This window comes from Electrophorus electricus, chromosome 8, assembly GCF_041902795.1.
Source record: "Electrophorus electricus isolate QZ-2024a chromosome 8, ASM4190279v1, whole genome shotgun sequence".
NCBI lineage: Eukaryota > Metazoa > Chordata > Actinopteri > Gymnotiformes > Gymnotidae > Electrophorus > Electrophorus electricus.
Genome location: NC_137504.1, coordinates 122443 through 193359, shown reverse-complemented (window position 1 = coordinate 193359; position 70917 = coordinate 122443). Strand labels below are relative to the sequence as shown.

Sequence of the window (70917 nt, the reverse complement as noted above, 5' to 3'; positions counted from 1 at the left end):
TGTAGATATGTTATTATACAAAATGGATCTGTACATTCTGTAGATTGTGTACATATATACCCAACCATATACATTGTACATTGTGTATATAATCATAATATACATATATTGTACATACATTGTTAATATATTTTGTACATACATAGAATATATATATTTATCTGCATATATATATTTTTCTCTATGCACCCCTGTTTCAGAGACAGAGCACTCGCCACCATTTCACTGCGAGTTATACTGTGTATGACTATGTATGTGACGAATAAACTGAACTTGAACTTGAACTTGATGCAGGTGTTGCATAGAGTGCTTTTAAAGGATGTGAAAATGAGAGATACACAGGGGCAACCAGGAAACAATGTCTAGAGTGGAGCAAGAAATGTGAGGATTATGGAGTTAGAGCCAGATGAGACCTAAAATCACTAAGTAGCCCATAGAGTTAATAACAAGAAATGTGACAAGTTCTGAGTGGAGTGCTCTGGTGTCCATCCACACAGGTTTAATGAGAGAGGAAATAACTCCCTCTCCTTCTGGTCTACCATCCAAAGTGGGTAACTTCATGGATGTGCTGAGGTTATCTAGGGAAATGTCAAGCTGGTGAGTGAGTTTAGCATAAATGAAGTTCCCCTTGGTTCCAGAGTCTGTCAAGCTGGAACAGGCACAATAAGGGCAGAACAGGGTGACATATAACAAAAGACTTGGAAATTAGCCTTTTGGTGGAAACATTCACCACGTTACCATGTGGGGATCTTCCTGTGCATTGACCTGAAGTTGGAACAGAGCATGGTCTGGGTCTACTTTGACAGTCATACAACACATGACCTGGTATACCACAGCATCTGACATCCACCACAACATCGGACATTGCAGTCACCCCCTCCACCTCTTAGAACATCACTTTCTATCCTTCTCTCTCTCCCTTCCTTCTCTTTCCATCTGTACCTCCCCAAAGTGTTCCTCCTCCTTCTGCCACAATCTTTACTCCATCACTCCCTCTTCCCTTACTTCTACTATTTTGTCCACCCTTCCTCACCCTGACTTTCTGTCTTCTCTCTCTGGTTACATTTACAAATACTGTCCTTTCTACATTCTCTTCATCAATTAATCTTTTGTGCCCTCTCTCCTCTAGACCTGCAGAGTCCTCCCCACCTGCCCCTTCAGCTCATACCAGTATCTCCTTTTCAGGTTCTCACTGGTAGTAACATCTGCAAAGTCATCCTTCTACAGAGGAAAATTCGAATAATCAGCATCAGAGCCACACAAGCACCTTCTTTGAGGAGAAGGTTGCATCAATCCACTGATCCTTTTCCTCTTTTCCCACTCTTCCAACCAGTGCTCATTCCCCAACATCCAACTCCATGGCTTCTTTTTCTCCTCTCTCCGCAGACAAAATTCATCAGCTCCTGACTTTCAGCAATCTGATGACATGTCTGCTGGATCCCTTTCTTTCCACTTTGTTCCAGATCTTAAGAGATCTGCTTCCTTTCATCTCTGTCATCAACAACAACTCTTTATCCTCTGGACATGTAACAACTGCATTCCAAACCACCAGGGTGGTACCAATCTTCAAGAAGGCCACATTTGACAGCTCCAACATAACCAATTACAGACCAGCATTACTTCTGTCTTTCCTCTCAAAAACCCTTGAACGAACAGTTTACAATCATTTATTTTTATTCCTCACCCAAAACCCAATCAGGCTACAAACCGGTACATTCAAGAGAAACAACCCTCAAAGCAGTGACAGAGAAACTTCATGCTGCTAAAGCTGCCAAACTGTCATCTGTCTTGATTCTAATGAACCTTTTTGCAGCCTTTGACACTGTAAACCACAACATACTCCTCTCTGTTCTCTCCAGCCTTAGTGTGACTGGCTCTGCATAGAAATGTTTTCAGTCCTATCTGGAGGGATGGTACTATCAGGTAACATGGAGAGGATTTACATCCAAACCATGTAGACTCTCTACTGGTGTCCCCAAGAGCTCAGTATTAGGCCCACTTCTCTAGTCTTTGTATACTCATTCCCTTGGTGATGAGCTGTGCTGATGACACCCAAATATTTATTTCTTTTCCACCCTCCGACATGCAGGTCTCCAGATGTATCTCAGCATGCTTGACTGACATTGCATCAAGAACTCCCTGATATCAACATCTGAAGCTGCTCGTAGCCTGGTTATAACTTTGGACAATCAGTTGTCATTCTCAACTCATGTTTCAAATCTGACCTGGTCTTGCAGATTTCTCCTTTGTAACATAAAAAGGATTTGACCCTTTCTCTCACAGGAAGCTACTCAGGTTCTTGTGTAGTCTCTTGTAATCTCTAAGATAGACTACTGCAACTCACTACTTGCTAGTCTTCCTCTAAGAGCCATCAGACCTCTGACTGAATACCAGTATAAATGCTGTTATAACAGTGTGAATTAGTGATGCTACTATAACAGCATGAGTGGTGCCTCTCAATCTGGTCCCAGTCTACCACAGTTCAGATGGAAGTCAGTTTTTCTTTCTACAGAGTCAAGTAACTGCAGAAACATGATTCATGTGACCAGTCAGACCTGCTCTCCACAATTCCACAATAATTAACCAAATTTACTCTCCTCAGTCAATCTGTTATTTATTTATGTGATTGGAAGTCCTGATATCAGGGCCTTACACAGCAAAATCCAAATGATTAATGGATTCTTTTACAGTATTCAGTTGTGAACAGCTGTACTTGAACTAAATGTGGGTTATGTAGCACTGATAATAACAAGAACACTTTGTACAAATGCCAGTTAATAAAGTCCACTGGTATGCTGAGTGACATGGCTGATATTCTGCCCCAGCTTTGGAGGCAAAACATTTTAAATGCACTGGGCCTGCACCTGTCTGCCCAGTGTTTCACTTAGGTCCAGCAAGGCTACCTACATAGAGAGTATATCTGAGAGGTACACGTTGGAATGCATCTGGGCTTTGAGAAGCATTAAAAAGTTGTGACTTCGTATACCTTTGCTCCATTTTTCAAAAGGATCTCTACAAATCCTCCCCCCAACCCTTGGGACATGCCAGTCACCACGGCAACTTTGTCATTTAACATCATCATATACAAAGATCCTAAAAAGAAAATATATGCCTAGGTATTGGAAAACAAAATCTCAGATTTTATACAATTTCATATATTTCTTCTGTTATTGCACCTACCAGTCTTGAGATGAAGTGGGGCACTTATACCAGTAACAATGTTGTACAAGACACAGTACTACAGAAGTCACTCACAGTGGAGGAGTTAAGGGAAGAATTCAGGAGGGGTTAGGGGAAGAGTTGTGGGAGGAGTTAGGGGAGGTGTTGGGGAGGAGTTAAGGGAGGAGTTCAAGAGGTGTTAGGGAAGGTGTTAGATAGGAGTTAGAGAGGTGTTAGGAGAGGAGTTAAGGGAGAAGTTAGGGGAGAAGTTAAGGGAGGAGTTTATTCACGTAACTGCCAGTAAGATGTTTGGCCAATTTAATCTCATCAGGTAACTGACAAAACTGCTGAAAAGACATCTGCAGGTAGTCTTACAGTGAAAAGACCTGTTGTTCCAATAAATTAACACATGGGGGCGATGTTTATGTAGCAGTACAACAAGTGGCTCCTATGCAGGTCTCAGTAAACAACACCACACAGACATGCTGAAAGTACCACATCTTTTTCATCTGATATGCTCGCATAGCAGGAAATAAAATTAGCAAAATAAACAATAACATCCTTGTTTCTATGCTGTGTCGACTTCTGTCATAGAATAGCCACATCCAATATATAATATTTTAGCTTTCAGACCAGTGGAAATATGGCACTTATATAGGGTTCACTAGTTCGTGAGTACAAAGTACAGTACTCCAACCTGTCTGGTTGTGTTGACTGTACTGTGTGCTGTAACTGTTCAGGGAGAGTAAATTCCCCTAGATTACTGTGCAGTTCACAGAATCAGCTATGCATGTGTGGGTCAGGATACTTAGATGAACCTTTGGCTATTAAAATACATATTGATGGTGAAGAGTATAATAATAGAGTATAATAATAATAAAATGTGAATGCACATGTACACGAAGATGCTGGAGAGTCTGAATAGGTACACTACAGGTGATCTACAGTTGAGCTACAGGTTCATCTTCATTGGCTCCCTGTAGCTGCACGCATCAGATTTAAAACCTTGATGCTTGCCTACAAAGCCAAAAATGGACCAGCGCCTTCATACATGAGATCAATGGTCAAAGCCCGATCCGTACCTCGAATACTTCGAACCTCAAGTACGGCTCGGCTTGAAATACCTTGCTTAAGCTCTTCTATCCTGGCTCCAAGATGGTGGAATGAACTCCCACTTGCTGTCCGGACAGCAGAGTCCCTTGCAGTCTGAAGACCCATCTATTTGCAGAATATTTAAAGGACAACTGACACTACTCCCATATTGACTGACTAATTTAGTACTTATTGTAGGGCATTATTTATGCTTTTTAACAAACTCTAGCAATTATTGTTTATAGCACTTATGATTGTTTAAGATAGACCTTATGTATTTTGCACTTCTAGGTATCAGCATTCATCCCTGTATTCTACAGTATTCTAGTTCATTGGTATATTTAATTCTAACCTACTGTACTGTACTTGGATATATTCTATGAGTAAATGACAAAGCACTTTTGTAAATCGCTCTGGATAAGAGCATCTGCTAAATGCTATAAATGTAAATGTAAATGATCTACAGGTACTCTAAAGGTGATCTACAGGTGATCTACAGGTACTCTACAGGTACTCTAATGGGGATCTACAGATGATCTACAGGTACTCTATAGGTGATCCTACAGGTGCTCTACAGGTTCCAAGCTTTATGAATAATAGGGATTTCTTGCATTTTTATTTTATTAATTTGATAAATAATTAGGGACACATTTTTTCTTTCATTGGCAAAAATGGTTAACGAATTTATTGAAACTGTCATGCTTACATATTTTGATAATTTTTATCTTTAATCAACTGACAGTTACCAGGAATACATTAATCTTGTCATGCGTAGCTTCATTCTTGCACATTGCAGTGTGATGCAGTAAACTCGGTCGTGACTGTGGGCAGGCGCTACAGTGTTACTGGAGTTCTCGGCAGCTCTGTAGGGAAGGACATAAAAGCAGTGCCAGCACTGGCCACTACGAGCACAGCTCCATTCAGACTCTCATCCTTCACCAGCAGTAGGAACGCCTTAGCCACGTCCTCCACTCTGTTAGGAGACATCTGGCATTTAATCACATGCACATGCAAAACAAGCAAAGAATTACATACGGTGTTCTCACAAACACAGGAATATGCAGGACACACAACATTTGTTTGCTAATCAGGCATCAACAGCAGTGAATCATCACTGCATGAAGGAGTTTACAAAGCAGTCAGGAGACATTGGAGAATGTTTGCTACACATAATTCATTTACTCACTCCAGAAATTTGGCTTTTTCCATGATGGACTCCAACATAGCTTTCTCATCTGTCTGAAAGGAGTTGAGTAAAGCTGTCCGCACGAAACCTGGACAGAGGGCATTGATCCTCACCCCATAGTCAGCAATGTTTGAAGTTTCCTGTGGATACACATAAGCAAATTATAAGCTATTCTAGGGGCTCAACACTCCACTTTGTTAGGTGTGTGAGAGAAAGTGACAGTCAGAGAGAGAGAGAGAGAGAGAGAGTGTGTGTGTGTGTGTGTGTAGTAAATTCAATGTTATTCTCATCAAAGTTTTTCTGGTTTAAACGCTGTGTGTTTGAGTGGCATGGCCTGCAAAAGCCTGAAGATTTAAAAAAAAAAAAAAACTTTTTTGGAAAATTGTTCCACTACCCATATCATCTCTTTAACCATCCTCTTAAAACACGAATGCTAACAGAACTTCTAACCACTCTCCTTTCCTTTTACTTTTGTCCCCTTTTACTCAAACATTTAAAATTACTCAAAAATATCAAGTGTAAAACTGAGAACAGCCGACATTACTAAAGAATACATTCTGTATTCTTATATATAGATTATACATTAAAATAGTTTCTAGCTGTTTAAGAAGTCCTCATATAAAGTGAAATATATCAGAATATCTCGTTTCTCATTGACAACTTCTTTTTTTACTTCACTGTAATGGCATGGCATTCAGTTTTAACGCACTGTGAATGTTTGACTACTTCTTGTGCTTTAACTTTGAAACAGTTTTGTGCTGTTGTGAAAGGGGTTCAGTGAGGTGGTTCAAGGCCACTCTGAGCTGGACTCCTGGAGTGTACTGTAGCTTTATTGCCACATCAATCCTATCAGTCATTTCACAAGAGAGTCGGTCTTTGCTAGGAATGCAGTGATGTTTTAGTTTGTGACCTACAAAGCTCTGAATAGTCTCCTGTTTTTCCAGTGTAGAAGGTCTGATTGCTTTGGATCACAGCATTACACACAAAACAGTTGAAGTATGAAATAGATTGTGTCTCGGAAACTGGGCCAATGATATTCTATGAGCAAAACTATGTATCATAGAATAATCAAGTCATAATAAAAAATTCATAACAGATTTCACTGCAATTCAGTTTAAAAGATGATGCTTCCAACGTTGTGTTGACCTAATACTGCTGCAGTAGGGGCTGTAAGTGTGACTCCAGTTGTACCGTGTGCACTTTAGGAAACTCAGCAGTAACCTCAAGCACCTACACTTAGACAACAGAAGACAAGCAAGCACAGAGACTCGGGGACCACACAGCGTCCTTGGAATGCATGCAGTATATGTTAAACGAGGAAGTGGTTGAGGGTACTAGAGAGAGCACGTACAGCTAGAGCGCGACTGAAGCCCACTACACCATGCTTTGTGGCGGTGTAGATAGGAGCCCCTGGGAGAGGACCCAACCCTGCAACAGTAACACACTCACAAATACAACTGAGCATGGGGTAGGAGACAGTGGACAATTCATAATATAATATAATATAATATAATATAATATTCTTCATGTGACTCTACATTTTATCAGTGCTGCTAGAAGGTTTACAGCACAAGAAAAGAAAAATCACATACAAGAATGTAGTGAAAATAAATGTTGTATTAGTAATGTTTTAGGCTGGTCAAAATTCAGTATATATGAATCACAAAATTACTGTAAAACAACTGATCATCACCAGTTTTTAGGTTTTCTAATTGGCCTTAATTCAGTTTACTTAGACCTGAGCTTTCAGAATGTTCTGCTTCCCCAATATCATGCATGAATTATTTCACTTCCTGCTTGCCGTACCTGCCATTGATGCAACATTGATGATGACTCCTCCCTGTCCACCATTCTGCTTCTTCATGTGATCCATAGCCAAATAGGTTCCCCTCACCACCCCACTCTGTTATCAACCACAGCAATGGTACACATACTCACTCCAAACAGCTCTTCACACTAAACATCACTCACTGGGAACAATATTCTGGTTAGATTCAACCGCTGGATATGCTCTATAACATTTTAAACAGAGTCACAATTCAGTTACACTGTACAAAAGCAAATTCTTACTAAGTTTATGGACACTGTTTTCTCCCAATCCTTTTCATTGAGGATCCCAGCATTGTTGCAGAAAACATCTACCCGCCCAAATTTGTGGAGGACCTTCTGGAACGCATCTGTAATTAAAAAACAACAGAAATCGTTCTACAGCACTATTTAGACAAAAAAAAACACAAGAAAAAAATTACATAAAAGAGGACAGAAAATTTTACTCAAATTTAATGAACAGCCTGTAAGAAAGGATAATAGATGTTGATACAAATATGAATAAAAATCCATTTATAAACAACAGCATTTATATTCAAGTCATTTATGAAAGTTTGTTGATGTGCATTGTTAAGAGAAGAACTATGAGATCCATTTTCTCTTTGTGTTAAATGTATACACACAATGTTAAAAAAATAAATAAATACAAAATAAACATGAACATATCTGGGATTAAAGTTTATATAACATGATTTATTAAAGTTTTGCCCATGAAGAAACCTGTAAACTTGATAAAACCAGCAAAACAATTGCTTCTTTCAAATGGTGTTAATGCCAGTAGGATCATTTAGCATGTGAGGTAATGAACCAAACCTCAACGAATTCTGAGAATGGATATTGTATCTGTAAATGAACATGACTGAAGGACAGGTACAGCATCATTAACAGCTGCTGGTGTTGTGATGAGACTACGAGAGATGAGACTATCCAACATCAGCATTGCCATTGAGATCATTTAGCACATGTAGAAGTATTGCCTTTGCACATAATGTCATTCACACAAGTTTTTCTTTCTAAATTACAATAGATTACAATGGTGGTCAGGGCACATGTTTACCACCTGTTGGATCTGGGTTTGAGACGCAGGTGTGGTGGTTTCCTTCAGCCTTTGTCACATTGTGTCAGAAGTGGGATGGGACTGCAGAGGCCATGTGAACTGAGGCTTCCTCATGGTTAAGGAAGCTGCCCCTGTCATTAGGGGGATGGTATAAAGCCCAGTGTGTGAACCCTGGTGAGGGTTGTGTAGTTCTCTCTCCTTCAGAGTGTGATGGTCGCTGCCACCACATTGCTCACCTGCGCTTCACCCCTTTCATGGGTTCATCACTCTCCAAGCCTTCATCATCCAGGGTCACACCCATGTCTCTCACCAGGGTTCACACACTGGCTTTATACTTTAAGTTTAAATGATACATTTTGTCAGTCGATTGTGCAGTTTGCTTATGATAAAAAACAAACAAACATCTGGATCAGCATAATGGTAAGCTAGCTAGCAAAGTAACTTAGCTAGCTAGTGTTAGGGTTAGTAACTTATTAACTTAGTAACTTAAGTATCTTAGCTGTTCTAAATCAACTGTATGTCATTATCTGTCGATGTTTTAAAGTTGTATTATGCTCCCGGGCTGCTACAGTGCGCGTCTCTTGCTGTGATCCAGTTTTGGATTTGAGTCTAACCTTGTTACTGGCTCTGGCCCTTTCCTTGATTGATTGCTGTGGTCTATATATATCTATGTAGTCTACTGCTGCAAGAAGAGGAAGCTTGCCCAAGCTCACCCCAGCTTTGTGTGAGTTTTCTTAGCAGACAGTTTGTTTGGTTTTGTGGTCATACACTGGGTTTCACTCATGTTGTACTTCTGTGTTTTGTCTATAGTTGTGATTCCATGCATTAGAGTTCTGGTGTATGTGTATGTGTATGTGGCATATATAGTTAGTGATGGTAGGTGCCTGTTACTGTTCTTTAATGGAAAATTCTGTTTAATGATTGAAGGATTTGTCCTTTGATTTAAGGGAAACTAATTTTTTAACAGATTTTATTTTTTTAGTGTAGTGAGCATATTCATTAACCTCAAGCCTAGTTAAAGTATAATTTAAGGTATATTTCAAGTAAAAAATAATACTTCAAATATCTCTGAATTTGCATATTTGTGATTTTTTTCCCCTGTGTGCTGGAATGTGTCCTGGTTTGTACAACTGGTTTGTACAATCATCAAATACATTAGCAAACTATACCTTATTTAATAAATTGCCTCCAGTTACAAAATTGCAGCTTGGCTTACACCCACCACTATGACTGAGAAAAGAAGCATTACTTTGTAGTCTTTTAGAAAGATGAACAGATGACTGCTGGTGCATTCTTCCACTGTGCATGAGGCACACAACACCAAGTTCATGGGTTCAGTTCCCAAGGAACACAAACAATATTAATAATAACTTTATTTATATAGCATCTTTCGTACATAAAAGTGAAGCTCAAATTTTATTTTTATTTCATAATAAAATTAACCAAAATCCTGTAAAATTATTATTATAATGATTCATTATACTAAATTATTATTAATTATAATATTAACTATAATAAAAATATGAAAAAAATAAAATTGAACAAAAAATAATAAAATAAACAGTTGTAAATAGAAAGCAGAAAAACAACTTGTGTCTAAAATAGTAATATAAAAAAAATAGATATATGAAAAAAAAATAGAATATAATCAGAATGCTAATGAAATAAGAACAATAGAATGCATAAGATTTAAAATAACCAGAACAGAATTAAACAGTAACTAAAATGCTAAGATAAATAAAAATGTTTGCAGCAGCATTTTAAAGATAGTAGCAGATGATGGATGAGGAATATTGATTAGTAAGTTTTTAAGATTTTTGGTCCATAAAAACAGAAATCCTGGGAATCCTGGAAATATAATATGTAAATCATAATAATATGTAAGTCACTCTAGCTAAGAGCATTTGCCAAATCCTGCATGTGCAAAGTCCACAATCCACACACCTGCTGGACTTAAATAAAACTGGGTTTGGGTAATGATATATTTTAAGTCAACAACTGGGTATTTTGTTGTGTAGGATCTCAGGAAGCTGTTTTGCAAATACCAATTACATGACTTCCACTGCTTGAGCCAGTTACATTCCTGAAGTTCTGCTCCAACTTGTGAGACACTATAGCCAAAGCTTCCCCCAAGTAACAATTTGTCAGACTTGATGAGCAGAGATGTAGTCAAATGCATTAAAACAGATTTTAATAATAAACAGGGGCAATCCAAAGGCAGTCAAAGAACAGGCAAAAGTATCAATCCAGCAAACACATGAGAGGCAAAAAATACAGTATATTCAGTATATCCAGTATATCCAGACAGCAGGCAGTAAAGATTATAACCAGGGTAACAAACAACAATAAAGGCTGAGAAACGTACGGCAAGCAACCAAGACTTTGCAAAGTCAAACTGAACAAAAGCAAACTTGAATAGGAAGAAATATTAGGAAAAGCAAGACACAGTTGAATTGAGCAGGAGGTTTGTTGGTAAAGTAGTGAAATACGAACCTATTCTACTCAGGCTGCGTGACACAGCTCAATAGAAAAATGTTTTTAAATAGTGTGTGATGAATGAACACATCTATTTAAGAATATAAATAAATACATATATCATGGCATATTACAGTAAATTTAGTTTAGTGATTGTCACATCATACCAAAACTCCAAATCTTATTTCACTCCTGTGAAGCAAATTGTTTCAATATGTTGTCGAAGCTTGTGTAAAATGGCAAAAATACCACATTACTGATTACGTGGGAAGCCCGAAACTGGGAGGATTGCCTGGATTGCAACACTAAAACTCTTTGGTGCCAAAACACAGAAGCTTGTATTCTAACACAGGAATGAACTTTTGCAGAATTTCAGTTTATATAATTAACAAATGGGGAGTAGAACAGATGGTAAGTGATCTGTAGTATGGCAAAATTGGCAAGGTACCCCCCAAGAGATTATGTGTAGTCAGATGTGTAACTGTCAGGAGGTTACAGGAAACCGTCAACTGTCAATGCCTCAAAGCTTCGAATCAAGAAGAAGCCGCAGAAGTCTTGTGATTTCCATAATAATGGGCGTGGACGAGATCTGACGAAGTGTTAACGACGTTTTATAATTTTAAAAGGTCAATGATCGTCACGTATATACAATTCTCTTCCGTATATTTACTACAAGATACACAACCTAACACTTAGACAACGTCCATTCTTTCTCGTCAACTAAAACTATAAAGATTGATCTTTTTTCTGACACGGAAGCAAAATACAATCCTCTTCCCTTATTAAACGTAAAAGATCAACTTACCTTTAAACAGTTCGTCTGAGGCGACATCGCAAGGATAAAACTGGGTCCTGTCCGATCCATAAATCTCATTAAAGTGGGCCTGCACCTCTCTACCCAGTGTTTCATTTAGGTCCAGCAAGGCTACCTATATAAAGAGTATATTTGAGAGGTACACGTTGGAATGCATCTGGGCTTTAAGAAGCATTAAAAAGTTGCGACCTTGGATACCTTCGCTCCGTTTTCCAAAAGGATCTCTGCAAATCCTCTCCCCAACCCTTGGGACGCACCAGTCACCACGGCTACTTTGTCGTTTAAGATCATCATATACAAAGATCCTAAAAAGAAAAGATATGCAGCAGCAGACTATAACCTAGTTTTGATAAAAACACAATTTTCTATTAGCGATGAAACACTTAATGTTCTCTATCACTCGCACTATAACGCCTACCAGTCTTTAGCCGAAGGGAAGTGCCTTCCTGTATTCACTAGACTAACACAGTTAGGCTCAACAGGGAGGAGTTCAGCTTGACAGCTATAACCTGTGAAGAATTTTCATCTCTATCTTTTACCACCCACATAACGTTATCCTTTACTTCAAACGAAGCTTACGGTCTGCTGTGTTTGAGGGAGTGGTTTTGATCAATAGTAGTGGCTGTGCATCCTAATGTTAAAGTAACAAGTATCTGGCCACGGCATCTAGACAAGTAGTAACCTATATTGTTAGTTATAAACTGTTAGGTTTATAAGTTTTATTTTAGTGCTTCCTTTCTCATCAGTTACACAAAGTAAATGGCTGTGTTCGTTACAGACTACAGTGTGAAGGTAATCTACTGACAGTATGAGTGAATGAATCATTTACATGTAGTTATTAGGATGTCAGCTTATTCAGAACCAGCTAACACTTACGTTGATGATCAGTACCCCCGCCATCCTTCCTCCAGGGCTCTGGAAGGCTTAGAAATAGTTTACCACGTCCAAAAAAAAAGTCATTTACTGTGGATGAGCACTGGGTGGCGCACTTTAGTGCGCTTTAGTGGGTGCTGATGTGAAGTACTACAGTAAACAGAACACAAAGTATGGAAGTACTAGCATGTTGGTTATTATTTAACTACTGTCATTGTTACCTGGAAGAATCTGTAAGTGTTTCCATCACTTACACTTGTACTCACCACCCACTTTATTAAAAACATACAGTGCACCAACACCTGAAATTTGATCAGGTGCAACAGATGTACAGTTACAGACTGTAGGCATCTGTTGGTAAGCATAGTTTGAGTTGAACTAATAAAAGTTCACCAGGAACAGCAGTGTTGTTTTTTTTCCTTGTGTATCACTATTGTAATGAGAGTAATCTTCCACTCATTCGTAAGCATCCAACACTGGTCCTGTGGTCAAACTGATCAATGATGAAGGACTAGAGAATGGCTAAAATTGTGGGCAGACTAACAGTTGAACTTATTTGTGTTTCTAATAAATGTCAGCTCAGTGTAAGTGGCCACTTAGAAAAATACTTATTTGATCAGGAACACACTGATCTGTCCTGCTTGGTGGTATGGCAGGTCATGTAAGGTGTACTAAAGCACCTGGGGACACTGTACTCTGCCACTGTTGAAATCCACTTCTTTAAACTTCTTTTCACTGTGAGTATTTTAATAATACAATAATAGGTATAAGACTACATTTAATGCAATGTCAGTACTATATCACTTATATATTTTTTTGTTTTATTTACAGACTACAGAAAACTATGGATTATCATGGTGAACTCATCACTAAAAAAGGTGAAACCTAAAAGGTGATATCTCACTTGCTTCAGGTGCAGAAATACTAGATAAGTTAAATTCTAAGGTTTAAATCTTTTACATGGGTTCAACATGTAGGGGTACTTGAGTAACTAACTCATGTAAAATTAGTTTACATTATTTTGCCATTATATTGCAGTCATCAGTAGCTATTATTCAAAGTGCTAAGCGTGTTAACATGTTATGAATGTGGTTTCGTACTGTGAAGTCAACATCCCTTAGGTGCTATGCAGCAAGACAAAACAAGTTTATTAGTGGTCATGTAACGTACAAGCTTTGGGATACTATATCTATATATATCTATCTATATATATATATATATATATATATATATATATATATATATATATATATATATATATATATATATATCTATATCTATATATATCTATATCTATATATATCTATATATATCTATATCTATATATATCTATATCTATATATATCTATATATATATATATCTATATATATCTATATATATCTATATATATATATATCTATATATATATATATCTATATATATATATATATATCTATATATATATATATCTATATATATATATCTATATATATATATCTATATATCTATATATATATCTATATATATATATATCTATATATATATATATCTATATATATCTATATATATCTATATATATATATATCTATATATATATCTATATATCTATATCTATATATATATCTATATATATCTATATCTATATATATATCTATATATATCTATATATATCTATATCTATATATATCTATATCTATATATATCTATATATATATATATATATATATATATATATATATATATATATATCTATATCTATATATATATAAAAATGTATACACACACACACACACACACACACACACACACACACACACAGTACTGTGTAAAAGTTTTAGGCAGGTGTGAAAAAATGCTGTAAACTAGGAATCCTTTCAAAAATGGAAGTGTTAATAGTTTATTTTCATCAATTAACGAAATGCAGTGAACAGAAGAGAAATCTAAATCAAATCATTATTTGGTGTGACCACGCTTTGCCTTCAAAACAGAATCTATTCTTCTAGGTACACTTGCACAGTTTTTGAAGGAACTCGGCTGGTAGGTTGTTCCAAACATCTTGGAGAACTAACCACAGATCTTCTGTGGATGTAGGTTTCCTCAAATCCTTCTGTCTCTTCATGTAATCCCAGAGAGACTCGATGATGTTAAGATCAGGGCTCAGTGGGGGCCATACCATCACTTCAAGGACTTCTTGTTCTTCTTTACGCTGAAGATAGTTCTTAATGACATTGGGTGTGTGTTTAGGGTCATTGTCTTGCTGCAGAATAAATTTGGGGCCAATGATATGCCTCTCTGATGGTATTGCATGATGGATAAGTATCTGCCTGTATTTCTCAGCATTGAGGACACCATTAATCCTGACCAAATCTCCAACTCCATTTGGAGAAATGCAGCCTTGCAAGGAATCTTCACCTTGCTTCATTGTTGCCTGCAGACACTCATTATTGTACCACTCTCCAGCCCTTTGGTGAACAAACCGCCTTCTGCTACAGCCAAATATTTCAAAATTTGACTCATCATTCCAGAGCACCTGCTGCCATTTTTCTGCACCCCAGATCCTATGTTTTTGTGCATAGTTGAGTCGCTTGACCTTGTTTCCATGACGGAAGTATGGCTTTTTGGCTGCAGCTCTTCAATGAAGACCACTTCTGGCCAGACTTCTCCAGACAGTACATGGGTGTAACTAGGTCCCACTGGTTTCCACCAGTTCTGAGCTGATGGCACTGCTGGACATCTTATGATTTCAAAGGGAAATAAGCTTGATGTGTTTTTCATCTGCTGCATTAAGCTTCCTTGGCTGACCACTGCGTTCTACCATCCTCAACGTTGCCTGTTTCTTTGTGCTTCTTCAAAAGAGCTTGAACAGTACATCTTGAAACCCCAGTCTGCTTTGAAATCTTTGTCTGGGAGAGCCCTTGCTGATGCAGTATAACTACCTTGTGTCTTGTTGCTGTGCTGAGTCTTGCCATGGTGCATGAACTGTGACATGAAACTGTCTTCTACAACCTCACCTTGGTAGCAGAGTTTGGCTGTTCCTCACCCAGTTTTAAGCCTCCTAAACAGCTGTTTATTTTTCAGTTAATCACTGTGTTTCAACCTACATGTGAAATTGATGATCATTAGCACCTGTTTGGTATAATTGGTTGATCATACACCTGACTATAATCCTCCAAAATCCCTGACTTTGTGCAAGTGTACCTATAAGAATTGATGCTGGTTTGAAAGCAAAGGGTAGTAACACCAAATATTGATTTGATTTAGATTTTTCTTTTGTTTGTTTCTTTTGTTTTTTTCACTTTGCATAAATAAACAATTATTATTTGTATGTTTGAAAGGATTCTTAGTTTACAACATTTTTTCACACCTGCCTAAAACTTTTGCACAGTACTGTGTGTGTATGTATGTATGTGTGTGTGTGTGTGTGTGTGTGTGTGTGTGTGTGTGTGTGTGTGTGTGTGTGTGTGTGTGTGTGTATATATATATATATATATATATATATATATATATATATATATATATAAACATGGGGGAATAATAACATAAGGAACTATTGTTGAAATATAACCACCCTTCATGAATATACCCATTCTTTTTCAGTTACCTGACTTTTTAGCATTGATTTCAGCACTTGTTCACAGTGCTGTCTACCTGTACATCAGCTGTCTAGCTATACATCAGATGTTTAACATTTTGAAGCTCTAACTGAAGCAGGAGAACCACCCGTTTGGCCCCTTTCTTTGCCCCTGACCTCTGCCCCTACCCCCTGCACTTCATGTCTATAAAAATAAATGGCTGTGTTGGTGCTCTGATATTATTAAATCGCAGAGTTGAAGATATTGTATTTTATTAAAAGCTCTCGTTCCATGACTCTGGGTGACACATTACCGTCCCTGTGTAACACATGCTCTGCTGTTTCCTTGAACAGGTCCACCGTGCTTTCACTGAACCATCCATTGCTTACTGAGTAATTCATTTTAAACCTTTCAGATGTGTTCTGCTGACCAGCTGCTGACTGCAGCCATTGAACCAGTGAATACGTTACTAAAGGGAACCAATGGCTTAGACAATGAAAGCTTTACATGTCACTGATGCCACTGGCTTCAAACAATAGCATTCTGCAGTGTGTGTGTATTTATGTATGTGTGTGTGGTGTGGGGAATCAGTTGTGTACTCCTCCACAACACAGGAGGCCCAGAGCAGGAGTGTGTTTATCTGTGTATGAGTGATGAAAGAGAATGGAAGAAATAGAGATCTCTGGAAGAAGAACATCCAGTCTTCACTTAATATTGTCATTTCTTGATTAGTGTCTATGTAATATATTTAGGGAAGTGCATGCATATCTATCACTATCTAAACAAGCTACTGAAGAAAATACAGCACATCCAGCACAGCTAGGTTTGACTGGACTAAAAAACACATCACTATCAACATGATATACAGCATCAAGACTAATCCCAGTGAAGAGTAACGTTTTCAAATACAAAGGCTGAGACATGATCAGTGGCTTGATAATATCTAAACACATGCACACTGTTAAGTTCTACACTTAAACCACTTTGATGATATATATCACTCTGTTTCTATCACCATTGGTGCTTCAAGGGCTCTAAGATCATCATAGATTTCACGATTTGCTTCAACACAAGGGACACCACCTAAACATGAGGTGGGACAAGATGGCTCTTCAAATAAGTGTGGAGTGTGTACAGTACCCTGTAGTGTGCGGTGGGTGACTCACTACCCTGTAGTATGGGTTGGGTAACTCACTACCCTGTAGTGTGGAGTGGGTAACTCGGTACCCTGTAGTGTGGAGTGGGTAACTCACTACCCTGTAGTGTGGAGTGGGTAACTCACTACCCTGTAGTGTGGAGTGGGTAACTCACTACCCTGTAGTGTGGAGTGGGTAACTCGGTACCCTGTAGTGTGGAGTGGGTAACTCGGTGCCCTGTAGTGTGGAGTGGGTAACTCGGTGCCCTGTAGTGTGGAGTGGGTAACTCGGTGCCCTGTAGTGTGGAGTGGGTAACTCAGTGCCCTGTAGTGTGGAGTGGGTAACTCAGTGCCCTGTAATGTGGAGTGGGTAACTCAGTACCCTGTAGTATGGGTTGGGTGACTCACTACCCTGTAGTGTGGAGTGGGTAACTCACTACCCTGTAGTGTGGAGTGGGTAACTCGGTACCCTGTAGTGTGGAGTGGGTAACTCGGTGCCCTGTAGTGTGGAGTGGGTAACTCGGTGCCCTGTAGTGTGGAGTGGGTAACTCGGTGCCCTGTAGTGTGGAGTGGGTAACTCAGTGCCCTGTAGTGTGGAGTGGGTAACTCAGTGCCCTGTAATGTGGAGTGGGTAACTCAGTGCCCTGTAATGTGGAGTGGGTAACTCAGTACCCTGTAGTGTGGAGTGGGTAACTCAGTACCCTGTAGTGTGCGGTGGGTGACTCACTACCCTGTAGTATGGGTTGGGTAACTCAGTACCCTGTAGTGTGGAGTGGGTAACTCAGTACCCTGTAGTGTGGAGTGGGTAACTCAGTACCCTGTAGTGTGGAGTGGGTAACTCAGCACCCTGTAGTGTGGAGTGGGTAACTCAGCACCCTGTAGTGTGGAGTGGGTAACTCAGTACCCTGTATTTGGATAGATGAAGACTAGCCTTGGGTGCCCATGACCATGTTGCTTGTTCCCTTGTTGTCCTTCCAACGAGAGGAGCGAATGCGCTGGATCTCGTTTACACAAACATTTCCGGTGCATACCGGGCGGAGCCCCGCCCCCACCTTGGATACTCTGATCACAATGTCTGTAATGTTGATTACTGCATATAGACCGATTGTCAGATGCTCGAAACCGCTTCTGAAGCAGGTGAGAACCTGGCCAGCAGGAGCCATCTCTGCTCTTCAGGACTGCTTTGAGCAGACGACTTGGATCACGTTCAAGGAGGCTGCTACCAACGGTGGCACTGTTAACCTGGAAGAGTATACAGCATCAGTGACTGGATACATCAGCAAGTGCATTGATGATGTTACTGTCTCCAAGACCATCACCACACACCCCAACCAAAGCCATGGATGACTGCTGAGGTGCGCATGCTACTGAGGACCCGTGACTCAGCCTTCAGAACAGGTGACAGAGAGGCTCTCAGGAAAACAAGAGCCAAACTGTCACGTGCGATCAGGGAAGCAAAGCGTGCACACGCACAGAGGATCCATGGACACTTCAAAGACACTGGTGACACACGGCGCATGTGGGAGGGCATTCAGGCCATTACTAACTACAAGAAAACATCACCTTCCTGTGACAGTGATGCCATCCTCCCAGATGCACTGAATGACTTCTATGCACGGTTTGAAGCGCAGAACAACGTTGCAGCAGAAAAGTCCATCCCTCCGCAAAATGACCAGGTGCTGTGCCTGACGGCGGCTGATGTGAGGCGTACTCTGCGTGGAGTTAACCCACGGAAAGCTGCTGGACCAGACAACATCCCAGGTCGTGTGCTCAGAGAATGTGCTGACCAGCTTGCAGATGTCCTGACATACATCTTCAATATCTCTCTGAGCTGCGCCATGGTCCCAACATGCTTCAAGACCACCACCATCATCCCCGTGCCTAAGAAGCCCACGGTGTCGTGTCTCAACGACTACTGTCGCATTGCACTTATATCCATCATCATGAAGTGCTTCGAGAGACTCGTCATGAGACACATCAAGACCCAGCTTCCCCCTTCTCTGGACCCCCTTCTCTGCAGTTCGTGTACCACTCCAACCGCTCTACAGATGATGCCATCTCTACCACACTTCATCTGGCACTCACACATCTGGATAAAAAGGGCACCTACGTAAGAATGCTGTTCATAGACTTCATTTCAGCATTCAACACCATTGTTCCTCAGCATCTGATTGGAAAGTTGAGCTTACTGGGCTTGAACACCTCCCTCTGCAAATGGATCCTGGATTTCTTGACTGGTAGACCTCAGTCAGTCCGGATTGGGAGCAGCACTTCCAACACCACCACACTGAGTACTGGTGCTCCCCAGGGCAGCGTACTCAGCCCTCTGCTGTTCACACTGCTGACTCATGACTGTGCAGCAATGCACAGTTCAAATCACATCATCAAGTTTGCTGATGATACGACCATGGTGGGTCTCATCAACAAAGACAATGAGTCAGCATACAGAGAGGAGGTGTGAGAACTGGTGAGCTGGTGTAAGGTCAACAACCTGTATCTGAATGTTGACAAGACAAAAGAAATGGTTGTTGACTTCAGGAGAGCAAGGCGAGATCACTCCCTGCTTGCCATCAATGGCTCCTCAGTGGAGATCATCAAGAACATCAAGTTCCTTGGTGTTCACATAGTGGAGAACCTCACCTGGACCCTGAACACCAGTTCCATCACCAAGAGAGCCCAGCAACGTCTTTACTTCCTTCGGAAGCTGAGGGAAGCCCATCTCCCATCACCCATCCTCACTACCTTCTACAGTGGTACTGTAGAGAGCATCCTGAGCAGCTGCATCATTACCTGGTTTGGGAACTGCACCGCCTTTGACCACAAGACCCTCCAGAGAATAGTGAGAACAGCTGAGAAGATCATTTGGGTCTCTCTTCCCTCCATCACGAACATCTACATAACACGCTGCATCCGGAAAGCCAGCAACATTGTGAAAGACCCCACACACCCCTCACATGAACTGTTCACCCTTTTGCCATCTGGGAGAAGGTACCGCAGCATCCAGTCCCGCACCTCCAGACTGTGCAACAGCTTCTTCCCAGAAGCCATTAGACTCCTGAACTCTGGCTAACTCCAATTCCAATTCAGATTCCAAAATGGGCACTTTTATACATGCTTATAGACAGTCACACACACACACACACACACACACACACACACACACACATACATACGTGCATACATACATACATATCTATACACACACTCACACATTGTTTTGCATCGGGACTAGTGCTGAAGTCAAACCTCACACAAATAAACTATGCACTCCTGTTGCAGTCTTGCACATTATCCTACTTGCTGCTAGAGTACTGTACTAAACCAGCACTGTACCCTGAACTGTTCTGGCTGCTACCGGTGACTGCTATGTTCAGGGTAGCATGTCACTGATTGCTATGCACAACTCGCTTTACATATGCCCAGTACTGTGTACTGTACTAAATAATTGCACTGTCTACTCATTTTGTATTTTGTATTTGTCCTGTCCTGTATTTATTATTGTTTATTTAATGTTTATTTAATGACATTTTGCACAATATTGGACTGTTTGCACTTGTGTAGCATGTTGTCTGTTGCACTGTTGTTTTTATGTTGCACCATGGTCCTGGAGGAACATTGTTTCGTTTTTGTTGTGTACTTGTATATAGCTGAAATAACAATAAAACCTCTTGAACTTGAACTTGAACTTGAACAAAATGGGGCATACATTGCTGCACGCCATGAGATCATCACTTTGTTAGTCAACATCAGTGTAATAAATAATACCTTACAATAAGTACTAGTTTCAGTTAGTCAGTATAGGAGCAAGGTCAGTGGTCATTTAAATATTCCACAAATAGATGGATCTTCAGTCTGCAATTGAAGACTGCAAGAGACTCTACTGTCTGGACAGCAAGCAGAGGTTCATTCCACCATCTAGGAGACAGGACAGAGAATAGTCTCGATGCTTGTCTTCGAAGAGACTTGAAGCATGGCATTTCAAGCCAAGCCGTACTTGAGGTTCTAAGTACTCGAGGTACGGATCGGGCTTTGACCATTGACCTCATGTATGAAGGGGCTGGTCCATTTTTGGCTTTGTAGGCAAGCATCAAGGTTTTAAATCTGATGCATGCAGCTACTGGAAGCCAATGAAGGGAGCGCAGCAGTGGACTGACATTCATGAACATCAAAAGATAGAAGACCAGTCTTGCCACTGCATTCTAGACAAGTTGTAGAGGTCTGATGGCTCTTAGAGGAAGACCAACAAGTAGCGAGTTGCAGTGGTCTAGCTTTGAGATCATAAGAGACTGCACAAGCACCTGGGTAGCTTCCTGTGAGAGAAAGGGCCGAATCATACATATGTTACAAAGGATAAATCTGCAAGACCAGGTTAGATTTGAAACATAAGTTGAGAATGACAACTGATTGTCTAAAGTTATACCCAGGCTATGGACAGTTTTGGATCGTGATACCAGGAGGTTCTCGAAGGAAACTGTGAGGTCATGGTAAGGGTTAGAAGTACCTGGGATGTACAGAAGCTTGGTTTTACTGGGGTTGATCTTCAAGTGGTGGGCTGTCATCCATGATGCAGTCAGTCAAGCATACTGAGATACGTCTGGAGACCTGCGTGTCAGAGGGTGGAAAAGAAATAAATAATTGAGTGTCATCGGCACAGCAGTGGTAGAAACCATGAGAAGATATTACATCAACAAGAGAATGAATACATAGTTTGGATGTGGATCCTCTCCATGTTACATAATAGGACTGTCTCTTCAGATAGGACTGAAACCATTTCCATGCAGAGTCAGTCACACCAAGGCTGGAGAGAACAGAGAGGAGAATGTTGTGGTTTACTGTGTCAAAGGCTGCTGATAGTCCAGTTTTGGCAGTCTAATGTTCAGTTGTATAATTTACTGAAGTAAAGTGGTGGCACTAAGTGATCATCTCTAGGGACTTCACCAACCCTCCTAAACTTGACAGGTGGTGTCACTTTGACTTACACCACTGGAAAGACCACATATCCAGGGGATTCAATAGAAAAAAGAGACTTCCATACACAGCTTTGGAGAAGTGGCTAGTTTACAAGCCCTGGCCAACCCTCCTCAGATAGGTACGGTCTCAATTAAAGATACTGTAGATATCCTTCAACCTAATCCCATTATTCTTTTAAGAACTGACAACTGATAATACCATTTGCCACAGTCATTTTTGTGAGGTAATTTTAATATACTGCAATAACATAGCAGCAAACTGTCTGCAATCTCTATCAAGCAAACAAGCTAATAATGCCAACGGAATAATTCAAAACATGATAATAGCAAAAAGGGACGAAATAAGGCATATGAAACGTAAGGACGCACGTGCTTTCCCTTGCCCTAACACGTGTTACAGTTCAGGATCAGTAACTCGCGCGGACGCCTCGCTACAGTTCCTTATATTTGAACGTGCAAAGCCAGCGTCACCAAAAGCCCATTCCTGGTGCACGCAGAGTGCGCGCCCACGCCCCTTTACGTGTACGTGCGCGCTCCCGTGCATCGCGTGGTGATCACCCATATTGCTGGTAGTGGCGGAGATTAGACTGTATTTTTGAGAGGTTAGCTGGAGCTTCTTCTTTTTTCTTTTACATGTTTTAATCTGAGTTTACCACTCTGCATCTTAGACTAAAGACTTTTGGTCTAGGGGTGGAGTGGAGAAAGTGAAGAAAGGGGAGCATTTCCACGGAAATAAACGGATCTTTGGCCATAAGTTGCGAGCAGATTTGGGGTGGGAAAGGAGAAATGGCCACTCAGGTGGAGACTCTCCTACCAAACAATCCTCTTCTGAAGAAGGAGGAGCAGGAACATACAAGCGCGATGAAACACGGAGACGACCGCCTGGAGAAGGAGGTGAAGCAGACGGCGGCCGCGAACGAGGGAAGCTGTGAAAACAGGCAACAGGGAGGTTTTACTGTGAAGGAGCAAAACCTAAAACAGGCGAAGGAGGAAAGTAACCATGAAGAAAAGCAGAATCTGGATCAGGAGATCTCTGACATCAGGAGCGCTGGTGGGCAAACCGAGGAAGGTGTGAAACGGAGTAAAAATGAGTTTACTGAAGCCCCTCCGCCCAAGGTGAACCCGTGGACTAAGAAACCGAATATGGTGACCGTGGTCAGTGTGAACGGACAAACTCACAACGGTTTGTAGATGCATATTTGTCTATTTTTACCCAGATCTTTTGTTGTTTATGCGCTAGGCTATCTTACAGCCGTGAATGTTTCACTGAGAGCCTGTCGGTGTTTTGAAAGCATGGACAGACTGTCATATTGTGAGCTAGCCCCTTACCCAGCTAATCAACCTTCAGCTGTTGCTGGGTAAGATGGCTAACTGCTGCTAACGCTAGCTGAGTTAGCCCTGTCTTGGGTTAGCTTCCTGGCCATCTTACTGTCTTTAGCTGAGTGTTCAAAGTAGTTATGCTTATCTTAGCTATCTTACGTCGTTGGCTAGTCGACACGCCGTTTCTGGAGTCGAAGTGACTCGTTAATCTGTTTATGGAAATGTGAATGTTGACACTCGCTCGCGCAGGTAATGTCTCTAGTTGGCTGGGGAGATAGGTTATCTATTTTAGCTAACCTGTCATAGCCAACCTGCAGGTCAGATGATTTTCAGACTATCTTGCTGGTCACTAATATCAGTGGACCTAGCCAGCTGACCTAACCCTAGCTAGAACGGGTACTGTGAACAGAGCGTTTTGGGGTGAATTTGGTGCTTGGATAGTAATGGAACATGGGTTACTGGCAGCTCCATGGCTGTTATGGCGAGCTGTGGACTCTGCGCCGCACTAGCACATGTAGCTAGCTGGACAAATGTGTCTCGGCGTTTATGGTCCTAGCAAGACATAGTAGTTAAACCCAGTTAACCATGTTTTACCATATCTGTGGACTAGTCGACCAGTGCGAGTGGGTTTATATTCCGTGTGTTGAGTTCTGCGTGTAAGACCGACGTTAGCCCCAGCACAGCTAGCTGCATTAGCCACCATCAGTCGCTCAGGCCTACTAAGATTACACGGTCCAACGTTTTCAGCCAATCTTGACAGGTTTCTACCTCGAACGTTTTCTCTTCCAAATTACATTAATATATTTATTGCCGTTTGTAGACACCAGAGCGAAGCATGAACACCCCAGTTCGTCCGGTAATAGTTGAGATTGTATCTGCATTTGTTATGAACATCACATGTGAACTCCACGTGTGCCTTCGTGTGTCCTGTGGACGAATTATTTCCTGGTGATTTTTCAGAGTATAACTGCATTTTCGAGCCCTTATGTTGGCATTTTAACGTCGAGCCTTAGCTAACATCCATTTGGTGGTACACAACAAATATATCGCTCACTAATCTGACAAGCAATTCGACTCATGCTAAATAGCAAGGAATGCTAATGTTGGCCAGTTGCCTAGCTACATAGCTAGCTAATGGGTACTTTTACTGATCATGTATGTAACTGTTATTTAGATTTTTACAGCATCATTAACAGTAATTTCATTTTTATTACAAAAAACTAATTCCTTTTAGCCCATAATAAATTGATCGCATGACGGTGCATTACGTTGTTGAATGTGTGCTAAAGTATCCCATAATCCTTCTGCAGTACGACAACGTGGTTTCACACATGTGACTTAACAAAAGCTTAGCTTTGGGCTCGTGCGACTCGTCTCTTTCCAGCATGTGTGTCGGTGCAACACGTTTAGGGCTTTTTGTTATTTGGACGTTTCGTTGTTTATCTATCTTACGGACGAGTACGGCTTGTTGGGCCTTCGGTCGCGGGCCTCCCTCCCCCACGTTAGAAACCGCATGAAGTGTGGCGACTGTAGGAGTGTGTAGCAGTGTAAAAGTATAGCAGCTGTTCGGCTGAAGAAAGTCTGTGTGCTTTGGTTTTGCAAGGATCATCTTAAATTCTGAAAGCAGTCCAATTAATTATTGATCCGGACCAGATTTAAACGTTAAACAATGTATTTAAAAGTGATGTTTACTAAAGGTGTGTGTAATTTATTTATATATATATATATATACATATACATATATATAAATAACCCCACCCCACCCCCCCAGCCCAAAATTGTAGTAAAGTGCACAGTTTCCAAATAAACAGAACTTTTCAGACAGAGGACCTTCATCCCATATGCGAGCAAAGTGCTTCTCACACACACACAAATATTATATTTCTATTTTGCAATTAAATGCAAACTGCAAAATATCTGACTAGCATAGAACTGTCACAGTGGAATAGAATAACAGATATACTTTGATTTGGCATTTCTGGGCCATGAAGCTCTTACTGTAGAATTAGTTCTAATTCCTGTTCATATCAGTTCCTGGCCTCCACGTAGCTTGTCTCATCCAGATGAGGTAAGGAAGTTCTGGGTCTTCTGTTTGTTAGTTCGTTTGTCGTGAGCAGTTTTTCAGTGGATAGATGCTCTGTTTCAGGTGCTTGGCTGCGCAGTGCTGAGGCCTGACTCCGCCAGCTAGTGTGGGCTCTCACCCATCAACTGCCTTCACACCTCTATCCAGGCTTGTCATAATACCAGAATCTTTGACTTTGATACCATTACTATGTGTATCAGTTTTTGATACCAAAACAATACCTTGTCATAAAAACCCTACAAAAATATAAAGCCCTTCCATTGCCTGAACGTAAGATGCTTATTGTATTGAACCCAGAAAAATCTGATTGCAAAAGTTTGATTTTTAAATGGAATTGTGCTAAATATACAAGTAACATTAAAATATAATGAACTAAATACTTCACACTTTCTTATTCTGTAATTACCTTAGGGAGTTTCTTTGCCTGTTTAAAGTTCTTGGCTACAAAAACCTGTGTCCATGTGGTCTTCCATCAGTCTCATTCTCCTTCGATGGCTCTGTTTAGTCTGTAGGCTTCATTGCAGTCTTTGCCATATTTTGTGTGTCTTTCTGTAACAGAATTAATGGAAGCCTGACTGGATGAAGTTGAGTTCTTAGTAAGAAAAATGGAGTGAGAAGAACAACATTGTTAATTTGAGGTTAAACTCCACACCCATTGCTCAGTTTTAAACACTGTTTAAAATTAGCCCACATGACATTTATCAATTAAATAGGCGACATGCTTTATAGCCTGTTTGTGATGGCAAAATGAGCATCATGAGCTCAAATGGCAAGACGAGTAATTGTCTTGTCAAATTCTCAGAAGAGCATTTCACTACAATCACTTAAGAAAACTTCCTGGCATAACCTTCAACATTTGTGAAGCCTTTACCATTGTGGTTTCAGCTCTTTGTAGAGGTAAGGATACTCCTTGGACAAATGCTTAGCTGTTTTTCAGTGGAGAGATTTATAACACCTTTATCATTCCGGTTTTGTCGTATCTGTACTCTGGTCGTCTTCATCAGCGATGTAGGAAAGATATGCCCACACGTTCCATGCCCATTTTTCATGCAAGTCACAGACGTGAGTGAGAATATTTTTTTTGTTTTTAGCACATTCATGCTAGCTAGCTAGGTTACTGCCCTCCATACAATCCATGCTTCCTTTTCACTGCTGGAGCCAGCTGGCTTACGTGTGCGTGTGGCCCATCTGATTCAAATTAACATGCAGTTTGATTCGCAATTCCAGAATACTGATTCAGTTCCTCAGGCTATATTCAGTATTGAAAGCATCGAATGTTATAGAATCTAATTGTTTGCTACATTGTTGTATTGGAAAATGTACAGAAATTTCAATTCCTTGTGCAATTCGACTTAGAACCGTTCACGCTTCTCTTTTGGACCTGCGGTTTTTGGGGGCATGGCAGTATAAGATATTGGCTTCTCATCTCTACTTACTTTTACATTTATTTTAGATGATGGTCCATCACCAATTGTGCCTGTGTTGGACCCAGGACCTTTCAGCACCATACAGATATACCATACAGGTCATTGTACAAAGCCAGCCTTCTGAAAAATGTCCCTGTTTCATTGGGACCTTTGACTCCAAGGCCAGTAAACTGAGTCTATCACAGCTCAAAAAGTTGTGAAGAGGCCCACAGCTTTTGGCTTCTGGGTGTTTTCAGACTCATTTATACACCGTTTCTGAATCTGCTGTGAACCCAGCACACAGTTACATCACAAGTGCTCAACTGCCTGAGTTTCCCCATTGTTCTGCACACATGGTCTGGTGCTCTCTTCTTGACTGTACAGTTCCAGGATTTATTAGACTGATGCAGCTGAATGTGTACGTGATTCCTGAATGAGTGCTGAACTGAACTCAGGGCTTATAGGGCAGCTCTGTGTGCCCCAGACATGGGTGCTGCCCAGCCCTTTGCTTTATCTGTGGGTGGCTGCGTCTGGGCTGGACTCTTCTGGTGTGTGCTGATCACGCTGACTGCGCGGCCCTTACAACCGATTTGGGGGGGCAGTTGAGTTCTATGGTGAACTCTTATCACTCACTTGAAGCCTCCAGACCCCTGTGTTTGCTTAAGTAGCATCACATCTGTGTGTATGTATGAACCCACTCGTCAGCAAACAGTGATGTCACTGCGTGGGTCATGTGACGTGGTGTCTAGTGAGGCTTGTGCAGGTCCTCCTGTCTTCCTCCATATTTGGCTGTTAAGGCCTCATGCTCTGATGTAGTTTGTTTAAATAAACCCTGCACACCCCTATAAACACTGCAATATCCGCAAAATCTACTGAATGACTTCTTATTCCAGTAACGGCGGTTTATTGTAGATATGGCTTTAATTCCTCCTTGTGTTTTAATTTGTATATAGGTTAAGTATGAAAATTTTCAATGTGTTAACAATGTAATTTATGCCAATCTCAGTTCACTTGAAATTTTAATCCCTTGTCACACAAAAATGGTCTTGTGCAATCACATGTCCAGTCAAGACAAACCAATGATGTCTATTGACCAACGAGGTCAGAGTGAGGTGTGCAGGAAAATGGCGACATGCAAATACAAACCAAAGCAAAGCCAAGGCCTCATCCCTTGTGAGTTGATTTTGCCGTCTTTTGTACTCAGTGGCCATTCTAGAGTCTGTTGGGGCCCTCTGCAAAAATTCACAGGGGCCCCTCCAACCAGTGTTAGCACCATTGTTGTAAATTAATTGACACCAGCAAAAACTTGCAAAATGTAAACTTTTTATTTCAGAGTTAACACTACTATTATATTGAAAATACAAATAACATTTCAAAAACTGGACATGGTTTCTGCAGTTTCTTGAGCAATTTTTTACCTGTTTTATAGGACACAAGTAATGGAGTGACTTGGACAGTAACTTGCAAATTAGTTTTCTGTAGCTAACAGATGTAAGCTGTGTCTGACTGAGCTGCCTTGTCAACCTATGAATGCTTAAAGTTTTGAAATTTGGGTGCTAAGAAATTTAGACAAATGTACATTAAAGTACTGAGGTCTGTTGATGTACATTATTGTGCTATATGTGCAGTGTGGTTTGCATATTTTGCTGTATTATCCATTGCTGCAGTATTCATATGTTTGAGCCATAAGTTTTTTAAATGTTTATATTTAAAAAAAATACTGTTGACATTTTTAACACACAAAGCCAGTAGTGCATCTGGACCACTGGGCATGTGCGTATGACTGGTGCACAGTGAAGTTGGTCACAACAGCAGATCACACAGTCAAAGGAGAAAGATGTTTATGAAACCTTTTGCATATTTACAGCAAAAAAGAAAATAAGTGTATTGTGAGAATCTAAGCTTATTTTAAGAATAAATATCTTATGTGCATATGTATATATATATATGAACAGCACTTTAAAATACAAAGATTTGTTCAAGATGGTAGGAATTTGATTCCGGACTTTGAATTTTGAAACATTGTTTCAGGTATACATGCAGTAGAGGGTTTATTGAAGCTAAATGCCATCTAGACTGTAATGCACCCTCACAGCAAGCCTTGTTTTACTGCATGGTTAACAGGAAGGACAATCCTTGATTTCTTTCATTTAACAAAACACAACTGTGTAAATTGGTTTACTTGGCCATTACATTTTCTTGTTATAGACCAGATGACTTGTGCACTGGGACAGATGAATTGTGACCAGGAGTTATGCACTTGACCAAAATGATTGCACAGTGAGGGCTGACTTGACCAAGGATCTCCTGAGTGTCACCCTGTGTGCAAGTACTGTGAAACTAGGCTAATACCAGCATGTAAAGATGGTGGCAGCTGTTAAGCAGAGGGTGGTGCTCACTGTCAGCACATGGAGTCGTGTAGCTCGTCAATCTTCACAGCACTCATACAGAAACATACCAGGAAGGTGTGGTGAGCTGATTATAACGACTTTTTCATGTATTGATGCAACCATATATAGAAATTAAATGAGCTGTAATGAGGACTTTCTGAATGTAGCAGGTTAGTTTGCAGATGCTATGAGCTGAGGAAGGGCTGCATGGGCAGGACGTTACTCGCGCCGGCCCTGTCCTTTGGACTACAGGTTTTCTATTTCTTGTCCAGGGGCCAATGGAAGTGTCGTTTACTGCACTCCATGGCCTGGGGACAGACGAATGGGCAGATGGACAGTGTTTGAGCGTGCTCAGGTTTCCAGGAGAGATGTTGCTCATGTTCATAGTTACCTGGGCTGGTGGGCGGAGCCAGTAGGTTATTTGGCTGCTTTCACTCTGTCTGGGCTTGTCAAGGTGCTGGAAAACTGTTGTCATCTGTTTTAGTATTTATTAATGTTAGATGTTCCAGATAACCAATGGGGAGGCTCCACTCACCAGTATTATAAAATAAATTATTTGGTTAGTTGTGGTGTAGAGTATAATTGTACTTAGCTGTGTTAAAGGTAGATGCAATTTTCAACATAAGTCACAGGAAATAGCATTCTCATATACACTGCCTGGCCAAAAAAAAAGTCACATACTTTACTATTTCGTTGGACCGCCTTTAGTTTTGATTACAGCACGCATTCACTGTGGCATCGTTTCCACAAGCTTCTGCAATGTCACAACATTATTTCTGTCCAGCGTTGCATTAATGTTTCCCCAAGATCTTGTATTGATGATGGGAGATTTGGACCACTGTACAAAATCTTCTCCAGCACATCCAAAAGATTCTCAGTGAGGTTCAGGTCTAGACTCTGTGGTGTCCAATCCATGTGTGAAAATTCTCATGCTCCCTGAACCACTCTTTCACAATTTGAGCCTGATTAATCCTGGCATTGTCATCTTGGAATATGCCCGTACCATCAGGGAAGAAAAAATCCATTGATGGAATCGCCTGGTCGTTCAGTATATTCAGGTAGTCAGCTGACCCATTCTTTGGGCACATAACTGCTGAACCTAGACCTGACTGCAGCAACCCCAGATCATAGCACTGCTCCCACAGGCTTGTACAGTAGGCACTAGGCATGATGAGTTCATCACTTCAGCTGCCTCTCTTCTTACCCTGATGGGCCCATCACTCTGGAACTGGGTAAATCTGGACTCATCAGACCACATGACCACCTTCCATCGCTCAAGAGTCCATTCTTTATGCTCTCTAGCAAATTGAAGCCGTTTTCGCCGGTTGGCCTCACTGACAAGTGGTTTTCTTAAGGCTACACTGCTGTTTAGTCCCAATCCCTTGAGTTCCCTTCACATTGTGCATGTGGAAGTGCTCTTACTTTCACTATTAAACATATCCCTTAGTTCTACTGTTGTTTTTCTACGATTTGATTTCACCACACGTTTGAGTGATCACTGATCACGATCATTCAAGATTTTTTTCTGACCACATTCCTTCCTCAAAGATGATGTTTCCACACTGTCCTTCCACTTTTTAATAATGCGTTGGACAGTTCTTAACCTGATTTTAGTAGTTTCAGCAATCTCCTTAGATGTTTTCTCTGCTGGATACATGCCAATAATGTGACCCTTCTGAAACAGATTAACATCTTTTCCATGACCACAGGATGTGTCTTTTGACATGGTTGTTTAACAAATGAGATGCTAATCACTGCATCAGTTAGGGTTAAATAACTTGTTGCCAGCTGAAACATAATCAGCCATGCAGTAATTATCCAACGGGAAGCTCTTACCTATTTGCTTAGTTAAATCCAGGTGGTGAATTTTTATTTTTTTTTTTTTTTTTATTTTTTTTTTTTTTTTGGCCAGGCAGTGTATAAAAGCACAGTACTTATGTGATGCACATTTTCTGTTTGTCAGAGCACTGTGTAACTGACTATTAATGATTATATCAGCCTGAATAATAATGAAGATTATAAAGCATTCCATAGTTTGTGTAATGTTGAGGCTATTTTATTTTACCTTGAGTCATTTGTTTCCTTGGGAAGCTAATTTCTAAAGTACAAGTTAGCTATTGCAGGTAGCTTCCATGCACCTGGTTGAGTTTTCCCAATTTGCTGGTGGTGGCGTGTCTTGAATTGGCTTGTAACCTTCTGCATTTCCTGTCCAACTAGCACTCTGCTTGGGTAGCAAGCATTGATGCCGCAGAAATATCATCCTAGATTTATTCACTGGTTTGGGAGAAGTATTTACTTAATCTGCCTCTTGTGGTAAAATTTTTATTTTTAAATATTAGTGTGAGAATTTTTCCTTTTATTTGATTCTTTCCTACTTTTATTTTGCCATTTTCCAGAAATGTTCAGTTAAAATAGTTTTCTGGTTCCAGTGGTCTGTTTTGTCAATAGTGTCGATAGTGGTATTTTAATGTGAATATGCAGCATCACGTTTGAAGCACTGCTCACAGAACCAGAAAGGTCTTGCTGACCACTTTCATGAACAGTGCGAATGTTAGTTTGGTTTCCTTTCGTCCAGACAGGCCGCCCTCGCCACCATAACTCTGCAGTTAAAAGGCATCTCTTGCATATGTTTGTGTTAAATGAAACATGGTGCAGCTTGTGTGAACTGTTAACTGGTTACAAGAATTATTCAACTAATACTTGTGTAATCACATGCCATGTGCGCACATTCACACAGATCTTATTTTAGTAGGCCAAGTATCAGCACCCAGGTGATGAAGTGTCTGGCTAATATTAGCTTGTTGCTGCATTTCTGGAAGTGGAGTTTTTAAGCAGCTATGGGTCTCTGGTAGATGAGTCCTTCAGTTCTGAAGAGACTTGTGTTGTTGATGACAAAAGAATATCTGTGTTTCCTCCCTTCAGTAAAACCTTGTGTGTACAGTGAGGTTCAGAGGAAATGTGCATCTTTGCTGACTCATGGTTGAGCCAGTGTGGGCTGGGTCCTCTGGTGTTTTGCCCAGACTTTTGTGCTGAGTCATTCTTTAGAACATTGGCTGATGTTATAATATGCTTTTCTTGAAAGGATTTGGGTTCTCCTGTTTCATCTCCAAAACAGTAACCTCAGCTGTTCTTTAGTTAAGGGCAGGGGTATGGTTAACCCTAAACCTAGCTTACGGTAGCTATCCTTGATTACACCCTTTGAGTCCCCCACATATCCAGAGCATGACCCGAATAGTTGAGTTTTCAGCAAACTACTTTCTGCTTTTCACAGCCGTTCTGGCATGTTTAACTCTGGCTGTTTGAAAACCTACATTACTGTCTTGCCTCTTCATTGGTCTTTTAGAATGATGAGAGGTGGATGTCCACGTTAATAAAATTAAAGTGTTACTGAGTTGGGGGACAAAGGGAAATTCTGTACCTGAATTTAGTCCAGTCCAGTAAGATGTCAGCCTAAAGCGATATCTTGTACATGCGTAGTTTGGAGTTTCTTTCACTCTTTCTTACCCATAAGAATTAAACCTTGTGTTGTGGCTGTGCAGTGTTAGACAGTGATAATTAGCTTGTTTCCCCCTGTTGTTGTTGTTACAGACTGATGATGCTGGTGATGGTTTTTGCTTTTAGCGTGTTGCTGCTTATTCCAACACAATACCCCCCCCCCCCCCCCCCAGTTCATTTTACCCTTTTTGAGTCACCAGTATGTTAAAACTAGCCTGGCCCAGTGTAGGGTGGGCATGCTAGATACGGATTGTCTGACAGCAGTTTGTAATGATCAACGTTCAAATTTTTTTTGGACCTTTGAACCCACTAGTTTTGTTGAGTGTTAACTACAATACACCACATTCACAACAGGGCAGTTCAGCTCCATGTACGTCTAGCTGGGTCCTGGACACTGGTGTTCAGTGGCATGTGTGTATGTGTGAGGTCTGATCACAGGAGCTCAGGCAGATTGTCAGTGTTATCAGACTGTGTGTTCTCAGCAACCACCCTACTTCCTACCACACTGATAGGCAACCACTGTTTAATAAAGCACACTTACCAGGTTGTGGCCCGAGGTCTTGACCCATACCATTTTGGTTCTGTTATGTTTACAATCGTTATGGATTTACTGCAATAATTAATCTGAGCATTTATTTATTTATTTACAGCATGTCTTTTATAGTAATGAGATGGCTGAGTGGAATTGATGAGGTCATGGTATTGTTCAGTCTACCAGAAACGGTAGGAGCTGAATATAGTTCACGTCACTGCTGCCCTTTATTGAGTACCTCTCTCTTCTCTAATTGTGTGTGTGCGTGTCTGTCTGTCTGTCTGTCTGTCTGTCTGTCTGTCTTCAGAGCAAACAGGACAAGCCAAAGTGGTGAGAGCAGGGAATCCCAGAGCCAAGAGGGGAGGGAAGGTATGTTACTATACATTGTATGGCGCTGTATATTGAAACGTGCGTACGTGTATATTTTCTTGTGATCGAGGTTCCACCCAAATAATTACATGATTTTGCAGTATTATTACATAGCACTTTTCTCAAACCCAAGACACTTTACAGACAGAAAACTGTCTGTCTGTGTCTCACTCACACACATGCACACCAATTTTAAGCATCCTAGAATTTGTCATTTATTTATTTTTATTTTGCCCCATTTTTATCATTATACAAATTCCCACCCATCTGCTTGCCTTCTCCCATCATCCAACACCTCCCAACCGTGGAGGGTTTGGCCAAGCTCCAGCTCCACATGCTGGTGCTGACCCTGTGACACAGGGATGCTGAACTCACTCGGAGAAGAATGCTACCTGCCCCAGTCAGAACGTGCGAGCACATAAATGTCCATGATTGGCTAGTGATTGTCCCTCCCCTCAGTGAGTTGTCAGTTCAGAGCTTGTGTATGATGGCCACAGATGGCTCTGACACTCCCAGGGTTCAAACCCCAGTGATGGGACAGACACTTTCTGTAGCACCACTGAGGAGTCTCAATGTTTCATGGTTAAAAATTGCAGTATACATGTAGAATTGTTTCCACTGGAGGGAAATGACTCTATAAAATCTTTTCAAGGTGGGCGATTTTGGAGATGCGAGCAACTGGCCAACCCCTGGAGAGATCGCCACGAAGGAGGTCCAGGTGAGAGGGGCGGGACATGGCAGGCCAGCAGCACCAATGCACGCATGTTTAGAATTGCTGTTGATGCATTTGGGGAAAAGTTCAGCTTTCTGATGAATTTTTAAAAAGCAAAACTAGGACCCATAACTGTTTCCAGTACCAGTCTGTGCTGTAAATAATAAATACAGCTAATGCAAGGGGAACTGAGATCATAACCCTGTAATAGCTTAGCAAGGCAAGCTAGCTTGCTGGCAGTTGTAGCAAGTTTTTTTTAACCCTCCGCTTTGCTCTGTTAACTGAATGAAATGTAATTGTCTTGGCTTGAGTAACTCTGGTACTGAGACTGGTAGAGTCTTTGAGTCTTTTAACAATACTATTTTGTTTGGGAATCTTGGCATAAAGCACAGGAGCCAGTTAGAGCTGATGAAAAATCATAGAATATCTGGAATTCACAATCAGTTTTGCAGCATATTACTTCACAAAATAAACAAACCAATCAATCATATGCAATAAGACCTCTCATAATATAATATAATGCATAATAGTAATAACTAATATAATGCATAATAATAATAACTCACCTGGTTTCTTTCTAAACTGATGAGGGGATTCAAAGTCTTCAAACAGTGGTGTCACTCAGGATAGCTGCAGTCTTCGTCTGCATGGCTTTATCACACAGGTCAGACCTGTATGGCTCTATTATGCAGGTGTTTTAGCAACTCTATCTGGCTACAGAAGTTTATGCTAAGCTCTCCATAACTATATAGGGATGCAGTTAAACAAGAATGCTCTGTAGCAGACTGTGCCCATACTGACTCTAAACCCTTGTAGTTTCGTGAGCAAATACATGCATTGCTTTTGTGCAGATAACATCAGTGTTACTTGTAAAACTCAGTAATGTCTTGGATTCGTGAAACACTTCACATTGCTGACTGGACAATTGCTGAGATTAGGGGTGTTTTTCACAATAGAGCTTTTTCCCAGACCCATGTCGGCTTGCTCTGCAAGTTATATACGTTTGGTCCCGGGAGCAGTTCATGGTACCGACCTCTGTTCCTTCTGAAATCGGATGTCTGGGGTTCGCTTCTAGTGTGGTCTGCAGCAGGTCTGGAAGCTCTCCGCTCCCGGTGCCGCATGTGGGACTGCGTAGTTCGTTCATTTTGTAAAGCAACTGCTTCGACTTATCGCGTTGCTTCCCTTTTCAAGTTTCGTGTATTTTCTGAGTAAATAAATGCTTACTGAGTGTTTGTCCAAGCTAAATAAAAAAAAATAAAATAAAATAAAAAAAAAAGCAAACGGATGAAGCATCTGCGTGCAGAAAAGTGACGTTCAGAATTGTATAACTGATCCACGGTTTGTGTGAAAGCAAACCAGCGATAACGAGCCCAGACACGGTCCTGAGTGTGGACTCAAGTGTTCAGGACAAGTGTGAAAACACCCCAAGTGGTGGTGGTGATGATTCATCACTGTTCATGTTCATGTTTTTTGTTCACATTAATTCCCTGCACCTACATCATTGTTCCAAAGGAGAAACTTGTTCAAAAATAATGACCTCGTTCTTGTCCCTGGAAACAGTCCATGTACCATGTCCTCAGCATGGCTGAATAGCTAGACATTTTTGTCCCGTGTTCAGTAAATTTGTTAAACTCAGAAAAGCAAAGGTGGTCAAATGGAACTGTGTGGCACCTGTAATTGGCATTTTGTCCTTTGTAGTGTAGACTCTGTGGACGAGAGGGTCCAGTGACTTGTAGTTACATTAAGGTCCAGGAGTCAGAGAACATATGTGAGCCTGCACAGTATTAAAAGCTAAAATCTCTGAATAGAATAATGCACATGTATATTTTAGACCCTTGTTTGACAGGCATATTAACCGGGAGGAGAGTCGCGTCCTCTGCCCCTTCTGGTTTATATGTGACTGCAGACAATTCACTTTCTCAGATGTGAATGATGTGAAGTTGTAGTTTACAAGTCTACCCTTGCATGTAGCTAACTTGACTAGCTGCACTTCAGATGTGTTTGAGATGTTTTTGTCATATAAAGTGCTAATATTGCTGTTAAAACCTCAAACCTCATAAGTGCCAGTTCTACCATAAAATAATTAAAAAAAACAAAAAAAACATTGTTTTCTGTTTTGGCTCTGACTTTTTTAGTTCTGAGCTCCCATATTCTCTCTTAGCAGTTCTGTGTCCATGTTAAGGAATGACAATTTTTTTCCTCATTTAAGCATGCATTTCAAATCCGTGTATATAGCAGTCCACATACTATACTGTCTGAAGAGATGGATAATTGAAATTGCCTTAAAAAACACAGGCCAGTCAGATGAGAACACCCTAAAAAACACTCACAATCAGCTGTTTTTGGACCCTGGAACACCAGAACACACCTGGCCGCTCGCCGGCAGGTGCCCTGCGCTTGCCTTTCTGTGGGGGAGTTCTGCATCTGTAGGTGTATCACCGTGTGTAGATTGGCTTGTGTAACCTCATCACCATGTAACTATTTCTGCTGTGAAGCTGCCGTCCATGAGCCCCGGCCCTTTTTAGAAGTGTGCTGAGAGCTCCTCCGGCCCAGGCCTTCTGAATGTAGGTCGCTGGACGGCCAGGAATAACCACCACTGCCCACCCACAGTGCTGGATGGGTAGAGAGGGTTCTCAGCTCGGACAGCCATGTCTCCCAGAGTGTCCAGATCTGATCCCAACACCTGCTGCGTAGTTACTGAACACAACCTGCAAGGGGCTCTGCAAACACCACCTCACTCGCCTGCCTCTGTAAATACTGTAGGCTCTTCTCTCCAAAGAGGACAAGGTGTTAATTTGGCCATTTGTTCCCAGTCCTCTAGGAAGGCGACAGGCAGGAGAGAAAAGCGTGAGAGTGAAGAGAGCAAGGAAAACCAGAAGGCCAAGTCTGACGATTCTGGAGAGGAGAAGAATGGAGATGAGGACACTCAGAAAAACGGACAAAGAAAGAAAGGTGTGTGTGTGTGTGTGGTGTGTTTGACTTGGACCTTTTGTCTTTACACTGATGGCAATATAATGCACGTAATTAAATTTTAATTTACATAAATTCCTCACATTCAGATAATGTATGGGCACATCATTGTAATAAATTCCACTTGAGCTAGTCTTCCCTAACTAAGTTTAACACCACCTTTAGGTTAAACCAAGTACTGCAGTTGCACTTTGAAATTACACTTGTAAAACGTCAGAATAATAAAGTATGTCCAATACCTTTATTATCCTTTGTGAAACTTGAACAAGACTGAGACCAAATGTTTGAGTTTCACTCTCTCTGTATCCGTGGAGATGACCATACTGTTGGCACGTTGCCCTGAACAAGAGTGTGTGCTAAGTGCTGTAAATGTGTAACAACAGGAAATAAACACAAGTGGCTTCCACTGGTGATTGAGATGAAGGCTGAGGGTCCTCGGGAACGCTCTGCCTCCAGGAATAACGAGGCTCCCAGAATACCCCACAACACTCGGAACGAGCTCCGAGGTACGAACGATCACGACCTCTTCCTGCACATAGCCTGCTGCAGAGCCTGGCCGTGTGCAGGGATCTGGCGTCTCTCACAAACATCTCAGTTTTCATCCCCAGCTAAAGGCAAAAAATGTTTGTTGCTTTTCGAGGTCATCATTCCCTTTTCTCACAGGGATGAAATGCATTAAAGGAATGTGTATTGATCAGTTAGTGGGAATGTGGGTGGAACAGTTAGTGGGAATGTATGGGGTTGTTTCCCAGAGCAGTATTGGTTCTAAATCTAGTCTAGACTAAAATGGTTTGTTCCTGCTAAATCACCAGTCATTACATGTAGACCAGGTTGCATTCCTGTGCATAATGCTGGCGTTGTTAATGATATTTTCTTCTCGTTGTGAACGTGTTCCTCTCTGACTACAGACTGGCCCAGTGGGAAGAGCGAGCGTGACTTCAGAGATGATCACGATGAGGTGTCCAGTGTGAAAAGTGAGGGTGCTCCCTTCCGAGGAGGCTTCCGAGGGCGAGGGCGTGGCCGTGGGCGGGGCAGAGGCAGAGGCAGAGGCGGCAGCAGAGGTTTGTGGGCTTATTCATTTACTCTTTTTTTTTTTTTGCCTAATTTGACATTTAAGGTACTTTTATCAAGCAAGTTTTTGTCACAAAATATGTTTGAGCAGAGGAGTACATGAGAACGCACACCACTCTTATAGACAATATAAAGCAAATGTTTCCAGTATCAAAAACGTGGTTGTGAACATAGCACACCGGTCTGAATTTGAACGTGGGGTTACTGCACCAGCTCCCAGACAGGCCTGTGTTGGTTGCGGCACGGCCGTGTTTAAGGCTTGTTTGCTTTGACAGGTCTTCTCCCCTTAGAACGTTCCAGGAACACTGGTCTGCCTCTTTCTAGGTAATTTGCTGGTTATCAGGGTAAAGGTACATAAACACTATACCATGATTTGGTGTGCAGCCCCCACACAACAACAGTCAAAAGAACCTCTGCTCAAGGAGATGAATGGACACCCCCATAAAAGTGTTTCCCATGTTTCACACAGAAACAAATTGTGGAATATCAGAGTAGTGGAATTTGTGATGCAGTGTCAGTGGTGATTCACTTCAGCCCTGGCCCTAGTTTTGTGCAACACTGGCACTCAGTGCTAATGACTTTGAGGTAAAACCAAGTGAGCGTGAAGGTATACAGGAGAGAGGTTGAGATCTGGGCCCTTCTGTCTGTCAGCTGAGCTGGGAGTGCAGTGTGTTTTAACTGGAGGTTAATTAATGCATGCTTACTTTAATCCTACCAGGTCACTATGACTACCCATACAGCTACAAGGCCTTTGATGGGAAAGACGGTGTGTATGGGCAGAAGTTTAACAGTGCAGTGACCTACTACTATGACAGTGTCAGCAGCACTGAGCTGTACTCTGTGGACCAGGATCTGCTGAAGGACTACATCAAGAGGCAAATGTAAGACCCTCAGATCTGGTCTTACCTGCACTAATCTGTGTTTGTACGCATACGTCACATGTGCATGAGTGCCTCATACTACGTCATGTTTGCGGTGCTTGGTGTAGATTAGTGTCTCTTAATGCAGGCTGTCCTCTAAACAATAGTTGCATTTAGAGTTTACAAACAGAATTTTATCAGCTGTTAACAGCAATTTCTGATGATTGTTTTGAATTATACAGTATTTGAGTTAGATTTGGAGTGCTTTGACTTTAGACACTGGTGATTGAATTATTGTTGTAAGTAGGAACAGGAATGGAGGAATATTTGTTTTTCTTCTGTCCTAGTGAATACTACTTCAGCGTGGACAACCTGGAGAGGGACTTCTTCCTGCGGAGGAAGATGGATCAGGAGGGCTTCCTTCCTCTCGCACTCATTGCTAGTTTCCACAGAGTCCAGGCGCTGACTACGGACATGAGCCTCATCTTGGCGGTTAGTTTTTAAATCAGATTTTTAGGTGTCTGTTGCCTGTTTCAGGCTCAACCTTATGGGGAGGTGTTTGAAAGCTAGCTAATATCTCAGTATGTGTGCTGCCTCAGGCTTTACAGGACAGCAAGGAAGTAGAGATCATCAATATGAAAATTCGCAGAAAGGAGGAACCAGAGAAGTGGCCCCTGCCTGGATTTTTGGTTCCTGAACATTCCCAGACGGATTTCACTCAACTCCTCAACTGCCCAGAGTTTGTTCCCAGGCAGACGGTGGAGAAGCAGGCAGGTGAGGCAACTAAAAAAAAAACAGGCATCCTCATTTCAACAGTCAACACTTTTGGGCATCATGTGAACATGTGTAGTAACATTATGCACTTATAACTTATAAAATAGCTTCATATTTTATCGGTCAGATGCATAAGAATAGAAACAGCTTCTCGTTTACTAAACGGGCAGGGGGCATGTCTTAATGGGCGGGGCATTTCTCCTCAGGCTGTCTGAGAGCCTCCACCCCAGTGCAGGCCAAACAGGAGGATGGGGGGAACCTGAAGACTATGCCCAAAGGGTTGTCTGCCAGTCTGCCGGACCTGGACTCTGAGTCCTGGATCGAAGTGAAGAAGAGACCTCGTCCATCCCCCGCCAGGCCCAAGGTACAGAACAGAGATCTTACCGCCATTTTTGCTAAAAGCTGCTTGCCGTGTTTTTAATGTGAAAATAACACATTCCTTTGTCTGTGGGGTAGAATGACCTTTCCAGATACAGTGATGTGGTGAACACTGATTACTGAAGGGAAGGTGATGCAGGCAGGTGTTTTGATGCATGTTGTGTGTTTGTAGAAGCTGGAGGAAGTGCGCCCCCTGCTGGGCCCTATGCCGCAAGATGAGCAGGACGAGCCAGAAGAGCTGGACTTCATGTTCGACGAGGAGATGGAGCAAATGGATGGCCGAAGGAACACCTTCACCGACTGGTCAGACGAGGACTCTGACGGCGAAATCGATGACCACGATGTCAACAAGATCCTGATTGTTACCCAAACACCACCCTATCTACGCAAGCACCCGGGCGGAGATCGTACTGGGAACCATATCTCTCGGTCCAAGCTCACCAGTGAGCTGGTGAAGGTCATCAATGATGGCTTGTATTACTACGAGCAGGACCTGTGGCACGACGCGTATGAGCCAGAGTATGCCACCATTAAGGTGAGTCCTGCACTCTGTGTGCCATGACACCACGCACGTACGCGTGCACACACACACCCATCACATTTCTATGTTGAAAGGCAGATTGTCAATTGGCAAGTTTCATGCTAATGATTGACCAACATGAGTAGAGAACGTTCAGTGTTTGACCAGATGTCACTGGGCAAAGCTAAGAGAATAAATGCATGTAGCTAAACTAGCTAATGCTAGTTCAGTTTCATTCCTCTGTTGGATGTTGACGGGTTCCAGGTGCCTGGTCGTTTGTATGGACTCTTTCTGTCCAGACCTGGAAATTCTGTGGTGTTTGGTTGAGCTACTTCTGGATGTGGCAAAAGGCCCCCTTCCCATGATGCTCTTGTGTTGGTCTTTGAGCTATTCATGTGTGGGATTGTCGGTATAAACTGGGCAGTGGAGGGGAGGTGGTGTTCGTCACAGAGAGATCTGCGTTCCTGCCAAATTTGTGAGGGGGATTTGCTCATTAAACAGTTTGAGCTGAAATCCAATTTTATTGTGATGTGCTATATGAAGAAAGTGGACTTTGTGTGTACATTAGTTCCATTTACAAAGACCCCCGCCCACAACATCTGATTATTCTGTGCCTGCTGACAGTGGCGTGTAGTTTTAAAATTGACATGTTACTGTTAAATAAATTTCACAGGGGATAAAAATGAGATTCACTGATTTCACCAATTCTGTGATTCCTACTGATCTCTGCTCGTCAGTTTCTTAACACTGTGCTACACTGAATCCTGTTTGGTTTTTTTAACCCTAGTTATTGGTGGGTGTCTGTTTCTTTTCCTCCTGACTACCCTAAGAGTGTTAGCCTAACTACCTGATGCATGTGTGTTTTTATTTTCACTGGTAATTCTTGATTTTGCGGTGCAGGTTAAACCGTTCAGCCTTTTACCTGAATGTCTGTAGTTTGTACAGGAGTTCACCTAAGTGACTAGAGTTTAGTGTACAGCTTTTTAACTGATCCTGGGTTGTGTTGGAACAGCAAGAGGTGGAGAACTTTAAGAAGGTTCATCTGATTAGCCGTGAGCAGTTTGACTGTCTGACCCCAGAGCCCCCAGTGGACCCCAATCAGGAAGTGCCTCCTGGACCCCCCCGCCCACAACATGGTGAGTGGCTGTCATCTCTGACATGCAGCTGTCCTGTGACTCTGCGCGGCCTCTGTGTGATATCAGTGCTCATGTCCAGTCCCTACAGATGCTTTGGCTAACAAGCTGTTTGGGGCGCCGGAGCCATCTGTGATGGCGCGCTCCCTACCTACCACGGTCCCTGACTCGCCCAACTACCGCAACAGCCGCACGCCGCGCACGCCACGCACCCCGCGGCTGAAGGACCCCACACAGACGCCTCGCTTCTACCCTGTTGTCAAAGAAGGCCGAGCTGTTGATGCCAAGGTACACCAATGTCCAGCTCCTTCCTGTACACTTGAGTTTGATGGTGCTGTTCTATTTATTTATCTGTCTGTGTGTGTGTGTGTGTGTCTGTCTGTCTGTGTGTGTGTGTCCGTGTCCAGACGCCACGTAAGAGGAAAACGCGGCACAGTTCCAACCCGCCGATGGAGTGCCATGTGGGCTGGGTGATGGACTCCAGAGAGCACCGCTCCCGCACCGCATCTGTCAGGTGTGCTTCACAAAGCCCCTTTACTGGACTTCATACATCAAATAATTCTCTCTAAGAATACGATGTAGATCGTACGTTTTGTCCTTTAGAGGTCAGCAGTGGCCTTAAGTGTGCAATCTTGCTCTGCTCTCCAGTTCAAATGCCAGTCCGTCTGAAGGTGCCTCTGCACTGGGTACCTACGGTTGCACACCACAGTCTCTGCCTAAGTTCCAGCACCCCTCCCATGAGCTGCTCAAGGAGAATGGTTTCACCCAGCACGTTTACCACAAGTACCGTCGACGGTGTCTAAATGGTACAGTCTGGGCTAGCTCCCGCCTTCACTGTGAACACAGCTATGACTTCTGGTAAACCAGAGCCCATCCTGAAACCTCTCTTGCTCGCTGTCTTTCTCTCCCCGTCCAGAGCGCAAGCGTCTGGGTATAGGCCAGTCTCAGGAGATGAACACACTCTTTCGTTTCTGGTCCTTTTTCCTGCGTGATCATTTCAACAGGAAGATGTATGAGGAATTCAGACAGCTGGGCGTTGAGGATGGAAAGGAAGGATACAGGTATAGGCTTTTTACCCCCGCTCTCACCCATATCTTATCCCTGTCCCCTAACCCCCAACACTTCTAACAAGGAACATTATACATTAGTTTTGGCCGATTAATGCAGGTTTGAACAAGCAATAATCATGTCCAGTAAGATTCAGTTATGTTCCTGTGTGAGAGCTACCAGACCTTTCAATAGTCATGTGACCCTTTTCTCAGAGCCACTGTGTAGGTCATGTGCTTTATCATTGGGTGAGCGACAGAGAATTAAAAGATAGCAACTTGTTAATGCTTGTAAAAAAAAACAAAAAAAAACCAAAGTGCCATGTTAAAGAAAACTGGTTTTGATTAACTTGTAGTTTCCCTCAGTGCTAAGGTGTTCAGACAAGAACTTACTTTTGTAACTCGTCTGTTCATGACAACAGCATTTGCGCTTGGGGCAGCAATTTAGATTTAGTGGATACCAGACACAGGTCTTGTGTTTAGCATCTGTGCTCATCTCAAAACAAAAAATCTTCTGGACGAATTCTTTTCACTTTCTACCAGAAAGTAGGTCACATACTGGAGATTTGTTGTGTAATTTGCATGTACCACAGTTGGGGCCCCTTTTTTGATCAAAAGTGTCAGCTAAATGCCATAAATGTAAATTATGGCTTCAGTCCAAGGCTGTACTGTACATTGTCACTTAGTGTCCTGGACAGATGGTTCGGAGCATGCCACAGTTCTGGCTGTGTCTGTCTACTCCACAGGTACGGTCTGGAGTGTCTCTTCAGGTACTACAGCTATGGTCTTGAGAGGAAGTTCCGGCCAGACATCTTTAAAGACTTCCAGGAGGAGACCATAAGGGATTATGAAGCAGGTGGGAAAACGCTAACGCAGCATGAATAGTATTACTGCTGACTGCTCCCAGCGAATTAGTTGGGTGGACTAACCGTTTTCCTGGGTGTTCATTTTGTGTCCTGACAGGTCAGCTGTACGGGCTGGAGAAGTTCTGGGCATTCCTGAAGTATTCCAAAGCGAAAAGCCTGGAGATCGACCCAACACTGCAGGAATACTTGCGCAAGTTCAAACGCCTGGAAGACTTCAGGGTGGACGTAAGTGTTTGTGTGGGAGAAGAAAATATACAGGCCGTGTCACAAATGCTTTATTAAAACTGGATTTGACTTTCATCCTGATTTTGACTGGAGAAAATGCAAAACTACACCCAGAGTTTGTACAGCAGAGAGCCCAAGTGTTTGAATTATGTTTCCTTGAGTATCCAAATATCCAGTCATTTATTTCCTTTATCTCCCATCCTTTTGTTTGATTTTTTTTTTCCTCTTTTGTATTTAAATGTTATTTATTTTAAACTTTTAAACGTTTTTAATAAATTCAATTTATTCTACTTGTCAGTTATTAACTGCCTCTTGTGAAATGTGCTCTGTAAGTAACCAGGCCTGACTCTGTCTTTGCTTTTGGTTTTGTGTTCAGCCCCCGATGGAGGAAGGTGCTCGTAAGCGCCACTCCTCCAGTGGTGACACCCGCCGCCGCCACCCCTCTCAGCCCTCTGGCCGGCCCCATGGCCAGATGAGCTCTGCCTCCGCCTCCGGAGCTCTACCTGCCAGAGATGATGCCAAAAACACCAGCCAACGATCAACCGTGCCCGACGCCAAGCTACCAAAGTAACCCCAACCCTGCCAGCCTCCACTACTCGCCCTGCACTGTGGGCTCCAGCCGCTAGCGCAAGCATGATGTACTGACTGACAAACGGCTTGTGAATGGAAAATCTAGGCTCTTCCATTACTACGTATTTTTTTTGTTTTGTTTTTTTTAAAACACTTTTACATCTGAAACCCCATTTTGTGAGACAGATCAAGAGACTACTGAAGGGATAAGAAATTGTTCCATTCTTTGTCATCATCATCATTGTTATTGTTGTTGTTATTGTTAGTTGTTATTGTTATTGTTATTATTATTATTATTATTATTGTTCTTGATTTCTCTTTATTTCCCCATGAAGCTTAATTAATGAACCTGGCAGTCGCATCATCAGTGGCCCTGTATTTGCTCACTGGCTTTGTCCTTTCCTTCTGACCCTCAATGATTGAAAGATGAGTGATGCATTTCTGAATTAAGATGGTTTTTCCATTGGTTGGAAACTTTACCTTTGGAAACAGTTGCAGTTGTCTAGACAGGAAGGGGCAAAACAGAAAAGGTCAACCCTATCATATATCTGTCTTGACTGGAACTCTTCCCTCTATGAGCCACTTTGTTGAAAGTTGCCTTATGTTAATGGTGTTTCTGTTTAACTTGCGCCGGGCACCTTAACATTGATTGTACAGCATTTAAAACTGCAAGTATGCAAAACTCCATCAGTCAAGTCAACATCCGCCTCCCCGTCGCCACGCCCCTGCCACGCCCGAGCGTTTTCACCCAGCCTTTTGTCTTCCAAGTGTCATGTGGTCTGTTACAGACGCTTAACCCTTGGTGTATGTGTGATTCTTAGTGTTGCATTGTTCTGTCTCGAGGACTATGAGCAGTCTTTCAATCTTTTTTCATTCAGACCCTTCAAGGACGAATCAATAATCCCGATTACTTGAAGAGAGAGGCTATTCCCATCTCAGTGTGCTACAGGTGCTTCTGGACATAATGTGGGACGTGTGCAGACTGCTCATCAGGACAAAAAACACCTGGAGCTTCCTGTGACTGCGCTGCCACACACCCACGCACAGTGCTGATCATGATGGAGGGAGCAGATAAAAACCCTTTAAAAAAGCAAAACAAAAGTGCACACAGCTAATCGTATTGGTTGACCTGAAGAATGCCCCATGCTTTAGTGTGCGCGTGCGATGGGGTCTGGGCAGACCGCCTGCGTTGGCGCTGCCGGAAGCGAAGTTGGACCCATGCCCATCTTCAGCTGTGCAGAATGGCATCGCCTCCAGCTGACTACGCCTACCTTCAAACACCCTGGAGCATGGGGGTACTGCTGCTCAACAAATTAGAGTTCAGAAGGGGCAAGGTTTTGTTTCAGCAGCTCAGAAAAGAACTGTATATTCGCCTTACATGTGTACGCACTTTTTTTTTTTTTTTTTTTTAAACTGTCCCTGGTAAACTTTTTAATAATTTTTTAGGTTAAATTTTTGCTGTGTTGTAGCTGTGCTTAAAATAATGTGTATATTTCAGTATCACATGACAACATAACACCTCTGTGGACTTAGCAAGTGGGAACATGGGTGTAGCACAGGACTGGAAAACCCAAGAGCTGAACTGCAAAAAAGCATTTATGCCATGAGCCAGTTTCAGTGCCAGGTGTAAATGTAAAAATTTGTTCCCTCCATTGTAAAATAGATTTTCTGATTCTGTTAAGTCGACTCATGGTTAGAGGCTCCTGTGTTGAACTTGATTCGATTTCCAGAAGAATACCAGATTTTTTTAGTTTTATCCTTTTAAAAAAAAAAAAAAACTACATTTAACCACAGTGATTTAAAAAAGCAGAATGCAGTTAGAATTTAGCATGAGGTGTGTGGTGTTTGTTTTTTTTGTTGTTTTTTTGTTTTTTAAGGGAGCAGTGGTTCAATTTAAGGAAGGTTTATTATTAATGACATTACTATAGAATCATTTACAGGCAACAAAAAGCAAAAGAACAAACAAATCCTGTGTTGCATTTCCTGACCCTACGCCTGACCATTACAGTTCCCTGAGCAGAGCTACCATGCTGGGTCTCTCCCCTCCCCTGCTTGCTGTGGAGCAGAGGCAGTTCCTTCCTGCCACCTGCAGATTGTATGATGGGGCTTGGAGATTGGCATGGCCTTCTTGGTGTTGCCAGCGAGTTGGGTGAGGGAGCATTTTGTCTCTTGCTGTCATGTTCTGACCGCATTCGTCAGCGATGGGCTCGGTGTTGCCGTGGCTATAGTGATCACGGCTGCTGGGTCTGAGAACAGGAAGACCAACCTGACAGAACCCAAAAAGCCATAGATTTGAAACAGCCGTGTAAGGGTATTTACAAAAAAAATGTTAATAGTTCACTACCATTATAGTCTTCTGGGCTCATAAACATGAAAAAAGAGAGCAAAAAAACCAACAAAAAAAGGCAACAAAAAAAACAAAACAAAATGGGAAATGTAAAATACTTGAATGAGAACTTGTACCATAACATTTAAAATTCATGATATCTGCTTTGTAGGCTGATGTGATTCGCTATTAGTGTCATTTGTAATTTCTAGTAATTATGCTTTTCCTTAAAGAATAAAAAAAAAATATATATATATATATATATATATATATATAAAATGGACAAAAAAAACCTTAAACTGTTGTGCTCTGTCTTTTTCCATGCTAAAGGTTTTTTGTTTTGTTCCAGTTGGTGCTGCCCAGACTTGGTCATGAGTTTGGGTCAGTTTCTTAAGCCCAGACCTAACGACACCTGTAACATGGTTCAGCACGAGGTGTTCACCCTGAGATCTGGGTCTTCTCACTCTCTGTCTGTCTGCTCACTCTGTGCTCATCTGTGGCAATGGATGTCATCTGCAGCAGTAGGAGTCTCAACCAAAGCTGGGTTGAGTCCTCTCAGTGCTAGTCATGTTAATAATGCAGGTAAAAACTGTCATTCAAATTTAACATTTATCAAAGCTAAGAAACAGATTTATTATTCAGCCTGTCCAACTTGGTTCATTATTGCTGCATTTTGAAATCATCAAAATGTAGAAATGCATGTCCATTTCATTATTTATTTACATGTAGTACTAATCATTACATTAAAACATTAAATCTGAATGCTTAGGAATGTTTAATATTGAGAAAATCCACTTCATATTAAACTTATCATCCAAATACAATAAACTATTTGTGGTATTTATTAATTACAATTTAGAAGCATTGCATGTAGAAAATTTTCTTTTTGGTTGCCTGGGGAATACTGATCTGAAAGGATTAAAATTCATTAATTAAAATCTCATAGTTTAGCAAAGCTGTCTGAGACATAAGGAGAGTCTTATGTTGCCAGCACTACTCTACTAGTGTCACTAGAAATGGTGTTTTAAAAGGTTCTTTAGGAAACGTGACCTTGCTCTGGACATGTAGATTGTACACAATAGTACAATAGTACAACTCTCAAGTAAGTCAATTTGACAAGATGTGGTTGACACTCTCAGTTCATGTTTCTAAATGCTCTGGTAGCTGCTGCTTGGCTTGACTGGTAACTGATGAGGCCTGGTAGTGTTCAGTAGGTGCAGCGTGGTCACTGAGTTGGCTTTGGTGAGTCAGGGATACTCTCGTTAAGTGGCGTCAAACTCAGTAGGATAGTGTGTCGCTCGAAGGGTTTGGTTTTCCGGAATTTGTCATCTGTTCCATGGAGTCTGTCCAGGACTCCGAGAACTCCATAGCACTGGTTAAACCTGCCACCAGGAAAGATGGCCATGGATGAACAAAATACACTCAAGCATAGCCACCTGATCAACCAGTATAAAAACTCAGTTGTAGGCGAGTTGGGGTGGTTTTTGTTTTTTGTCATATTAAACTCCTGTTTGTCTGACAAAGATTGAATGAATGTAAGAGATTTTCACAATTCAAAATGTACCTGAGCTGATCTCCAACTGGTACTCAGCAAGAGACTGATCTAACACTCAATGTATTTTGTATATCCGTCATCTCCTATAAGCAAGGTTTAGCAGAAGGTATAGCAAATAGGAGCTATGCTACAGTCTGTATGATGAGACTAGTTTACATTGGTTTATGACAATGCCAATGCGTGTCTAAAATCCTTGTTCAGACATGCATCTGAAGGGGTTTCAAATCTACAGGACTGTTCTGAAGAGCTAAAGCCTAAAACTGCTTGCTTAAATCTGTTTCTTCCCTTCTTTCTTGGGTGCTCACTTGAGGTGGTGGAAGTCATGGAACTCGGGCGACGGCAGCAGAGGCAGGTGGTAGCCGCAGTGGGAGATGGTGGTGACCAACAGTGCAATAGAGAACCACAGCGAGGTCGTGGCCAAGTGCGAGCCCAGCAGCATAGGGCCAATCAGAGCAGGGAACATGTTGGCGCACTGCCGGGGGATTAAAGCGTGTGTGTCAAACAGTCATATACATACATAACCCACAAAAACTACTAGTGTCAGAGCAGATGACTGTCAGACACACAAAGTGAGGCTGATGAAATGCCACCCACCACGTGCTCTACTGGGTGGGCATAGAGGGACACCACGCCCACTGGAGCTGTCCACTCATGGTGGATCTTATGGATGTGTTTGTAGAACAGCGGCTGGTGGAACAGCCTGTGTGTGGGAGAAACTACAGTCAAGCATTTCTTCTGGTCTACACAGAAGTTACCTACCTTTACACCAGGATTGGTAATATTAATTTGTAGAATATTAATTTGACTGCTGTTTAATAAATGTTAGTAGGAAAGTTGGTAGGCTAAATGCCAGATTACAGAGTAGCTCTGAGTCACAGTAATCTGCCAATCCCATGCTTAACTAGGATGTGTGATGGAACTGAATTAAATACAACACAGGATCTCATGCCCAGCAGGTGGCAGTATGGGTAGACTTGCTTTGCTGACCTGTGGGAATAGTAGAAGAAGATCTCCTCCAGCAGACCGCAGACAGTCAGCTCCAGCAGCACCCAGTGGAAGGTGGGGAGGTCTGGGCCACACGGCTCCCCGTGCCACTTCATCACCACGTAAGTGAGCAAGACCAGCGGCACGGACAGCAGCAGCTGGTTCATCAGCACCGTCCACACTGCGTAACGCAGCTTCTGTGGGTTCACCTACGGCACCAGCACACGCATGTTAGCTGTGCTTAGTCTGATGTCTCGCACACCCCAAAGAATTATGTATTAGCAAAACATTTTAAATGTAAGTACTGTATTTTACATATTTGAGATTTTGTTCAAATAATTGCAAGGTTATGCAACTTATGGGGCTTTTTACTACAGTGGTAGATAAAAAAAAAATAATAATAATTTCCTTTTAGTACATAAATCTATTAAATACTAATAAGGAAAGTTATGAACATCTTAATTCAGGTCATATTTCAAAGGCTGGCATGTGTCACAAAAAGACAATGTACTAGGACACTGGTTATCAGTGAGGTTTCTCTCAACTCATACAAGAACCATCCAGGCTAAGCTCCAGGGGGACTGGAGTTTATCAGTATCTCAGTGATTAATAATATCAGCTCTAATTTCCATAGCACGGAGTGGCTGTGGAACACTGGAAACCTTTAAACCTCCCCACATATCCAGAAGTAAATCTGCTTGTTGACCTTTAACCCAAGTAGGCTCATCGTGAGTAAGCAGTTCATGAGTTATGGTAATCGGCAGTAGTACTAATCTAGACCAGAGATGTATCATGTTGCATTAATATATAAATCTAAATAAACTGTTTTTTTTGCATCTAAAAATATAACCCTGGGAAATAAATCAACTTGATACTGCATGCTAAAGGTGGATCAGATAATACTCTGGCACTTTACTTTTGAGCTATGTAAAACTGGACACGTTGGCTAATATAGGTAAGACTAGAAATGTTAGCTTATATGTAAGGCGGGGGACACATGCATGTCTGGGTCTCCAGTGGGGCCCTCCAGCTACAGCACCTCGGTCTCTTTCAGCTGTGTGGTGGTCCTTGGTAACAGTGATGCTCATCTGTATTCTTGCCCTTCAGACCATTAGCTACACAGATGGGGGAAACTGTCTAAGCTCCTTTCATTTCCACTAGGACATGATGGTAATGACTAACAGAGTTCGGCGGAGTTACTAGGCCACATGGCTCCATACCGGGTTGTTTTTGTCCACCTGGATCCTGTAGCGTGTGATGAAACTGGGCCTCCCTGTTGTGTCCACCACCATCAGGAAACCATTAAACAGCCAGAAGCAGAACGTGGGTACCAACAAGGTCCCTGTTCACCCAAAAGCACAAGTTAGTCACACTCGTGAACATGAACTTTTACTCAAAGCTCCACTCACAAATGTACAATCACTCAATTTTGATTCTCTTCTAACAGCACCATGACACCATGATAATGGAATTCACAAAAAATGTCTTTGCTTGATGAATTAATAATTTTTGCTTCCCATCAGTCTATTTTTTTTTCTTGTTTATTATGTTTATCAAGTTAAATGTTAATGTTTTATCTTCAGCACATTTTTTCATGTGCTGTAGATAATTTGAGTAAGGAGAAAATTTAAACATTCAAAATTGTCTCCTCCCTTTACAAATTGCACAAAAACAGAACCACTTTAACAAATGCCAATTAAGATTTATTGTACTTTGGCTATCTTGACTGTCTCAGACATGTTAGGCAAGTCAGTGTTGCTTTCCATGAACCTGCTGTATTGTCACGCCTCTGAGTCTAACATAGAGGGACTGACTCCTGGCCTAATGCTTGTCGTCAACAGTGTACTCCAGGCCAACGCTATAGCTAGAGGGTCTTCGCTATAAGGAATCCTACACTAAATGAGCTGGAACAGTAGCTTTGCCCTCACCAACAATGAACAATGCTGCTTCGTTTCCATCAAAGGCACGGTAAAGCTTAGTCCACTGGGTCTGCCAGAAATCCCCCGATGCTCCCCAGAACCTCTGCAGGTGCCTGCACATAACACAGCATCACCACACAGCAGCTTAGGATGATACATTTTTGCGCTGTGGTTGTATGCTTTCAACATATGGACACACACAACTATAGACAAACATTTATTCTTTCAACATATGGACACAATTTAAATGTATGAACTATGACAGAGAGGAGAGATAAGTACCTTAACAGCCCCATGGCATCTGCAGAAACTTGTTCTCTCAGTAATTAACAATTTAATGATGATAGGGATCCAAGGATCAGTGGACAAAACAATAAATTTCCTAGAACTATCTAAACTTGAGATAAGAGGTTGTTTCATGAGTCTGCTAAAGGGACATTATTTTTGCTGCCTTGTAATAAACAGTGGATCTAGTGTGTATAAAAGTTACTCTAGTGCATTGCCATCACCCAGTTTGCACTTTCACACAGAAGGAGAGCCCCTCCTTCCCACTACAGAACAGTGACATAACAGACAATCTTGCAGAATAATGAGGGAGCAGATAGCAGGGGGCCAGGGTTTCTGTACAAGATCTGTGTAAAATCTCCTCATTATCATTTGCTATCATCATTCATATTAAGTGCAAAACTAGTAACACGTTCCACTGAGAAACTGTGCTGACTACTCAATCAGTATGAGCTCATGTATGCCAAAAATTCCTTTTTTCCTTTTTTTAATTGAACATGTACTGCAACCACACAACATTAACAAGTAGAGTGACACCAAAAGAAGAAACCGCATATACTCTCCCTGATTGAGATGAGGAAATTCTGTCTTTGCAATGTCAGCATCTAAATTCATCCCCAGAATCCAAAGCAATGTAAATAAACCATTTGTTACCATGTCACAGAGTTCCGGAATGCAGCAAGGAAGAACAGGCCCGACCCGATGACAAAGGCCGCCTTTTTCACAGAGTCCCACAGGCCCCCACTAGTTTCCTACAGAGAAAGTTGATTACCCCAATTACCCACCAGTTGCTACAAACCACCCTACTTGGATTTGGTACTAGAAGCAACTTTTCAGCACTTTCACAATCAACAATATTTCAGCACTTTTCAGCACTTCTACAATATTTTGGCCATTTAGCAAAAAACAATCTGATATAGAGCGAGGTCAGAAAGCTACATTTACTGGACTAAGACAAACTCGACAAGTAAGCTCGCCAGAATTGTTGTTGTTTATTATTATTTAGTTACATTTATATAGCGCCTTTCTCGAACTCAGTGACGCGTTACAGACTGATATCAGCTTTTTACAATCACACACACACACCGACTTAAACGTAGTGTTTATTACAGTTAAAGTTTATGTTCATGTGTGTAAAGAAAAATCGTTGACATTTCACAAAATATTTAGGCCTACGTAATTACCCATTAATACACACGACCACCCAATAAACGAACAACTGGGTGGTGTACTTCACGGCAGTCACCAATGACTGCCTCAAAAGTGCTTGGAAGTCCAGCACTGACCAAGCGGATGTTCATAATGAACTTAAACATATTAGTAACTATCTTAGTATTAGTATCGCAAAAACGTCGACATTTGAGGAAACGCGTTAAAGAAGTCTGACCCTTACCTGCCGTCCATTCCGGCTGCTGCTGTGGTCAGTTTGCGAGCTGGATTCGCCTGGTTTCTTCATGTCTTTAACAAGCGTAACCACAGAGGTCATTTTGAAAACGCTGACTTTGTTATACGCCACACAGTTGCTTACAAAATAACAACTTATAAAGCATTTGAAACGATAAGTTTGTTTAGTTATATCAATATGTAAAGCCGCATCAAAACAAGAAAACCAGTATAGCCGAACATGCCGCACTAACACACATCAGTGTACCAGTGCGGTTTGATGCGCGTTAAAGCGCTCCAGTGCTGCTTTTATTGAGGTGTGAGGATAAATGTTGATAGATCTATTGTGAAATGAAATGGCATCAAAACATCACGCTTACTCACCGCAGCCACAGCTGTGAGCAGTGTCTCTCCGTGTGCTGTTTGTTTATTCCCTTTTCATTTGTGCAAAGTGTCGTCTACGTCATGCAAGGTGTCGTCTACGTCATGCATTATTCCTGAGTTGAAGGTTGTTGATCAGCGGATCATTAGTAGGCACGAGATGCAGTGGTAGACTGGAAAGTTCAACTTTTTAATAAGTTCTGAGTTGATTCTCGCTTCAGCCGTTTGGCAGATAACCTCAGAGGTGGTTTAGTTCGCCTAAACATCCTTCTGGACGACAAACCCAGGCGGGCTTCTCTCCTGCTGAGGGTTCACGTGCTGGATACATTCAGTAGGCACTTCTAGCTAAAGCAATCATGCACGCAAGCTTGCATTTCATTATTTAGCTAGACACAATTCCTCACTGTAAATTTGTGCTTAACCGTAACACTTATCCTAATATTGTAAAAGTGCACAGCTGAGTGTTCCGCCAACGATAGCGAGCCATTGCGCACAAATTTACATAGCTAGTGCTCGGGGTTGCCAGATTGTTGCAGTGATTTCCAGCCAAAACGGGTTTCAAAATAAGCCAAAATGCATGAAGAACCTGTAAAATGTACAGAGCAGTAATCATATGAAGTTTTAATGCACTTTTTTATGATCTGACACACGACCTTATCCTGAATCATCTCCTAGAGAAGCTGCTGTCCAAGGCTTTAGTTCAGAGTCACGTTCCCATTCTTTCCGGTAACTTTGTTTGTGTTGTATTTTCCAAACTTTGGCACTGTGAGAGACAAAAGCGTTAGCCTATCTAATGAATTACTGATGTCGTTTAGTTGATGAATCACTCAATAGATGGGCGTGGCAACGCTAAATAACCTATCAAACTCTTGACAACTGATTAGATACTGGCTATCCTATTTAAATTTCATCTGCTTTTACAAACACACACATACCCTTGTGACTCTTGGTCACATATATAACCGCTAAAACCGGCCCAAATTTTGTTCACCCTCAAAAGCGTGCTTTTCCCTGCCAAATTCAAACAAAACACGCCGAAATGAGCAACTCTGCTAGTACTAGCTAACCCAAAGAGTTTTTCAGGTGTCTTGTTATGGGGCAGTAAAGCGTCTCCCCGAGATCCCGAGATAGTGCACCCTCCAAGATCACTATGAATTTGTATAATCGATGTCACTGCCAAATATGATCGAGAATGAATGAGGAAAAGGGATGCTTTTTTGTTGTTGTTCTGGTGGGCTAAAGAACGTTTAGAGGAATATAGCCTCCCTAAAACATGCAAAAGCATGGTCGTAGTTGTGGCAATATGTCATATTTTACCAAAACTACCAGTCAGCAATTTCCCAACTTTACATACTGCTAATCAGACCATAGCCTGTTGTTCATTATCTCGGACTGTAATATGAGGCCACATTCAAATTAAGGTGAGTAAAGTGTGGCAATGGAGGAGAGTGCAGTGGAGGCAACCATGGTAAAGGTGAACATGGTCAATAATTAGGTGACTGGGTACAGGGTATGTGTTTGTGAGAGAGGGGGAGAGAGACAGAGTGAGGAGTATGTGTAAGTGTTGGCCAGCTCAAGCTCTGGTGTGTGTGTGTGTGTGTGTGTGTGTGTGTGTGTGTGTGTGTGTGTGTGTGTGTGTGTGTGTGTGTGTGTGTGTGTGTGTGTGTGTGTGTGTGTGTGTGTGTGTGTGGCAGGCAGTGGTGCAGGGTGCCCATGGGTCCTTAATTTGTCTGAAATTACGTTTTATAAATTTAAGGCATTAATAAGTCTTACATTTGAATTTGTGCAGTCTTAGATTTTATGCTTCAGACATGTATCTTTGCTGTGGGGTCAGTGTGTCAGAAATAAAATAACCATGAATAAAATGGGTAGTCTTAACCGCCCAAACACCGATTGTAATTCTGAAAAAAACTGCCTAGTGAAGATGACACACTACATTCTGATATATATCTGGTTAAGAGGTTTTTGGCCAAAGCTTGGTTCCATACTTATGTGGGGAGAAAAAATCTCACATGCTTCTCTGCATCCAGAGAAGACAGCTAGGAAACTGATAATTTGTCAAGCTTGTACATAATCAGATGAGAAATTCAATCACTCAACTTAGGTAGCTACCACATTTTTAAAGCAGTTTATTGCCATGAAACCTGACATTTGTTAGAAATGTGGATACTAACACCTGCAGAAGGTTTTTGTTCTTCTTTTCTTCTAGTTATGCTGAGACTGGACCTCTCACACTCAGCATTTGCTCAAACTTTCCTCACATATATCCACAAACTTAAATATCTTTGGCCCTTTCTCTCACAGGAAGCTACCCAGGTGCTTGTGCAGTCTCTTGTCATCTCAGAGCTAGACTGCTGCAACTCACTACTTGCTGATGTTCCTCTTTGAGCCATCAAACCTCTACAACTTGTCCAGAATTCAGCAGCATGACTGGTCTTCAATCTTCTAAAGTTCACACGTCACTCATTGGCTTCCAGTAGCTGCCCATGTTCAAAACCTTAATATTTGCCTACAAAACCAAAAATGGACCAGCCCCTCCACACAGGATGACCATAGTTAAAGCCAGATCTGTACCTCAGGTACAACATGGCTTGAAACATCATGCTTCAAGTCTCATGGAAGACAAGCATCAAGACTATTCTCAGTCCTGTCTCCCTGATGGTGGAATGAACTTCTACAGGCTGTCTGGACAGCAGAGTCCCTTGCAGTCTTTCAACACAGACTGAAGACTTATCTATTTATGGATAATTTAAAATGACCATTGATCCTGCACCGGTTGGGTAAGTGAATCTCTAGGATGTATAGTTTGAGATTGTTATTGCACTTATCATTGTCTGATATAGAGTTTATACTTGTTTACACTTTTAGTTATCAGCATTGAGCCCTGTATTTCAGCAGTATTCTAGTTCATCGGTATCTTGAACACTAACCTTCTGTGCTGGCTAGGACACATTCTATGAATAAATGAGAAAGCACTTTTAAATGCTACAAGCGTAAATGTAAAACGATAGTCATTCACATTATCATCAGCAAATCCCTGTGACCTGCTTGTCTTGCGAAGTGGACCCACACAATCAACCTTAACTTTTTCAAAGGGCTTGTGGAGCACTGGAATAGGCTATAAAGGAGCAGGTGATTAGGCTTCCAAGATAGCTGGCAAACATGACACATCTGCTTTCATCAAAGGCCAGAAGAAATATTGTAACAACTTCTCATATGTTTTCTTTACTCCATCATGCCCAGACATAACCTGGCTGTGTCTCAGGCTCGGGACATCTTTGTGGACAACACTGTACTCCATTCACAATCAGTGTTAGCAGTAAAAGGGGCTCATTTGTGTATAAGCACATTGTATAAGTATTATATAGTATGCCACAGGACATTTGGCCACTACTGCCTTATACACAAGATTATTAGTCTCTCTGTCTTTCAAGCCGGCCTCCCTTTTCTACCTAAAACAGGAGCGCAGTAGTGAGGCAGCCAATCAGCTAAATGATACAACAACCAAGAGAAGCATGCATGGGAAAAGGGCGGGGCCACATCTGGAAGTCTGGTGTAACAGACACAACCAACACAGACACACACCAACACAAAACAGACATCAAACAACCACGCAGAGGCGTAACCCCAGGGAGGTAGCGAAATGTGTTTGTGTTTTGGTTTCTTGTTATTGTACTGTGTGTGTACTGTATTGAGTGTAGTGTCTGTTGTTAGCCAGAAGAGGATGGGCCCTCTTTTGAGTCTTGGTTCCTCTCAACGTTTCTTTCTCATGCCCTATGGAGTTTTTCCTTGCCACTATTACCCTTGATCCATCCACATGTGCTGTGTGCCCTGCACATCCTGTCTGTGACGATAAGCGGCCTTTCATTACATCACCTTCAATCCACCTGATAACAAATTAGTATAATTAATAAAATGTGGCCAGATCTTTGTTGCTTGTGTTAGAAAAATTATCATTTCAGAATTAAAGATTGAAAGTGACTGTCACATTCAGATGGTTGTACAAACATAATCTCTTCAGCAGTTCTGCTTGGACTATACAATTGATTCTTAACCACGATTTAATAACTTTTAAAAACTGGACCACATATGAGCTTGAACATTGCCCCTGTAAAACAAAGTACAGCAGGGTCTTTGTGATTTGATTAAATGTCATCTTTTCAGATTTCCTTGGAACTGTGATTAAATGTCATCTTTTTTGTGCCTCAGGCAGCTAACTGGGGGAGATGTTTGTGTTTTAGTGCCAGATACCAACTTTACAAGAGCATTGTATCAATTTGAAAAACAGAACTGGTGAATGTGGTTAACGTTGGGAAGGAAACTTTAGTGTCATACTCAAATCTCTCACAGGTCTCACAGAAGCACCTTCTAGGCTGTCATGCAATAAACACCACAAATAAAGTTATGATGTGCAAAAGGCAACATTTTATTATCTTAGCCCTGAATGCAGTCCTGATTTGGTTCTCTTATTGCACTTGCCAAACAAATGTTTCCGAGCACACGTATAATAAATGAAATGACATAAGAGAATATTTAGATTATTATTTATTTCACTGTTCAAAATGATCTTATCAAATGTATTCATGGCCTCTGGATTTTGCTTATGGATGTATTCTGACATACAGAAAATATTGTAAATAATTTGAGTTGGTGTTAAAATGTATCGTCTTATTCACTTTCTTTTAATTTTCGGTGTTAAATCAGCAGCTAGCATATGCCCGCCTGGTGTGGATGGTTTTTCATATCGGTGGTAGGTGTTTGTTTGTGCCTGTGGTCTACATAAGTGAACCTGACCGTGCACAAATGGTAACCATCAATTTGTTGTTGATAACAGGAAATCTAAGTCCACTTCCTGTAATTGCAAAATGATTCACATATCTATCTTTTAAAAGGTTTGCAGTGACATTTATCTGGATATTTTATGTTGCTGAATCTACAGTCTTGAATGGTAAGTTTGTTTTCTTATTGTCCTTCACAATGAGAAATGATAGTCACATTTTTGCTTCAGATGATTTTTTTTTTTCCATCTCTCATAAGGAAAGGTTCTAGAAATTGCTCCAGGAGATGATGTTTCTTTAAACTGTTCATCCAGCACAGAGACACTTAAATGGGAAGGACCTAAACTCGGTACCAAAAAAATTGTTAATTTCGGAAAGACACAGTACTTATTTATAAAAGACTTTCAGCTACAGGATCAGGGACGATATTCCTTCCGAGGAGAAACTTTCACTTTGGAAGTTAAACATGGTAAATCACTGAGTGTGAATCAATGTATGTATGTATGTATGTGGGTGTGGGTGTGTGTGTGTGTGTGGGCCAAACCTAAAATTACATTGCCAAGTTGCCCCTGTTGGGCCCTTGAGCAAGGCCCTTAACCCTCAATTGCTCAAGTTGTACTCACTCATAATTGTAAGTCGCTTTGCATAAAAGCATCAACTAAATGCTGTAAATGTAAATTGCAGTGATGAGCAAATGTTGGTGAAGGTCTCCGGAGTGTGTTCATTTTAGTTCTTAATTTTCTGACTAATGACTTGTTAGGACCATTACCAGGACCATTTAGTTTTGGGTTTGGCCCATTTTTGTGACCAGGAGTGTATGTAAAAGTAGAGTAAACATGTAAGCGAGCAAACATGTCTTTTGTAAAGTGCTCTGTATGTTTATTTCAGCCTCAGTGAATAATGAGCAGACCCTTTTCCGAGCCAGTGAGGGAGACTCGCTCCTTCTCTTTTGCAAAGGTTTGAGCTCCTCATCACTACAATCCCTACACTACAGGGATTTGGAAACCCCACCTCCACCCTTCTGTCAAAACCATGGAGCTTAACCAGGCGTATACTCGCTTTAAGGAACGGCTACATATCCAGAATAAGGAAAATGACTTTTCTTTAAGCGTTTCACATATAGAGTGGGATGACTCTGGGAAATATATGTGTATCCGTTCTATCACTTCGTCGGAAGTCAGATCGACGTCCTTTGAACTCGTAGTTGTGAAAGGTACTCAAATGTATCTTCTGTATTCAGACAATGGCATTTCAATATCTGAGTTCAGTATCATTTTCAGTATCTAAATGTTCATGCAGAATATTGCTAAAATTATTGATTTTAGACACAGACTTTTAAAATCAAATATCTTTTTCTCTAATCCACAGTGAATGCCAACCCAGGGCAGCTAACTGAGGGAGATGACTGTCATAGATTGTCGGGTTTCTCATCAGCTGCCAACCTTACAAGTGTTTTGGATCAACTTAAAAAACCAAGGGAGCTCACATAACTTCACCAGCCCACATATCCTGAAAAACACTAGGATGGACCAGGGAAACTGGGCATGTGCTGTGTTTTACCAGGCTAAACTAAGAGCCATTTTCCCATTAACTCTCAACATTAGCCCACATTTCAGCTCCAGTGCAAGAGCCCCAGCTGGCACCACTAGCTATCAAACCACAGAGCGCATAAGGCCACTGACTCGATTACAAACTGCACGAAATAGTCATATACCCCACAGTGATTCATAAGGTATATGCAGCAATATTTATTACCATATTCACCCTCATGTTTAATTTGGGACATTGGTAAAAACATAAGGAAGTAATTTTTCTAAAATCACCTCCTCATGTCTGTCTGACAGCGGAGAGTCACCCACTAACAGCCCTCATCACCTTCATTGCTTGTACAGGCTTCATACTTGTCATCATATTCTGTCTTGTATTGCAGAGAAAAAAGGGTAAGGAAATATTTACTTACACAGCAAACATGCACTCATATAACCCTAAGCCCTAACCATAACCCCAACATATATAACCCTAACTCTAATCTTAACCCTAACATTTATTCATATAACCCTAACTCTAACCCAAACCATCACATATACTCATACAAGGTTAACCATAACCCTAACACTAACCCTAATATATACTCATATAACCCTATACCCTAAGCTTAACCCTAACCCTAACATATACACATATAACCCTATACCGTAACCCTAACATATACTCATATAACCTTATACCCTAAGCCTAACCCTAACATGTCATATAACCTTATACCCTAACCCTAACCATAACATATATTCATTTAAGGCTAATACTAAATATCTCTAACCAAAGCTTGTGTATCGTGTATCTTTAATCACAAGTCTTTTATGATTATTTTGTGATGGTCACATTTAATTTATAATAGCAGTAATTTAGTGTTAGAAACTAAATAAATTTGACTACAAAGAATAATCACATGACTCACCATGAGTCATGCACCTTTAATATGGAATTGAATCTTTACTTATTGTGTTTTCTTAGAGAGGCCAACTGCAGAGTTGCCCACATGTCTGAGGAAGAGTGTTACATATGTTGAAGTGAACTTCAGGCAGAAATCAGGTGGGTCATGTTTACACTAAACATTTCTGAAAATAAGACCTGTTACTAAGTTTTTCTTATTAAGAATATAAGTGAAAGCGATTCTTTAACCAACTAAACTAATATTTGGTAAAGAGTCACGTTTTTTAAACTTCACTGTTTTTATATATATATATATATATATATATATATATATATATATTATTTTCCCTTTTAGTGCATGTGTGAATGTAGAAATCATGTCTTATTGTTCAATGGCTCCTTTAATGCATAATGGATTCGAACCAATTTCTGTGAGTACAAAGAAAGTTGTGAAATTACTTGGACTCAGTGTCTGTTCAATAATTCAGTCTATCACAAATCTACACATTTGGTAAAACTACTTTTTCTGTTCCTTCTTATTTAGAATGGCCTCCCACCCGAAGAAAAGGAAGTCATTTATGCAACAGTGACATTATCATAAAGTTCATTTCAGTGGATAATACTTTAATACTTTAATATGGAATGTTAATACTTTAGTCAATAACACATTTATATCACAATAGTTCTTTGCTATAGCACACATACAAGCACTGTTTTTAAAGTCAAAGCTTTGTGGCTTTTAAAACAACAAAGTTAAATCTGAATTTCCTCAGAGTTTAAAGAAGATGTTGGAGAATGTTTGTCTCCTTGCCTATTTGGCTCATAATAAGGTAAAACAGTTTTATTAAGAAAAAGGGAAAAGTATTAAAACAGTTTTATTAGGGAAAAGTATCAATCTCTCTTACTCACTTAATGGTACTATATAAAGCATTTAATGGTAATATATTTACACATTCTTGATTGTGACTTTACTATGAAGACTTTTTTTGTTTAAATGTTTCTCTGAATAATTTAAAAACCATGCAATGTAAATAAATGCCTTAATTTAAATAAATGCCTTATAGTTTAAATAAATGCCTTATAGTTTGTTTTAAGAATATAAAAGTTGCCAGTTAAGAATTTTTTAAACAAACATTTTTGACATCTGAGTTTTTTTCTGAATGCATCAGGTTAGTTTTTTCTACTCTTTATCCGATGCTCTCTGTCACTAGGGTTCAGTGGGCTGAGCTGTATCCACAACATAGTTTTATTTTACCCTATCATGCTGGGGGCCAAAAAAAGTCTTTTTACTTACAGTTTTCTTTTTTTAAAAATCATAAATGTCTCTTGTATCCAGAACCAATGTAGTGCAGTACTATATCTCCTTTTGCTTGCTGGTGTGTTTGGGTTCATTGTCCTGCTTAAACACCCATTTCACAAGCATTTCTTCTTCAGCATAAGGCAACAGTATTCCAGTATTTTGATATATTCAGACTGATCCCCGGTGCCTGGCATGTGACAAATGGGTCTGACTCCAAAGTATGAGAAACATCCATAAACCATTATGGTTGCACCTTCATATTTTGCAGTCTTCACAGTGTACTGTGTCTTGAATTCAGTGTTTATGGGACATCTCACAAACTGTCTGTGGCCTTTAGACCCAATAAGAACAATCTTGCTCTCATCTGTCCATAGAATGTTGCGCCACTTCTCTTTAGGCCAGTCAATGTGTTCTTTGGCAAACTGTAACCTTTTCAACACATCTTTTTTTTATCCAGCAATGGTATTTTGAGGGTTTCTTGCAAATAGTTTGGCTTCACATAGGCATCTTCTGATTGTTGCAGTACTCACAGGTAACTGAAGATCATCTTTGATTTCCCTGGAGCTGATCATTGGATGCTTCTTTGCCATTGTTATTCTATGATCTATGCGGATGGTAGTGTTTCTTTTCCTACCACGTCTTTAGGGTTTTGTTTGCCATTTTAAAGCATTTGAGATCATTTTATCTGAGCAGCCAATTATTTTCTGCACTTCTTTATGTTTTCCCCTCTCCAATCAACTTCTTGGTCAAAGTTCTTTCTCCTTCAGTACAATGTCTGGACGACCCATTTTACTCCCTGGGCAAGGGCTAAAACCAGCAGATACTTTTGCTGCCCTCCTTCTTTAAATAAGGGCCATAATTGACACCTGTTTCTTTATAGAATGAATGACCTCATTAATTGAACTTTACACTGCTATTAATTTGAACACGCCCCTTTCATTAAATGAGTCAATTACACCCAATTGGCAGCATCCATCTCATGACTGTTGACTCTGTTGGTTGCCCATTACTAGGCTATACGTATTCATTAATTTTTTCCCATGCTGTATTATCTTTTCTGCCAAAATCAGTAATTAAATACATTAGTAATGTTAGACTGCTATTATTTTGCATCTATCTATCTATCTATCTATCTATCTATCTATCTATCTATCTATCTATCTATCTATCTATCTATCTATTTCTGTCTACTATGTTTTGTAATTGTATAAATAATCAGACATTCTTATTTTAAATACAACCTAGTGACCGCTTTCGTTTCCTTTATCAATAATGAACTACCGTCTGACGCTGCGATTCTATTCTTTTAGTCCTTTAATGACATCTAGTGTTGGCAAATGCTGATTCCAGCATCCCCATGACTCCAAGCTACAGAGAAAGGACAAGAATATCACTGTGATTAACACACGCACGTATGCCTTGGGTTTCTCTGCTAAACAGAAAACAAACTAAAACATGAAAAACAAAACAAAAGACCAAAGTCTGGAATAATTGTGGCAAATGTTTATTTACCGTTAATAAAATGTTTTATTGATCCTTTGGCTTGGATATATCCATAGTAGCTTTAATCGTGAAGCCAGTTTGTTATGATTATAATGCAGATAGTTAAACCTAAAACAAATCAGCGGCCGCTGTTGGTTCCTGCTGACCTAACGGAGATGAGCGGCCCTGCCGGAGCGAGGCGGCACAGCTGCAGCGGCGCATGGTCGGTTCAAGCTCCCGCTCCGCGTTCCCGGAACTGTCCCTCGGTTCAGTGGTCTGCTGCGCTGTGGATTGTGGGTGTTGAGGACATCGCCTGGGCTTGTTTCCTTTACCCGACCCGACAGATCCGCCAGATCCGCGTCCTCTGCGCGTAAGTAATCCGACTGATCGGTTGGCATTTCCCGCATTTTGTTCAGAGAACTTGGTGAACGATTGCTACCGTTTTCTTTCCCCTTTCAGCAGCGTGAAGATGCCATTTTGTCGGCACCTTAGATGTGGGCCGAGGTAGTGTTTAAAGCTTGCGAAGGCTTGTTCGCGGCGTATTCTTCACCCTACCCTAAATACCTCAGACTAAACACCCCAGCGCGCACTTGACAACCGTGTGTCCTTCAAAGAACGCATCTGTCATGTAGCATTTGTAGTATGTTTCACTGAGAAATCCTAGGCCTGTGTCCAAACACAAACATGCTGTACACTGCATGTAAGCATGTTGTGCGTTGAGGGCTGTCGCCTCGAGTCTTCACACAGACGCCTAGGAAGCCTGCCGGCGTCGCGCGCTCAACAGCGAGCGTTCAACAGGGCTTCTCGCGCTGCCGGTAAACGGCGTGTCACGTTAGCAAAATGAACATTAAACATCCAGATGAACGAGGACGTCTCGAAGGCACGATGGAAAAATGCATTTGTGATTATAGAAATGCTTACTTACACTAACAATATAGTGAAATAAATAACACTTTAATCAAACTTTAGATTAAAGGAACTAGCAATTACGAAATTCTCGGTAGGCTTCTGGTGGACATTTAAGCAATAAATACTAAATGTGACAATATACTTTTTGTTTCGTTTAGCTATACGAATTATTTACTATTAAACGCTAAGATTTTAAAAACGTTTCTAACATTCTTTTTCCTAAATATTTATTTTCTACAATTGCCTTCGGGATCAATAAAGTGTTATCTTAACGTTTCAATGTAACAACAGTGACAAGTAGTACACAATAACAACAATAATCATCATCATCATTAAAGAGCTTATGTCTTGTTTAAAACTATAGGGACCCAGTGTTTTTTATGCTGGCAAATATTTAAAAAATATTTCAAAGACCTGTATGTATGAGTGCTAAAGTGTTTGATAGCTGGTGTGAGGTGCAGAGGTCCTCAGCCTGCTGTGTGTTACAGTGTAGAGGTGTATTTATCTAAGAAATAGGTTAGAACAGAATACATTGAGGAGGAGGAGAGCATGGGACTGGTAAGTGTGTTGGCATCTTCTGAGCTGTTTGGGGCCTGGCGTCCTGAAGCACCTCCCACCGACACTCACGATAGCATCACTTCTGCATTGGTTTTGGGGAAATGCCCAGTGTCTTAAATGGATGTGCAAATATTTAATTCAGTTTGCTACAGGGATATCTAGTTCCACTAAATCATGTAACAGTATTTAAAAGATAAGTTCTGTTTCCTGTCTCCAGTTACCAGTAAAAGCCTTGGTGATTGTGGCACTGCGTGTGTTAGTATAATATCATGTCTTTTGTATTATCCACTGAAACACTGTCATTGCAACTAAAACAAGTTGTAACTTTTAGAATGGTTGGATTATGATTTAAAATGATTCCTACGTTAGTCCATCCAAAACGTTTGGACTGAATAAAATGATAGCCAGCGTAACTACATATGTAGTGTTTTAACCTTATGAAACGTTTTTCTCTTTGTAGGTACTTACATAAGCTGGGCCATAATGTCTAGCAGAGGAGGAAAGAAGAAGACCACAAAGACATCCAGGTCTACCAAGGCTGGGGTGATCTTCCCTGTGGGTAGGATGTTGCGATACATTAAGAGGGGTCTCCCCAAGTACAGGATCGGTGTGGGAGCACCTGTCTACATGGCAGCTGTGCTGGAGTATCTGACCGGTGAGCCCACGCACACCACCCAAGACCATTAACACACAGCTGATCTTGTCTTATTAAGGTATATAAGAAATAGTACTGGGCAAGATGAATGCACCAAATGTAATGAAATTAAAGAACATTATATTATGAAAATATAATTTTATTATATAATGAAATACAGTTAATTCAAGGGAACAAAAAGAGAGAGCTTTATGCAAAATGATGTTTAAACCAAAGCTTATATGGATTAATATTGTTTTGAAAATTTCTAAGTTTAAAATCTTAAAACAATACTTATTTAAACACTACTTTGATAACCTGTAGCAATCAAACCACAACATGTATTGTAGTTTCAGAGTGTTTTAGTAAATTAAACAATATTAGTGTAAGAACTCAAGTATTACAGCATGTATAGCTTAACAGTCTGCACAGTCTGCCTAGGCTGTAAAATGGTTTCAGCATTTAGCTGAAGGGGCTGTAGTAGTGTAGCCCTATAATATAAAGGCTACAAGGCTTATAATGGATATTTATGTATGTGAGTAATGTAGAGTTGGTTGGTGCACTGGGCTATTCAAACATTTGTAAAGTACTTAGAAATACATTAAAAATGGGATTTTAAAAAAAAATTAGTAGTAGTAGTAGTGGTAGTATTTCTGATTGCTAATATACAGCATTTTAGTGTGTTGCTGATGACTTTCAGCTGAAATTCTGGAGCTGGCTGGTAATGCAGCCCGAGACAACAAGAAAGGACGTGTAACTCCCAGACATATACTACTAGCCGTTGCCAACGATGAAGAACTCAATCAGGTGAGACTTGGACCACTGCCATTGCACACACCCAGTGGAGCTTTGGCATATGAACGAAACAGCGATTATGTTTATTAGTTGTGAATTTGTAATACTTATTAGTTGTAAGTTCATTGTGATTTGTCTTGATTATTAGTTGTGCGGATTATTAGTTGTTATGGATTATATATTTATTAGACTGTGGGAGCTGAAAGCTTTCCTGTGGATGAGAGGGTTCTGAGGGTTTATGGTTATAGCCACTCAGCTATGCTGGTTTGTTTAGCAGCAAGAAGAAAGATTGTACACAAATAATCCTCACAAATACTGTTTTGTTTTCAGTCTCTTACATAAAAGTGAGATTTAAAGTAGTTTAATAGTGATTAATGCATGTCCTGTTTCACATGCCACTGGCACTGCTCCAGTATGTTAGCTCAGATATAGTTAAGGACTAGAGGAAGACACTGCATTTAGCTTGAACGCCTACTGCATGTTGCCTGATGTAGGTCTGGATTCAGCCAGATCACTGTGTGTAGGTCTAAACACACTGGCCAGATAGGCTGTCAGAATCTACAGCTCGGGGCTGGATCAAATCAGCCCATCATAGCCAGTTCTTATTTTTCTTATGGTTTTTGGTGGTGCTATTGTTCTTGGATCCACAGAAATCCAAAATAATCTGCTTTAAGACATTTCTGAACAGCAAATAAGACTTTATAAATGGCAAAAATATGATTATTCTGATATTTTTATTAATGGAAAGGCAGGGAGGTCTTAGCTCCACTAGTTTATTTCAAACAGCAGCCCAGTGCTAAAAATCTCTGGGACACAGATGCAACCCTTGAAAAAATAGGGAACAGTCAACTAGCATTGGTAATAAGAACAGAAAATTACCTCTGTTCTCTGAAGTTTTTTGACGCCTGGTATGTGTGTTTTCTGGAACCTGCTGTTTGTTACATGAGTGAATTTTGGAATCTGCTTTGCTGTATGTATGTGTCCTTGAACCTGTATAAATGTGTGTATTTTCTGCAGCTGTTGAAGGGGGTGACCATTGCAGCAGGTGGAGTTTTGCCCAATATCCACCCAGAGTTGCTAGCAAAGAAACGAGGCTCCAAGGGCAAGCTGGAGGCTGTCATCACTCCTCCACCAGCCAAGAAAACCAAAACCACCAAAAAAGCATCAACAGGCAAGAAACCTGGTACCAAAAAGTCATCAAGATCTAAGGTATATATGGCATTACTAACACTGTCCACATCACTACGTACTCCTCACAGTACTGCCCTCAGTACTGTTAAGGAGTGTTGGAGGAGAGTTGGGGTTGGGGGTGAGAAGAGTGCAGGGAGTGGACTTTTGGGAGGAGGAGTTCTGTTGGGGTGTTAGGTTGGTATGGAGGAGAGTTGGGGAATTGGCTGTTGGGACGGGCAGCAGCATGAAAAATTTCTTGCACGGTTGGACCAGTTCATGTTGGGGTGGAGGCACAATTTGTTAACAATGTAACTAATGCCAAACTTAATTCGCTTGATTATTTAACCCCTTGTCATCCAAAAAATGGTCTTATCCAGTCATGCATCCAGTCAAGACAAACCATTAATTTAACTGTTTACAAACGATGTCAGAGCGAGGTCTACGGGAAAATGGCAAATATAAATACGAGCCAAGGCAACAGCTTCATTCCCTCGTGAGTTGATTTTGATGTCTTTGTACTCAGTGGCTCTTCAAGAGTCTGTTGGGACCCTCGGCAAAAATTCACATGGTCCCCTCCCACCAGTGTTTGTAGCTATTATGTTGTAAATAATATGACACCAACAAAACAAATCATGAAAAGTAAGCTTTTTATTTCAAAAGTTAACAGTACTATTGAACTATGAACATAACATATTAAAAACTTGTTTTAAAAATATGAATACTACAGTTATGTAAAATACAATAAAATACGTGAACCACACTGCACATATAGCAGTGTACACCAACAGACCTCAGTACTTTAATGTACACTTTAAATTTCTTTGCATCCAAATTTCATAACAGAGCATGCATAGTTAGCTTGGTCAGACATGACTTGCATCAGTTAGCTACAGGAAAATTAATGTCGAAGTTAGCTTATTTCCCCCTCAGAATCAGTCCGTTAATTGTGTCCTATAAAACAGCATGTAAAACGTTACTCTAGAAATGGCAGACCATGTTTATTTTAGTAACAATGCTGAAGACCTAGAGACTGGTTAAGAAGTGTTAATACTGTAACTACTAGCTTCTACATTCTCTGATGCTAGCTACACCTAACATTTTGACTGCCAGTGTCCCAATTCTTCAATCACATCATGGCCAGCAGCCTGACAGCTAATTTTAATTCATGTTAAACTTGAAAGTAAACAAAAGAAATAATGTAAGTCTTTTACATTAATGTAAGTATTTTATTCAAGTGTATCTCCCCCACCGTTAAGACTAGATTAGCAGCACTGACTTATTTTGCATTTTATTTAATTGTAATTTTCTGCTCCACTCACCACTGTCATGCTTTATTTCCTCCTCTTCCTCTTTTTTCTTCTTCTCAATTCCAGAAGGGTAACTACTCTTCATTTTTTTTTGCTGACTGGCTTTCAGTGTTGACAACTTTTTGTCGTTATCAAACGATCATTCATGCTACTTGCAATGAGCGTGAATGGAATCACGTGTGGCCCCCTTAGTAAATTCAGGTTTCATACTGTCTTTGCAAACTTTGCACATTGACACTGCTGTAGGTAAAGTTTGTCAGCCCTCGGGGGCTGCTGGTGGGTGGACCTTTTGGGATGGAAGTGTTGGGGAGAATATTATTTTGTATTTGTGTTTGGATTGGACTTTTTTCTTCTCTGTAGACTTTCTTTGTAGACAAGCATTAGGTCTATATTAAGGGACCTTTTTATATTGTAACTTTTTGGGAAGATTTTGGTAAAATAACAAAACTGAAAACGCTGTTTTGTGGTAACCACTAAGTTCACCACTATTTTTCTAAATATGACTACATACCCAAACTCGTGCAACAAAATATTTTAAGGCATGTTACTTTTGAGACTTTGAACCTACATAGTAAATAAAATATTGTTGCTAATCACAAATTAGTCTGTGCAATACTGATACTGCAGGAAGATGAAGTGCATTATCACATTTTTGTGTGCTGTTTATCTACTCTGTGTGGCCCTGTATAGAGAATTAAGTACGGTTTGAGTGCAGTTAAGCAAATGTTGCACTCTTACATTTATAGCATTTAGCTGACACTTTTATCCAAAGCAGCTTACAATTATGTCTGAAAACAACTTGAGTAATTGAGGGTTAAAGGTCTTGTTCAAGGACCCAACAGTGACAAGTTCGCAGTGGTGGGGATTGAACTGGCAACCTCCTGATTACAGAGTGTGGCTACCACTGCCACTCTTGCAACATCTGGCCTAGGTCAGGCAGTAGATTTTGGAGTGGTATTATCACCACCCTGTTTCTAGCAGGTGTTGAAACATTTTATTTATGTGAGATGGCCATCTGGATTAGTCTGATGGGGAGTCATAACGTTGTCTGTCATCACCACCTTTAACCTGCAACCTGTTGTGAATAATGTTTCTGTTGAAGTAACTATTTACTGAGTTTATTATTGCATTTATTCCGTGTTTTGTTGGTTTAGATGTTTTAGTATACCCAATTTATATTCTCTGTAACATAAGCCTATATAGATGAATAAGTGCTGATTTTATTAGGGTCTGTGCGCACTCGGAACACTATTGTAATTTTTGGGTTTGTCTTATTTTTTTCTCTGCTAATACACATCATGGAGACCAAACCATAAGGACGAAACTTGTCTAATAGGTAGTATTCTATCCAGCTACTCAGGCGAGAGTGATGAGCCCAATTGGCCTGAAGGAGGCACTATAATGCAACAGTAATCATGCAGGTCATTTTCTCCCACACCACTCTCCTTGACTCCTTGACTCAATCCACTGGAACTGTGAAGCTCAACACATTTAGACTTTGCTAATTTGTAAAAGCTTCTTTTGCATACTCCTTCAAATTTGCAAAACATTTATAGAGACTAAAACAGTATATTTGCAAGAATGCAATTTTTAAATGCAATCCAAGATATGTTGACATTTGCAAAATTCTATGTCAATCAACAGTCCTGGGGCGGAGCTTTATATATTTAAACAGCAGTAACTCTTGAATAGGTTCAGCAATATTCATGACATTTGAAAGCCTTATACTTCTACTGATTTTGAGGTAGCAGATCAAAATGTGCATGCTTTTGTGAATAGGGGGCACTACAACTCGCAAATAACTGTTTCTGTAGAATTGCTGGTCAGATCAAGATGAAACTTTGCTTGCTACTTCTGA

General features: G+C 41.0%; 4 protein-coding genes and 2 long non-coding RNA genes across 19 annotated transcripts in view; 3 read left to right on the top strand and 3 right to left on the bottom strand.

Annotated features, from left to right (window-relative positions):
• Nucleotides 1-4899: 4899 nt before the first annotated feature.
• Nucleotides 4900-12165, bottom strand: zgc:56585 (15-hydroxyprostaglandin dehydrogenase [NAD(+)]). Of its 3 annotated transcripts, XM_026996570.3 has the most exons (8): nucleotides 12029-12165; nucleotides 11809-11915; nucleotides 11602-11725; nucleotides 7508-7614; nucleotides 7244-7340; nucleotides 6789-6865; nucleotides 5438-5577; nucleotides 4900-5224 (listed from the first exon to the last, which is right to left on the bottom strand). In XM_026996570.3, the coding sequence occupies exons 2-8, from the start codon at nucleotides 11902-11904 to the stop codon at nucleotides 5086-5088; spliced, it is 780 nt and encodes a 259-aa protein (XP_026852371.1). In that variant the 5' UTR covers nucleotides 11905-11915; nucleotides 12029-12165; the 3' UTR covers nucleotides 4900-5085. The 3 variants fall into 3 exon arrangements, with proteins under 3 accessions (XP_026852371.1, XP_081576178.1, XP_035383599.1); XM_081720052.1 differs by lacking the exon at nucleotides 12029-12165 and having other exon boundaries at nucleotides 4900-5238; nucleotides 11809-12022; XM_035527706.2 differs by lacking the exon at nucleotides 12029-12165 and having other exon boundaries at nucleotides 11809-12022.
• An 8221-nt stretch (nucleotides 12166-20386) lies between these two features.
• On the bottom strand, nucleotides 20387-22593 carry LOC145658934 (uncharacterized). Its single transcript, XR_014124815.1, has 4 exons — nucleotides 22510-22593; nucleotides 21874-21968; nucleotides 21672-21772; nucleotides 20387-21085 (listed from the first exon to the last, which is right to left on the bottom strand). It is a non-coding gene; the product is annotated as an uncharacterized LOC145658934 (long non-coding RNA).
• Nucleotides 22594-22676: 83 nt separating this feature from the next.
• On the top strand, nucleotides 22677-47083 carry larp1 (La ribonucleoprotein 1, translational regulator). Its single transcript, XM_027032859.3, has 19 exons — nucleotides 22677-23323; nucleotides 33674-33735; nucleotides 34388-34453; nucleotides 37261-37399; nucleotides 37801-37923; nucleotides 38326-38478; nucleotides 39207-39369; nucleotides 39696-39840; nucleotides 39948-40122; nucleotides 40329-40486; nucleotides 40673-41035; nucleotides 42033-42156; nucleotides 42236-42441; nucleotides 42561-42667; nucleotides 42802-42959; nucleotides 43070-43214; nucleotides 43946-44055; nucleotides 44163-44290; nucleotides 44667-47083. Exons 1-19 carry the CDS (start codon nucleotides 22927-22929, stop codon nucleotides 44859-44861), a joined length of 3117 nt encoding a protein of 1038 aa, XP_026888660.2. The 5' UTR covers nucleotides 22677-22926; the 3' UTR covers nucleotides 44862-47083.
• An 805-nt stretch (nucleotides 47084-47888) lies between these two features.
• Nucleotides 47889-53824, bottom strand: faxdc2 (fatty acid hydroxylase domain containing 2). 2 transcript variants are annotated; one of them, XM_027032858.3, is made up of 9 exons: nucleotides 53697-53824; nucleotides 53323-53387; nucleotides 52584-52681; nucleotides 51654-51757; nucleotides 50946-51067; nucleotides 49729-49934; nucleotides 49336-49441; nucleotides 49047-49213; nucleotides 47889-48568 (listed from the first exon to the last, which is right to left on the bottom strand). In XM_027032858.3, the coding sequence occupies exons 2-9, from the start codon at nucleotides 53383-53385 to the stop codon at nucleotides 48412-48414; spliced, it is 1023 nt and encodes a 340-aa protein (XP_026888659.2). In that variant the 5' UTR covers nucleotides 53386-53387; nucleotides 53697-53824; the 3' UTR covers nucleotides 47889-48411. The 2 variants fall into 2 exon arrangements, with proteins under 2 accessions (XP_026888659.2, XP_081575029.1); XM_081718903.1 differs by lacking the exon at nucleotides 53697-53824 and having other exon boundaries at nucleotides 53323-53570.
• On the top strand, nucleotides 49396-51705 carry LOC145658933 (uncharacterized). 2 transcript variants are annotated; one of them, XR_014124814.1, is made up of 4 exons: nucleotides 49396-49516; nucleotides 49698-50022; nucleotides 50887-51087; nucleotides 51567-51705. It is a non-coding gene; the product is annotated as an uncharacterized LOC145658933 (long non-coding RNA). The 2 variants fall into 2 exon arrangements; XR_014124813.1 differs by having other exon boundaries at nucleotides 49438-49516; nucleotides 49695-50022.
• Nucleotides 53825-63934: 10110 nt separating the features above from the next.
• macroh2a1 (macroH2A.1 histone) overlaps nucleotides 63935-70917 on the top strand; it is a 23390-nt gene continuing 16407 nt past the window's right edge. For all 10 annotated transcript variants that reach the window (XR_004776195.2, XR_014124949.1, XR_014124948.1 and 7 more), the window contains exons 1-4: nucleotides 63935-64056; nucleotides 65614-65808; nucleotides 66488-66594; nucleotides 67600-67791. Coding sequence is in view for 5 of the 10 variants with exons in the window: in XM_081719525.1 (XP_081575651.1) it covers nucleotides 65637-65808; nucleotides 66488-66594; nucleotides 67600-67791 (471 nt within the window). In the remaining 5 variants the exon portion in view is untranslated. The remainder of the gene's footprint in view (nucleotides 64057-65613; nucleotides 65809-66487; nucleotides 66595-67599; nucleotides 67792-70917) is intronic.

What these genes read in the sequence shown, in the direction of transcription:
- zgc:56585 (XM_026996570.3), bottom strand. Translation starts at nt 11,904, where the DNA reads ATGATGATCTTAAACGACAAAGTAGCCGTGGTGACTGGTGCGTCCCAA. An exon ending in TTTTGGAAAACGGAGCGAAG is followed by an intron (nt 11,726 to 11,808) that starts GTATCCAAGGTC and finishes CTCTTTATATAG; the next exon opens with GTAGCCTTGCTGGACCTAAA. An exon ending in GAAAAAGCCAAATTTCTGGA is followed by an intron (nt 5,225 to 5,437) that starts GTGAGTAAATGA and finishes GTCTCCTAACAG; the next exon opens with AGTGGAGGACGTGGCTAAGG.
- larp1 (XM_027032859.3), top strand. Translation starts at nt 22,927, where the DNA reads ATGGCCACTCAGGTGGAGACTCTCCTACCAAACAATCCTCTTCTGAAG. An exon ending in TCCCGCACCGCATCTGTCAG is followed by an intron (nt 42,668 to 42,801) that starts GTGTGCTTCACA and finishes TCTGCTCTCCAG; the next exon opens with TTCAAATGCCAGTCCGTCTG. An exon ending in CCGTCGACGGTGTCTAAATG is followed by an intron (nt 42,960 to 43,069) that starts GTACAGTCTGGG and finishes CTCCCCGTCCAG; the next exon opens with AGCGCAAGCGTCTGGGTATA.
- faxdc2 (XM_081718903.1), bottom strand. Translation starts at nt 53,415, where the DNA reads ATGACCTCTGTGGTTACGCTTGTTAAAGACATGAAGAAACCAGGCGAA. An exon ending in GCAGCCGGAATGGACGGCAG is followed by an intron (nt 52,682 to 53,322) that starts GTAAGGGTCAGA and finishes CTTTCTCTGTAG; the next exon opens with GAAACTAGTGGGGGCCTGTG. An exon ending in AGCAGCATTGTTCATTGTTG is followed by an intron (nt 51,068 to 51,653) that starts GTGAGGGCAAAG and finishes TTGGGTGAACAG; the next exon opens with GGACCTTGTTGGTACCCACG.